Source organism: Chionomys nivalis, chromosome X (assembly GCF_950005125.1).
Source record: "Chionomys nivalis chromosome X, mChiNiv1.1, whole genome shotgun sequence".
Lineage (NCBI taxonomy): Eukaryota > Metazoa > Chordata > Mammalia > Rodentia > Cricetidae > Chionomys > Chionomys nivalis.
Genome location: NC_080112.1, coordinates 90,217,404 through 90,289,492, shown reverse-complemented (window position 1 = coordinate 90,289,492; position 72,089 = coordinate 90,217,404). Strand labels below are relative to the sequence as shown.

The 72,089-nt window shown below is 39.0% G+C and overlaps 1 protein-coding gene and 1 pseudogene across 1 annotated transcript; both read right to left on the bottom strand.

The window, feature by feature from the left end:
* Positions 1-16,002: 16,002 nt before the first annotated feature.
* Lhfpl1 (LHFPL tetraspan subfamily member 1) lies at positions 16,003-62,614 on the bottom strand. Its single transcript, XM_057760132.1, has 3 exons — positions 62,054-62,614; positions 49,540-49,638; positions 16,003-16,190 (listed from the first exon to the last, which is right to left on the bottom strand). Exons 1-3 carry the CDS (start codon positions 62,433-62,435, stop codon positions 16,009-16,011), a joined length of 663 nt encoding a protein of 220 aa, XP_057616115.1. The 5' UTR covers positions 62,436-62,614; the 3' UTR covers positions 16,003-16,008.
* On the bottom strand, positions 46,762-47,115 carry LOC130867906 (60S ribosomal protein L34-like; annotated as a pseudogene).
* Positions 62,615-72,089: the final 9,475 nt, after the last annotated feature.

Sequence of the window (72,089 nt, the reverse complement as noted above, 5' to 3'; positions counted from 1 at the left end):
CTGAGTTAATTAAGGTAGAAATTATACCTACCATAAATGAGGGCGGCACCAATCCACTGACTGGATTCTAGGACTGGAATAAAACTGAGAAAACTAACTGAGCACCAGCATCCCTCACTCTGTTTCCTGACTGTGGATGCAAGGTGGCCACCCACCTCAAGCTTTCACCCCTTGTCTTTCTTCCTAGGATGGATTAAGTCTGAATTATGAGGGGGAAGTGCACCCTTCCTTAAGTTACTTTTGTCAGGCATTTTGTCTCATCAGTATATGAAGTATCTAATACAGAAAATGGGTACAGAAAGTGGTGCCTCTATTGTGATAGACGTAGACATGTGATTCTTAGGCTTTTGGACCTTGTTTGTGGGAGGAATGTGTAAAAGTTTGAACCATCAAGCTAAAGTGCTCTTGAATATGGTAGCAAACCTTAATAGGCCATTCTGGTAGGAGATTGGAAGGTTGGAATGCTGAAACAATAAAGGCCTGCCTCATGAGGTTATAGAAAGTAATGGAGACACTACTGGTGACTGACATCAAGGCCATTCTTGCTACACTCCATCAAAGATCCTTATTGCAATATGCTAGCATCCTTAGAAGTCATGTGAGGATAAATGAAACATTAATGGACTATTTTCTTGAGCATTTAGGTTGTGGCAGAGGGACAGCTCAGAATCATATCTCTGGTAAGAAAGGAAAAATAAAATGAAAATGCGATGCTTAATTAGGAAAGTTATGTGAGAAACTTTTAAATCTGGGACAAGAAGAGTGCGGAGGAAAAGTATCTGAGCACTCCACTGTGTCTTACTCTCCATGTGGTGTTTAGTTGTATGGGACTCTTTTTGAATTCTCATCTATTGTCAGAAGAAGCTCCTCTGATGGCGGCTGAGCCAGGCACCACTCTGTAGATATAGCATTCTATCATAAGGAGTCATTTTATGGAAACTGTTCAAAAGAAAATTCACCTTGAAGAGTAGAGGATATAAATTAAAGCCTTGTTAAAACAAAAATTTGTTTGAAAGGAGAAAGGCTGAACTTAAATGTCACTGCAGAGGTTGCCTGCTTGAAAACATCAGCTAAAACAAGGAAATTTCACAGTTACAGAAAACCACAACCAATCAGAAGGCAGAGTTGTGGAGGACAGTTCCAATAGATGCATGTACCTAAAAGACTTCTGCACCTAAGGCTCCAGGAAGACAGCAAAAGAGGGGTAAGAAAGGATGTAAAGAGACAGAGGATGGAGGAGTTTGCTGTGAGAGTCTACTAACAAAGGAAGTCACACCTATAAATATCTTTCCAGATGGGGAAAAGCCCACGAAGCCTCAACTCAACACAAACTGTTATAGGCAACTTAGGAGAGCAGAGAAGGGAGAGATGTTCTTCTGGAGAAAAGAGCACACCAACTGCTTGACCAGGGTCAATCAGCCAACCCTGGAAACGTACACCCAACTAGCAGTATATTAAATAAACATGCTATATAAGAATATATGCATATACATATATGTATGCAATAACAATGAAAAAAGTCAAAGAATTTGAAGAAGAGTAGAGAAGGACATATGGGTGGTTTTGGAGGGAGGTAAGGGAGGGGAGAAATATTGTAATTAGATTACAACCTCAAAAAAGTTTAAAAACAGAATTAAAGTACATATTTTTTCTTTTATTTAAATTTAAATTTTATCATGCAATATATTTTAATCCTATTCGTTCCCTTCTCACAGCTTTTACTTGATACTCTATACTCTCTCTCTTAAAAAATACCACAAAAATGAAAATAAAAAATTTTAAAAATATACAACCCCCCCCCCACACACACACAAAATACTTGGGGTCCTTTTGCAGTTGGCTAACTATTCTTAGGCATGGAACCTGCCTTGGAATGTGGTTGATATATCCAGTGACACTTCATTGTAGAATATGGCTTTCCTTTTTGCAACAAATATCAATTACAAATCGATTCTGGCTTAGGGGTGGGACTTTCTGTTCACTTCCTCCTCTCGGGTCTGGGATTTTGTCTGATTTGAACTTGTGCAGTCTTGTTACTGCTGGCACAATCTTTGTAAGTTCATATGTGGTTTTAGTTTTTTTAGTCAATCATGCATGAGCATTCTTATGTACTTCTGTAATGTTTATGAATCAATCAGAATTATTCTCAGGAAAATATGCAGCCTTATAATCATGAGAAATATATTATAGCATTCCCTAGCCTAAGAACACATGAGTTTGATATCTAATGACAGGTCTAACAAGATTGGAAGAGATGATTGTGTCTAGAAGAGTTAAACATAGCCCTCAGAACTTGGAACACTGAAGACCCTACCATAAAACACTTTTTACAAATATTCAATCTCGCTTATATATCATAAGCACCAGAAAATGGGTCAAAAAGAACTATAAACAAAGCATGACTAGAGCTTCCCTTACTAAAACAATCTTCAAACATTCTTTTTTCATTTTCATATATATGTTTGTTGGTGTGTTTCCTCCTACATACACGTCTGTGGCTTCTTTTCTTTTTAATGTTAGCTTTCTCTATTGAACCAGTATCAATAACATCACCAAATAATCTTGTCTCTTGAGTTTTATAATGTTATTTTGTTATAACATAATAAAATTATATAATAAAATAAAATTATATTTTATTATTCCAATAAAAGTGGTGAGATGATACACAACTATTCTGAAAAAATAAAATATATGACTAACAAAAAATACTTTTTATATATTTCCAAACTTCGTGAAAAAGGTACACAGAAGCCATTCTGCAAGATACCTTGGCGAAAATGTTTATTGCTACCCCAACATGTGACTTCAAGTCATTTGTTTTTAACTTTCCTCAAATATTATATCCAATTTACTTTCTCATTTCTTTAACTATATATTTGATAGCTCCACTCTAAAAATTAATAACATTGCCAATAACTATTTCATAAGGTTTCGGCCTCTGCTACTAATTATTCTACAGCCTGTTTATGAACACAAAACTTCCAGATTTAGGTATATTTATTCCTACATTTTCAACTTACAGTATTGACCTTTTTCCTGTGGAAGGCCCATGGCAATTGTTAGTTTTTGCAATTAACTTGACACAGTCTAGTGTCACCTGCTTTCCCAAATCAGTCTGGCCTGAAACATATTCATGAGGCAGTTTGATTGTCCACTAATGTGGACGTGCCCACCGCATTGTAGGTCTTAGGCTGCATAAGGATAACTAAGCATGAGTCTGTAAGTCAGGAAACAGTACTACTCCAAGTTTCTGCTTTGACTTCCCTCACTGAATGACTTTACCTGAACAAATAAGGCGAATAAAACCTCTCCTTCCTAACTTGCTTCTGGTTGCAGTATTTTACCACAGAAGAGAAGAGAAAAGAGAAAACCAGTTTATGTTCCAACTAACTTGGATAATTCTTATAATAATAATATCACTATATTATTATTAATATCACCAATAATATCACTATATTTTCAACAATATAACAAACGAATGATTATAAAATAATGTTTCCTTGCATTTAAATCATTTACACTGCTCACTGAATTACTTTTACATTGATTTGGATTTCCTGAGTTTTAACGAGTTAAGCAACTTAGGAGGTTTTCTCAACCCTAAAGTACTTGATCATATCTTTCGCCTGCACTTTTAATTCAATTGCTCATTTTTCCTTGTCGGTATGTAATTCTTTAAATACTGTAGGTTGGTAAACCTTTGTTGTAAAGATCTTTACAAATATCTTCTTTCCAGTCTTGGGTTGGCCCTTTCTTTTTGCTTATGAATATGCAATACTGGTTGGCCGGAAACACTCCTCTATCTCATCCTCATTGCCTCAGGCTGCCTTAAGCAAAGGCTGCCTAACAACATGGGAGAATGGGAAGAAAGCTTTGCAAGGACTCATACTGGCAAAAAAAATGCAAACACTTAACTTTGGAAGTGGTATATTTCACAGTTCCTCATAGCACACTGGCCAGAACTAATCGCGTTTTCTGCCTCACCACAGAGGCCAGGAAAAAAATAAATCAGACGTTTTTACTGAAGGGACTTTTATTATTTATTTAAAAGGATTAGGTATATTGATCCTTAGATATACAGCTTTTGCCTTTTGTGTCTTCTTTGGAAATTCTTTTCTACTAACCATTATAAATATATTTTCTTTTCTATTTAGTGATCTGTTTGTGTATGTACTTGTCTCTGTGTGTTTTCCTGTTCACTTGTGTATATAGGTCAGAATTCTGGACATGGAGTGTCTCCTTTTATTGTTTTTCATCTCAGTTTTGAGATCGGATTTCTTATTGAAGTTGTAATTTAGTCATTCAGTTAAACTGGCTGATCAGCTGCCCTCCTGTTTCCAACTACCCAGGACTGGGATTGCAGGTGCACACCCCTGTGCCCAAATTCAGATCCTCATCATGCCTGTAAAATTTGGGCATGGTGGTGGGCATCTGCCATCCAGTGCTGAAGGTCTGGGAAGCCAGTCCAGTTGGGAAACTGCTTGCTGAACTGTCTTCCCAGAACCTTATAAACCCATTTGCATATATTTTCTCTGTAAATTGAGGATTATTTTCATTTGAGTTGTTAAATCGTTAGAACTGGTGATCATCATGTCAAACAAAATAAAACAGACTCAAAAAGAAACATTTCTAATATGTTCTCTCACATGTGAAATTTAAAGACACACATGCCTGCATGCATGTGCACACACATGTACATGTACTCACATACACACAATAAAATAGAACTATTCAGAAGGAGCATGGATACTAAAGGGAGGGAGTGGGAGTAAGAAAAGGGAATGGAAGGGAAAAACAAATATTACTTTTCTTGTACACCTGAATTTGAAATTTTTGTAAGTAGGTATGCTGGGGATATATATATATATATATATATATATATATATATATATATATATATATAATCTATTTTATATATATATATATTATTTTATTGTCCAAATGAATAACATTCCAGTATAATTTGCTGATTTGTCTACCCTTCCTTCACTAACTTAAACGATTTTTCTTATAGATCTATTTTTTCTTTAATTGTGAGTCTGTTTCCTAATCCCCTAATCTCTTCATCTATTTGTTCATCCCTGGGTCAATATTACACTTGCGAATCATTAACACTTTATGTAGCCTTGGTATCTGAAGACAAATGCGGAGATTATAATGTATATTACACAGAACAAAAAAAAGGTGTTTATTGGAACGACATTTAAGTAACAAATTCCTTTGAAAATAACTAATATGCTGTTAAACCTTTCCATTTTAAAGCCTCCTCTTTATCTTTAATGTTTTATAAGTTTTGCTGCATTTTGTGTAAAATTTACTCTTCAAGGTCTTAGAATTCTGGTAGCTATTGTAAATGGAATTTTTTTCTTGCCTTGTCTCTTATTCAAATTAAAATTTTTCTAAAATTGTACTTTTTCTAGTCTGCTATTTCCTGAAGCTCGAAAGATATGTTTTATCAGGATAGAATACTCCATTTGAGTCTGAGCTCTGCTAAGACCTCTTTTTATCACTCATGTCTTAGACTGGTAGTACAGATAAGAGAAGTAGGCAGATAAGAAGTATATCTTGAAAGAAAAATTGATAGACTTTCTTGTGGATAGGAGGTAGGAGCCTAGGAAATGGAGGATCATAAATTCCTCCCAGCATTTTTAAATTGAGAATTTTATAGATACATATAATGGGTTTTAATGAAATTCACCCCATTGCCTCCACTATAATTCTTCTTCTGTCTTACTACTTTCCCCTCCTTGTTTCATTTTATTTCTTTCTTTAAAAAACAACCAACTGAATCAATTTAGGGACTCTTGTGTGTACATGGAAGTAGGGCAATCTGCTGAAGCATGAAGATCACAATCATTGAAGGATACTTACCTCCTGTCTTAAAATTTCTACTCCTGCAATGAACACTTTGACCAAAGGCAAGGTGGAGAAGAAAGGGTTTATAGGGCTTATATATCTTTATATATCACTGAAGGAAGTCAGGACAGGAACCCAAACAGGGCAGAAACCTGGAGGAAGGAGCTGATGCAGAGGTCATGAAGGAGAGCCATTTACTGGCTTGCTCTTTATGGCTTGCACAGCCTGTCTTATAGAACCCAGGACCAACAGCCCAGGAGTGACACCATCCACAGTGGGTCGATTCTTTCCCCCATCAATCACTAATTAAGAAAATGCCTTACAGCTGGATCTTATTGAGGCATTTTCTCAATTGAGGTTCTCTCCTTTCAGACCACTCTAGTTTCTGTATCAAGTTAGCATAAAACTAGCCAGCACAACTGACCCCTTGTCAACTTGACACACAAACATACCACTATTAAGCTATTACCTTTCCTTTCTTATTCATCACAAAGATCTCACATCAAAAACATAAATAAGTTTAATAAAATGTCTCATAGGTTTTACAGATTCAAGTACATTAAAATTTCAGTCTCTTTAAAATGTCTTATCTCTCTAAATCCAAAATCTCTTGTCTTTCAGCTGTGGACTCCTGTGAAAAATCAAAATTAAATTAAATTGCTTCTTATTTCAAGAGGAAGAATCAGGCACAATTACAATCTCAACAAAGTAAAACAAAACCCCAGCAGTATAAACAACTCAACATCCAATGTTGGGCATTCCCTCATGATCTTTCTAGGCTCCTCCAAAGAGCGTGGCTCCACCCTCTGTAACACACACAACCTGTCTTTTAGGCTCTGGCTGACTTCACTCCATTGCTGTTGCTGTCTGTGGTGGTCACCCCACAGTACTGGCATCTCCAAAATGTTAGTGTCTTCTATTGGAAGTAGACTGCACTTTTACCAATAGCCTCTCCTTGACAATCTTCAGGGTACAAAGCCTCAACTTTTATCCATGACCCCTTCAATCCTGAGGCTCTCACTGCCACTTTGGCTGTACCTTCACCAATGTCTTCCCCTGGCCTCTCACAATGTCAAGTCTCACATGCTCTCCATGACCCCTTTCATGTCTTCAAAACCAGTACCACTGGGCTGGCATTTATACTAACAAGTAAAGCTGCCAGTTTGAGATACAACCTTGGCTGCCTCTGGAGCACAGTATCTGTGTGCTGACTCTCGGGAAACACTGCTCAGGAGATTTCATCTTCACAGCGCTGGTCTCTTCTTAATCACAGCTAAATTCTCAGCTCCAGCTGTCCAGCATGGAGTAGCCCAGCAAAGCAAATGATTCACTTTAGTAGTTCTGGTAGCTTGATATTCTTGACAGAGTCTTAAAACAAAATTGCAAATGGCTATGATAGAGTCTTTAAAGTTTCCTCTGAGTCTTCTCAAGCCAGTCTCCATCTTCTACACTGCTCTCAACATTCTTATCTTCCAGGTTCCCTCAGAATATTCCACTGAGCTCTCAACACTCAATGGCTTTTCTAGCCCCAAAGTTCCAAACTCCTTCAATGGTCAGGCCTGTCATACCTTCACTCCCACCACAGCCATTAATTGCTAAAAGCTTCTCGAAAAGGGATGGAACTCCTAAAACCTTCCCTTTATTCATGCTGGGATTTTGTGTATTTTGACCTTGTGCTTTTTGTCTCATTTCTGTGACTTTATGTATACAAAGACCCTGTCTTGCCTACAGTTTTCCACTCCCTCTGGCGTTTACTATCTCTGTGACCTGTTCCTTGATCATGACTGATCCTCAGGGTTCGTAGGGGTGGGTGTTAATTTAGGTATCCAATTTAGAGCTTTACACTCCAAGATCTCCTCCTCTTTGCACACTGACCAGTCATGGATCTCTATATTAGTCTCCAGCTACTGTAAAATGTTTGATAAGGCAGGAGAAATGCCCTAATCGAAGTGTATGATGATAACGGCTTTGGGGATACTTAAATGATAGGTCCATTTAATAGAACAATGATATGAGGTTTTCTCTTAGGGCCTACAACCTATCTATTCAGTCATAGCTTTTGTACCCAGTTAATACTATCAGACATGAGTTCTGTCCTGTGGTACAGAATCAGAAAGTGGTTGGTTACTCCTACAACACTCATGCCACTATGGAGCCGATGAAGATATCTTGCCAACTTAGTCATTATTGTAGCTTATAGCTGGATATGACTTACGACATTTCTTCCCAGTAGTGCACACAGCATTTTCCAGAACTCTGAAATCTATCCAGTAGTGATGAAGCTTCCTGGTAGGTACCAGCTTAATTTCTCCATGTTCTGTTTCTCAAGTGTGTGCTATCTTCAGCAGCAGACTCTTTCTATCATGTCTCTGAGGACAACCAAGAACAATGGCAGTATCCTACAATATTGGAGGGGTTTGCTATGGGACCTTTGTTGGTTAAGTTTTTGTCCACTTCATGCAAGCTAGAGGCATCTACAAAGAGAGAACTTTAATTGAGACTATGCCTCTATCAGATTTGTCTTTAAGGAAATCTATAGACATATTTTCTTGATTAATGACTGATGAAGAAGGGCCCAGCACACTGTGAGCAATGCATCTCCTGGGCATGTATTCCTGGACTATATAATAAAGCAAGCTAAGCAAGTTATGGAGAACAAACCAGTAAGCAGCATTACTTTATATTCTGTACTGCAGTTTGTGCCTCTAGGTTATTGCCCTACTTGAGTTTCTGCAAAGGCTTGCCTCAGTGATGGACTGTAATCAGAATATTTAAGCTAAATACACACTTTCTCCCCTACTTGGCTTTGGTCACTGAGTTCATCAGATTAATAGGAAGCAAACTGGAACAGTAACCCAGTTGCCAAGGTCTTGAAAAGACGTAACCACACCAGGCAATAAGAATTTTATTTGACAGCCTATGATGTCCCCTTGCAACCTTTTTTTTGCAGGAATAATGAGAAGGAATAGTGGAGAAAATTACTAACTTCCTTTAGCACAGGTTAATGTAATATATTTAAGCCACTGCCTCATAAAGATGTAAATGAGATATCTTGAATATATTTTGTATATCAAGAGGAACTACATACACTGGAAATTTTCAATATGAGTATAGGGAACACATGGTGTAGCTCAGTGATAGAGTGAACAAAATTAGCATGAATAAGTCTCTGGATGTGATCATCAACACCCCTGCCCCAGAAAATAACGTTTAGTGGGGACAGCAAAAAAGTGAAGTGCTATGTATGCAATAAGTTAGCCTAGAAAACCAGCTAAGGTTTGTCATTTACTTACAAAGATAGCACTAACTAGAAAGAAGTTTTAGATGACTTGAACAAAATGGCACCTCAGAGACCCATAGGGAGGTATAACCTTGTTAGACTAGCGGTGGCCTTGTTGGAGGAAGTGTTTCACTGAGGAGTGGGCTTTGAGGTTTCAGAAGTTTAAACCAGTCCTAGTGGCTCACTGTCTCTCCCTACTCCTTGTGGATCCAGATGTAGAACTCTCTGCTCCTTCTCTAGAACCATACCTGCCTGCATGTCACCATAGGTCCTACTGCGATGATAACGACTAAATCTCTGAACTGTAAGCCACCCCAATTATATGTTTTCCTTTTTAAGAGTTGCCATGGATATGGTATCTCTTCACAGCAGTAGAACCATAACTAAGACAGGAGGCTTGGATCTTGGTTGTAAATACATGTAATTTAACAAGCCTACTAGACATCCAAATAGCCATGTGAAGTAGGAAGCTAGGCACATTAGTCTAGAGTTCAAAGAAATTTTCCCTTGAACCAATAGTTTGGGTATCAATATTTTATTCAGTAGTTACCATTTATGGGCACACATTAAATCCTATAACTTATTGCAGAGCATGATGGTATGCCACTGTGTGACTAGAACTTTCTAGAGCTGCTGGAGTAGAGATCAAGACTGTCAATAGCAGATTGCATGTTTTAGAAAGTTTAGAAACAGAGAAGTTAAATAAACTAACCATAGGACACAGAACTAAGAAATATTTCAGATAAAAACTATTTCTGTCTGACTAAAACCTGAGCTATGTTCACTTTGCCCTGTTGCCTAAGAAGAAAGTATTTTTTAATTTTAAATTTTTTATTCATTTGACATACCAACCACAGTTTCCCCTCCCTCCCCTCCTCCTGCTCTCCTCACCTCTCCCTACCTCCATCGACTACCCAGAAAGGATAATGCCTCCCCATGGGGAGTCAAAAAAGTCTGTCATATCAAGTCGAGGCAAGGCCAAGCCCCTTGGCCTATGCATCAAGGCTGAGTAAGATATCCTTCATTGGGAATGGGCTCCAAATAGTCAGCTCATATACCAGGGACAGATCCTGGTTCCACAGCCAGGGCCCCCACAAACAGACCAAGCCACACTACTGTCACCCACATGCAGAAGGCCTAGTTTAATTCCAGGCAGTCTCCCCAGACTGTCTAGAGTCCATGAGCTACCACAAGCTCTGGTCAGCTGTCTCTGTGGGATAGAGGACAGTCCTTTAATGCACACAGTACCAAGAGATACCTTATTAAAAGAACTTCCCAAATGTCATTCTAGGAGAAAAGAGTTGGAGGCAGCACTGCATTTTTATGAAAAAAAAAGATGTTTAGTTCTTCATTTACCCTATTTTATTCTTTTTGAGCTTTTTCTGCTTCCCATCTACAACTGCTCAGCACCTCTTAAGAGTAGAGGGACTCTATAGAAAAGGGGGCCAGGAATAGGGTGCATCCCATATGCATGCAGCCAGGTATCAACGTTTCCCATTCCAAGTACTATCCTCTAGGGCTTCCTTTTGGAGAAGGAGAAGGCAGAGCATATACTGCTGCAGTCAAAACCAGATAAACATTTTGTCTCCTCCTACTTCTGCCTCCTTACATATCAGTAGCTCTGTATAATGAAAGTCTAAATCATTTGTGTGCACACATAGCAACTGTTTATTTGCTGTTAGCTTTGAGGACTCAGTGGGGGTTTGATGCGTTTAGAAAAGAGATCAACCCTGGGAGAGTCTAATCTCATAAGTAGACAAAAAGAAAATTGAAGCTGAAAATGCTTCTCCCTACATTTGAGGGACAGGCCCAGGGATAAATTATCCTTTAGCTCTACCCCCTCCAGTTCTGAAAAATGCTCTCAGTCCAAGGACATGGAGTGGAGATGACTCTTTAGAAGGATCCTGCTTACTTGGCCTGGTTGGAGATTGATTGTGAGTTCTAGAAATAGCATACCTTTCCCCCTCCCAGGCCACCAAGTAGTATATCTTTCACCACTTGTAAAATGCACCCAGGATTACTGTTTTTGAAACTTCTTTTTTTTCCCTCGTCACTAAGCTGTCATGGGATAAAAATCAATCTGGAAACTGATATACATTTGTATTTCTATGGAGAGTGAATCCTAAACTCTAAAGAAAACATTTGCCGTGGTTAAGATGTGGTTTTTCTCTCAACAAAAGGCCCATGAATAGAGAACATAGTTTAGGGAGGGGGGGTCTTTTAATGGGTTGGACCTATCAGGATATTCTTGGGTGTTGTGATATATACTCTTGGAAAGAATTAAAATGGTTTCCTTGCAGGTCTCATGAGAGTAAAATATTATAAAAACCTGAGTTCAAACTTTGAGTCTCTAGATCCTGTAACAAGGTATACACTAAGTTTAATTGTTGCCATCCATCTTCATATGATACTGCCCATGGAGCCTTGGCTAGAGCTGAGCCAATGCAAACATCATGACCTTGAACTTTGGCAACTGTGAGCTAAATATCTTTCCTTAACTAAAAGTCAGGCTTAGACACCTTACCATAGAGACAAAATGTTGGCTACTACTCTATCCCTGGAACATTTTGAAGGGACAAATGTCCTCTATAGTGAGGCTCCTTTGACCTCTTTTGTGAAGTGACTGAGTTGCAGAAGCCTTGCTCAAACTATGGGGTCTCTGAGATCCCCTTTTCGCTCATTCAGAATCTCACAAAACCCATGGTTTCTTTTTCCTTTCTACACCATTGTAACCAGAAGACACAAATTTAGTATCCAAGAGTGTAATCTTATCATAGGGCAGGGGTAAGAGGTAGGGAGAAACTAGGCTAGTCCAACACTTATGACAAAACAAGGCTTGGTGGGATGGAACCAGGAATATGGAGGGAAATTTTAAATTCATACTGAAAATGTGGTTGTTCAGGATTGACTGCTTCATAAGAGGAAAATTCTCTTCGAACATGGTCCCATTTTCCTGAAAACAAAGGTAGTCTTCTACCTACAAGTCATTTTTAAAATGTTTCTTATTTTTTTTTTATTTTGTCTTCAATACAACTCAACTGGAGTTTCCTGTTCCTCCACTCCTTATAGTCCCCCCTCCTTGAGGTTCTTTCAAATTAACATCCTCCTTCTTAGCCCCTCCCCCAATCCTTACCTTAGTCAGTGCAACTATTTTACTGTGTTTGGCTATCTGGGCTGAAAGGGCAGCAAAACAGACCCGTCTCTAGAGGCAGTGCAATAGGAAATGTCAGTTACGGGAGTAGAAACCACGCATAGAGCTGTTATTTTTTCCTTTTACCCACATATCACCAAGCACCATACTTTGACCTTACCTGTCACAATCTGTACCAAAGGAAGTTAACTTCAGTAGACAAGAGCAAAGATTTCCTTACCAGCTAGCATCTGGTTGACTCTGACTAATGGTGAGCACTGGATGAATATCAGAGAGCAGGAAGAGAGTGAGACATGTATTCATACCCTATCTCCTTCCCTTTGTCCTTCATTTAGGCGGCAACTGCATGGTGTTGTCTCAAGCCATAACTCCCATCAGGTGGCGCCTTTCTTTTCTTCCAATACACTTACCACTAGGTTCCAATAATACCATTTCTTCCCTTTGTCCTGTCAGTCTCAAAAATGGGTGTGGCCACCCTTCTATTCTTTAGGGGTTTTATGCCTATCAACTTTTATTGCTTGTAGGTGCCCTTTCCCTATACAAATCATCATAAATGGTTCTTTCATTGCACTTGTACAACCTAAACTCCCTGTGTATTGCTGGTGTTTGCCCTCAGGAACTAGTGTACACATTCACCTACACAAATTCTGTCCCATAGAACTCCAGAAATTTCCATAGCTTGAAATGTGAGATCAACTAGTTGAGTTACCTTTCCTAAGAGAGTGATCTGCCTTTTCCTGAACATGTAACATGCTCTCCATGGACTGCCTTCTCTTAAATTAAGATTGCATTGCAATGTTTATAAAATAAACATGAGGAATGAGTTGGTTACAGATTTGTTTTAGCTATACTGAGTCAACTTACTTGGCTAAGTGGATGCTATGAACTCAAGATACACTGCTTTCCAGAAAGTTACGTCAAGATACTTTACTTTATACATTTAATCAACCTGTGTCTTAGGAAGAATTCATATTTAACATGAATTTGAACATGAGTTGTTTATGGTCCATAATACCCATTTTGATATTACCCATGTACTACAGTGATTATTCTAAACTGTCACCTGGACTTACCTACATATGTTGACAAAGAACTGACTTTCTAGGCACAGAATTGAGCATCTCTTATTCAAAATGCTTGGAATTGTAAGTGTTCCTCCTTTCAATTGAAAAAGTTATGTATCAAACAACTTAAATCCAACTAAAAGTGTATTTAAAAGACTAGCACTATTAAGATCCCTTTGGAAATTTTGACTTTGGGGACAAAAATTTAGTCAAATGTTTTAGTGACATGGTAAATCATAAAAAAACACACAACCATATAAACTGTTGAAAGATGAAATCAAATTGCTGCACCTATGTTTTAAGATGTTACTAGTATACTTCAATGAGAGCCAAATTGCCTATGCCCACGATAATAAACAATAAAATAAGCAATCAAATAAACATACCCATTTAAGGTATCCTATTTTGTTTTGTAGAGTAACATTTGTTATTTTGGTTTTTTGAGGTAAATTCTCATGTATCTCACGCTGGTCTTGAACTCACTATACAGCTGAGTCTGGCTTTGAATTTTCAAAGTTGTTTGGGTTTGGAATGTTGCCATAGATTATATAAGTTGCTTGTTATTAAGCCAAAATAAAAAAAATTAAATGGAAATGCTCTGGAACATCTTTTAGAGGACAACAATCTTAAATTAATTTAGATTTGGAAGCATTTTGAAGTATAAAGTCTCAATCTATATCTTTCTAGTATTCACCCCCTTTCCATTCTTATTCCCAATGTATTCATTTTGCACCTAGATTATGTAATCTTTTCTATCCTCTCCCCATCTTCTTTAATTCTTTGCTGTAGACTTTGAAGAACACAAATGCACTCATGTCATGTACTCTTCATTGGCCATCCATCCTTTAGGTTAAAATTCAAACTCATTACTTTGGGCTGCAGAGAATCTGACTATTGTTCCCTAACAGTGTTGTCTTCATCCATTTGTTTTCAAGCTTGGCTTCCATCCTCACTCTGTCCCTGTACTTTTGCTCCTGTGCGCTTCTTACCTTTGATGATTAGCTCCAGCTCTTCATCTTTCAAACCCATTTTAGTTATCACTTTTTTAAAAAACCAAAACTTTTCTGCGATTCCTTAAGTCACCAATTGTGTTTTGTGACTGTTCTGTGATCCTTTAGCCCCTCTTCACCCACCTTCAATTTCCTAGCACTTAACACATTGGCAATTATTTACTGACATGCCTGTTGATAACTCCTCACTATTCATTTTAGGCTGAGAAACTGTTTGCATCACTTAAGCCTAGTGCTTGGAACAGAATGATGAATGTTTAAGAAATGTTTCCCAAATGAAGGACTAAACAAGTTAATTATGAGTGATTATGAATGAAATATATGAATTCAGTTGCATACATGAGGCAAGTATAAGAACTCTGACTCTTTATGGGATGGTCTACAATTAATCAAGCCAGCTTTGTTGGGTTTTCCCCCTCTAGGTGGACAAAATTCATGATAGAACATTTAGGAATAGAAACAGATGAGCTGGCTTGCTGCATTACAGTCCTTCTCTAGTCCCTAAAACTAGAGTTATGGAATAATAGCACTGGACTTAATTAGCTGAGGGAAGGGGTGAGGCTAATTTCTCCCAGGGAGAAACCAAAATCTACACCATCTATCCGCCTTGATCACAGATGGGATAGAAGTCAGGCCTAAAAATACTTCAGCCCTAGGTGACATCATGGCTGTATGCTTTCAGATCTAACTCACCCCAGATGGAAGTGAGAAGATTTGAAGAGCAGTCTTTATAGCAGACAAGGAAACTTATATCACACTACAGATGATTACTAAGACAAATGTTATTGCAGACTTCCGAGTCACATAATAAACTCAGATAAATTTTTCAAGTAGAATATAACAAAGAACATCCTTGCCTTCATCACTGGGATTGTGTGTTTATTGAACACCTCACAAACGTTAGACTTTACTCAAAATATTCAATGGGCAACATTTCTTTATCTAGAAGGGGTTGGGGAGCAATTGTAATATTTTGATACCAAATGCCCAGAAAGAGTAGAAAATTAAGTCCTCTGAATATTCAAAAGCATAATGTGGAAGGTGCCCCAGATTATATGCAAACATGATTAATGTTGTCCCCCACTGGAAGTTACCCTTTCACCAAACTTCCCCATGCTTGAGAGAGAAAAATGGGACGAAGCATAGCCCTAAGAAAGTCACAAATGATTTGCATATTGATACTCAAGATATGTTTGTGGGCAACAATAAATATTAGAGGGAGAACCATGGAAATGAATGTATGGAAATCAGCTTAGTCCATCTCCTAGTACCTCTGAGTAAAACTGCTCCTGAAATCTCTATGAGGTTTAAAGTTAATGTGAAGTGTTACAGAACTCTGAGGGGTTTCCTACTTATACAGTTAACCTCCAAGTGAGAATCGTATTTTGTATAAAGGTCTCAGTGGGACTTGGGTGGTCAGTGGAAACTCTGTCCAACTAGTATTTGAGAGCATCATTGTGCCAGATAAATTGTATAAATAGGTAAGGACTTAGAGCTTTATGGTGACGTGAAAATGAATGACAAGTGGTTACAAAGCATGCAAGCACTAGGCTACACTACCAGTAGGTGGCTGCCTTAGCATAGTACCTCTTTTCAAGGCTTGTTTCCCTCCCATTCCCACCCTCTACAGATGATCTTCGTCAAGGCTTAAGGTTTGAGGCAGTGATCAAGCTCCATGGCGTAAGAATTGGTATTCCTCATGATACTCTCCACCAACATGACTGGCTTGGGATTTCTTCCAGCAAAACAAGAGAGCCAGGTACAGATCAGCATGGCTGCAGCAGCTCCGCCCCCAGCACAGTAATAGGCCCAGCCAAGTCTACAGGTTCCTGTGGAAAGAGTGATAGAGGTATAAATGTTGATTTGTCTTTTCCTATATCCTTTTTGGCAGTAAACTGTAAACATAACCTTTAAAAGTATATTTAAATTAAAATATAATTATGCTATAAAGATGTGCATTGGTACAGATTTTGGTTTATTGATACAAATTTAAGGTCAATTTTATTATACTATGTATATGTATTTCTGATCTTGATTAAGGTATTGTATTTGTCCAGCTCATTTGTAAATGTAATGTATAATTAAGAATTATAGGTTATTAGATAATCGTCTATAATAGTCAGGCTTGTAGTCATGTTAGTTAGATTTTCTAGATGTACAGAGATATATTTCAGCTGGATAGGCATTCTTCAAACCTTTCAAAGACTACAGAATACAGCATTTAAAATGTTTAAGAATTTATGACTTTTCATGACAATGAGACACATCTGTTCCTGGCTGCACCAATCTACTTCAAGAGGAAGACAGGCATCGAAACGGCTCCTTATGGGGATGGTTAGTCATTTGGGCATGAAACTGCGCTTGTTTGGACTGCTTGATGAACAGGACATGCAGGACCCACAGAAAAATGACTGCTTAACTTGCCTAAAAATGATACTGTCCTTTGGGGTTCCTGCTTCATCAAAGAGTCTGCTAGACATTCTGCAGGACACAGAAAAAAATTACTAAAAACTGCCAATATAGGTGGAACTGTCTTTATAATTTCCTGCTTCATGGAAAAGTCTGCTGGATACTATGGCCCTGTAGGCTGAAGATAGATGCCCCCAATGCTAGAGAAGAACTTAGGGTCGCAGTCCAGGCAGTAAGATGTCACTGTCAATTTAAGATATTTGGAAGTTGCTTACAATGCACTTTCTATTTACTTAAGTAATATTATATCCTTCTGGAGTCTTTGATGGAGTTGAAGAATTTATAGTTATAGTTTTCTTTAGTTATAATAAAAGATAAAATATATATAACTATAATTCTTGTTTGATAACTGTTTTATGTAATTTTACTATGTTAAAGTTACAACCTTCCTTTTCTTTTTAAACAGAAAAAACGAGGTGATGTGGGATTTCCCTCTGTATGCTGTGATTACCATTAATGAATAAATAAACTGCTTTGGACATATATCAGGGCAGAACTTAGCTAGGCAGGGAAGCTAAACTGAATGTTGGGAGAAAGAAAGGCAGAGTCTGACAGAAGCCATATAGCCCTGCTGGAGCCAGACAAAACTTTAGCCAGTAAGCCACAGCCATGTGGCGATACACAGATTCATAGAAATGGGTTAAATTAATATGTAAGAGTTATCAAGTAAGAAGCTAGAGCTAATAGACCAAGCAGTGATTTAATTAATACAATTTTCTATGTGGTTATTTTAGGTATGAGCTGCCAAGCAGCCGGGAATAAAACAAGCCGCCTCCTACAACATAATTATATAATTTTCCTCTATTACCTATTATCTTTCCTTTCTCCCAAGCTCTACTTGTCTCTTCCCTAGCTTCTACCCATGTGTGTGTACGTATGTGTGTGTGTACATGCACATGTACGTGTGTGCACATGTACGTGCGTGCACATGCACGTGCATGTATGTGTGTCTGTGTACATGATTTCAGGACTGACCACTTGAAATTGGATAACAAACTAGGGGATTCCTCCATGGGAGAAGACTATTTCTCCTCTACTCTCAACACCCCTTAGTTCTCTGTAGGACTTTATCTACGAGTGGGGCCCCATGAGTTTTTCTCCTTATAAAAGTATATTCTTGACACCTCTTCTTTGAGATGTGATGGTTAAAGTAAGGAAAGAAAATAGATATGAAAGCTAAGTTTTCTCTTTCCTCCTTCCCTCCTTTATTGTTTGCTGGTCCATGTTTTAGCAAGACCTTATAAAACCATATTTTCTATTAGAGTAGGAACCGGGGAATGGTGCAGGTGGTGACACTGTAACAATAATAACTGCAATGATGACAGGAGAAAGCTAATAAAATATCAAACAGTATACTAAGTTCTTTACACATAGACTTCGTTGATCATCACAACAACCTCCTGACCCAGATACTCTTGTTATCTTATAAATGATGTGACAGACACGGTACATGCTGTGAACACTTACACAGCTAGAAAGCGGTAGAGTTGGACTACAGACCATGCTTAAAGATGTTTCACAAGCACTTCATTTTTAACCAAAGAGATATATTACTGTACATCTGCTTCTCCAAAAGATCCTTGTCCTGAATCAACAGGAGCGGAGACTGCTGAAATCAAGTCCCTTACTTCTTACTATATGTCGCTATTTTAACCTGACCTCTCAGTACTTATTAGAAAGTATACATTGTAATCAAAGTTAAGTTTTAAATGGAGTAGTTTCCATTTGAAAGGTAAGAAAAAAGTGCCACATGCTTAAACACCTCCTTCCATTTTATAAAAGTAGGTCACCTTGTTTGACAGATCTATGCTTTTAGTAAAAATCCTTCAGGAAATATTAACTCCTAGAGAAAGAGCTATTATTTAATGAGTTATTAGAATAACGAACTGCTAAATTGAAGTGTTTGAGCTAGTAGGATTCTAGAAATGGTGATAGGTGCCTAACTATATAAATTTGGTCCTGAGAAGAGAAATAGGCAGTGATCTTTCTCTATCCTACAGTCTTGCAGAAAGCTAATTGGCATCAAAGATACCAATACTAATGTTTATAAAAACTTTCATTTTCAAATCTCCTACATTTGAACATATATCAATTAGTTTTGTTCACATGGTACTCAGTAAACCTTAAATTTCACATCAAAATTGCTGATGTGTCATGGAAAGATTCAGATGGGTTCAAGTTATGATGCTTTGCTTTTCCATTTTTTGCCTTCTAGTTTATACCAAATGCCCCACCTCAGTTGTCTATACACTACTAAGTCATTGTTTGTACTGGCTAGTTTTGTGCCAACTTGACACAAACTAGACTCATCATAGAGGAAGAAGACTCAACTGAAGAAATGCCTTCATGAGATTCCGTTATAATGCTTTTTCTCAATTGTTGATCAATGGCAGATGGCCCAGTCTATGGTGTGTGGTGCTACCTCTAGGCTGCTGGTCCTGGGTTCTATAAGAAAGCAGTCTGAGCAAGCCATGGAAAACAATTCAGTAAGCATCACTTCTCCATGGCATCTGCATCAACTCCTGCTCCAGGTTCCAGCCCTGTTTGAGTTTCTGTCCTGAATTCCTTCTATGATGAACAGAGGTATGGAAATATACTCCTAATAAACCCTTTCTTCCCAAAATTGCTTTTTGGTCATGGTGTTCCATCACCGCAAAAGAAACCCTAACTAAGAGAGCACTCATGCTATCTCTCCTGAGAAAAATACCACCTTCTATCCTCTTGTTCACTGATTCATATCTTACACAGAATACTGCTCAGGACTTGGCACCTACTGGAAACAAGTCATCCCAACCAATAAAGATCCAGGAATCCATCTGAGCATCTCATATGTGACTACTGCTGTTGGAGAAAATATTGGGAAGAAACTTTACATTCCACATAGTTTGTAATCTGTTAGTTCCTCCCTTCACAGTAAAGGGGACTTTGATACATTTTTGTTGATGATTTCAGTGTTTTGACCATAGTGGATATAATTTCACAATGTCAGATCTACTCTGGCAGTATTTTGAATCTTGGTGTACTTTCACTTTCACACATCAACGCAAAACACTCTCATCTAAATTTTCAACTGAGTTTGAAAACCCAAAGTAATAATCTATTGATGTCTCGAATGTCCCATGGCCCTTTGACTATAAAAAATATGCATATTATGTTTCCTCTGCCTAAAATACTTCCTTCTTGTGAATCTGTGTGTATACATACACTTCCCATCACAATCCCTGTATATCATTGTTCTGTGATTCATATGTAAATTAATTACTTCCTAGGAATTTCTTCCTGAACTACCTAAGTCAAATTCTCTCACAAGAGGATGTCAAACTACCACCGTTCCTTTCTTTTGTCCTTGAATAGCCGCTTCCTTATCTCCTGTCCTGACTTGTGCCAAACGTCAGTCATTCCAAGGAATGTCAGTCATTCCTAGGTCTATTTTGCCAATAGACCTAGGCAACAGAAAGTAAACAGAAGTTTCTCTGTCCCACTCGGTCTTATAGCTGTTTCTAAATAATCACTTGGAGGCTAACACTAACTATTAATGCTTGAGCAAAAGCTCAGGCATATTACTGGCTAACACCTACACTTAAATTAGCCCATATTTATATCTATATTTATATTTTTGCCATGTGTCTCGTGGCTTGTTACCTCATCTTCTACACTTCCGGCTTGTTTGGTGACTGGCTAGTCAGTATCTCTCTCAACTCTGCTCCCTGTCATCTGAGTTCTCAGTTTGATTGTTCGCCTAACCTTACCCTGTCTGGCTATTGATCAAAGAGCTTTTATTATTAATCAATGAGAGGAATACATATTCACCGTGTACAGAAAGATTATCTGTTAGCAATGGAACTTTTCCTAAACTCCTGTGGCCCAAGGCAAAATAATAATGAAAATTAGGTTACCAACGCTATCAGAGAGAAGAGAGAGAATTTTTAAACACTTTTTAAATTGCTATTTTAAATTATATATGGTGGTTTGAATGACATGGCCACCATATGCTCATATATTTCAATGCTTTGTCTATAGATGGTAGAACTGTTTGGGAAGGATTGGGATGCAAATATTTACATACAAAATAATTGTTTTTATTATATTTTCATACATACATATCATTATACTTTGTTCCAATTTGTACACATACCCCATTACCCTCCTCAATGCTCCCTGTCTTGATAGGACATAGTTTTAATAGAGATGACTCCTTAGATAAAAGAATGCATCTAATTCCAAAGTGGTTTCAACATGATAAAAAAAATGGTATAGTGTGGGTAGAGTATATGGCAGTCTATTTTGAAGTAATTCACAAGTATTTCTATATTGTTTCTTACCTTAGTTTTCCATAGATATGAGAGGGTAGTTTTTCCCAATTCTTCTATACATTCTAAATAAACGCTTGAGAAATTACATTAAAAATGGAGTTGGAAACCTTATTCTGCAATCATTATATTTACATAAATTATTCTAACCATTTTACAGACTAGAATATAAGGCTTAGAAATAAACAAAAGGCTTAGGAATTGTCCTAAATTCCTAAGGCAGAGGCAGGAATTTAGACTAAAACTCTAACCCTCAGTCTCATATGTTCTCTTATGTTTTTCTTAGCCTTACTCTTAATCTCCCACAAGGTTACCTCTTATGACTTGATTAGCTCTAAAGAGCAAACCCTGGAATCAACTTACAAAATACTCCTAGTGAACCTCTCTTCTTGTTTCACCAATTAAAACATGCTAACATTGCAGACTAGGCACGAGCCATTGCTGAGATGGAGCCATCCCTGAGGTGTACCCTTTGCTAAGCAACTTCGTGCCCCTCAGCTTTGCCTTATCTAGCATAGAAAGGGCATCACACTTCCATTTCTTCTCTCTTCTACCAGGTCATCCCCTCATTAGAGCAGCAGGAATATTTTATTAGGTAAATGCACTCTGGGACCAGAAAAAGATTTGTTGCTTTAGATGAAAAGAATATATGCATAGCATGACCTTACCCCAAAGCCCTAATCAGGAAGCAAACGGCCAGTGTGAACAGCTCCACCAGGTAAAGAGATGTCAATAAAGTCCTAGTAGGCCTTTCAAAGGGAAGAAGCAATTACCACTGTGTGAGAAGCCAATGCCAATGTACCCTGTAGCCATCCCAAGTGCATTCTGAATTTCCTCTCGCAAACACCCTCCTTAAGACACTAAGTCCCAGGCTTCTGATGTACAGGAAACTAAAGAGAAACAAAAGACATAGTGCTTTCATCCCATACCCTCCTCACAGCCCTGCATGGTTTCTACTTGAGGGAACAGAGGAGCTGTAAATCTGGTATTACCAAAAGAAAACAAGCAAAAATATATATTTTTTAGAAATATTATTCCACTTTAATAATCACTATCAGTCACTCCAGCAAGTGCTTGGACAATGATAGAAGAGTCTGACATGGAAAGATGAATAAACAGGGAGCAATAGCAATGTGATGCCACTCTTCACTTCTAACCACTTCTAAGGAAGTCCACCAGACTGTCGTCAACTCCTCAACCATATTATCAGATGTAATGACTGTTGGTACTCACAGTCTGTTCACAAATATTTACCTACTAGCAACTATGTATCAACTTTTTAAAGACATGATCTCTCTTTGTTGCCCATACTGGATCCAAACCCTTTTTTTTTTTTTTTTGGATTTTTGAAACAGGGTTTCTCTGTAGCTTTTGGTTCCTGTCCTGGAACTAGCTCTTCTAGACCAGGCTGGCCTCGAACTCACAGAGATCTGGCTGCCTCTGCCTCCCGAGTGCTGGGATTAAAGGCGTGCACCACCACTGCTCGCCTCAAACTTGCAATCTTCATAGGAATACACTATCAGCCCTAGATAGAACCCAATATTGGGAGTACTGCAATTTCACTTGATTCTCACAGCTCTCATATTTATCTTTGTTCAAGTGAGTTTCAGGAAGGCAATGACTTGGCCAACTTAAAAGTTTCAGAGGCATGGTGTTAAGGCCAGAGCTGATTTAAAATTCCACAGATGCCTTCCAGTTATATCAAGAGAAAAAAAGTTAGGCAATACAAATTACTATTATCTAAATTTTATAGGAAGGAACAATCAATCATGTCACTCTTTTTGGGCCCCAGTACCACACGCCTTGTGTTGCGGTGTGTGTCTGTTTGTTTCTCTCTCTCTCTCTCTCTCTCTCTCTCTCTCTCTCTGTGTGTGTGTGTGTGTGTGTGTGTGCGCGCATGCGCGTGCAAACACAAAAGTGAGAGTTGAGGCCAGAAGTCAACATAGATGTCTTCCTCAATCATTTGCCATTGAACCTGGAATTCAACAGTTTGGAAAGATCTAGAGATCCTTCTGTTAATATCTGCTCCATCTAGTGGGAAATAAGAACTTTAGGCAGAGAAAACAAGGTTACATGAGGTAAAACAATATGATGTGTTTAGAAGTAATTTTACCACTCAGACATAAGGTAAAATTGCAAATAATATTCAGTTATAGATTAAACAGGAGTGGGTGGGTGTGGTCCCCAAATTATGGTGCTATTTTGAAGAATGTGACATCTTTTAGAGGTCTGCCTGGCCAAATTATCATTAATGGCAGGATTTTGAAGGTTCTCACACCTGGTTCCTGCTTGTTCTGCTTGATTTCTAGTCTTGGACAGTTTAATAGTTGGCATAGGCATAGCAACTGTACTTTCCCAACATGAGGGACCAAATCTGTGAGCCAAAATAGACATCTATTCCCTTAACTTGTTTCTGTATTGTATCTTGGTTACAGCAAGGCAAAGTAACTAATATGATAAGATAAATCTACATTAGAAGAGAAGATAGCTCTTATCCTTTCTCACAAGTATTGTGAAACAATGAACTATTTTGTTGTCATTGGTGGTAGTGGTGTTATTTTTTTTTAACCAAGAGGTGTGGGAAGTCCTTCTGTATATGTGTTGTTTTCATTGGTTAATGAATAAAGAAGCTGTTTCGGCCAATGGCTTAGCAGAATAATGATAGGCAGGGAAAACTAAACCGAATGCTGAAAACTAAACTGAATGCTGGGAGAAAGAAGGCAGAGTCAAGGAGATGCCATGGAGCCACCAGAGGGAAAGATGTGAGGTGTCAACTGGAACCATGCTGGTAGGCCACATCCTTGTGGTAAAATATAAAATAATAGAAATGGGTTAACCAATAAGAAGCTAGAGCTAATAGGCCAAGCAGTGATTTAAATAATATAGTTTCTGTGTGATCATATCGAGAGTCTAGGTGACCAGGAAATGAACAAGCAGCCTTCCTACAGCAACAAAGGGGTGATTTGAAAGAACAAGCTTTGTCAATGATATTTATATTTATATTTTAGGGTGAACAATTTTTTTGTTTAGAGTGGGAATGTTTAGAGAGTGGTTATTCTAATAATTGTACCTCTATGGCTTCTGTCTATTAGTTGTACAGAATAACTTTTGACTTACCCTACTACAGTTTCAAAATTAAATATATCTGTATAGATTTACATATATTTGTACATACATATACAGAAATACATTTACATATATATCTGTAAATATACATTTGTATACACACATATATTTACAGTTATAAGTAGGGGAAAAGAGTGTTCCTTTCCATTGAGATCCATTATGTTAAAAGCATAGTTTGGGAACCTTAAACTTCTATGGAAAAGATTTAAGTGTGTGGTGACTTCAGAAGAGAATAACCACTAACCTACACAGTCAAGCACACTGTACACACATATCTAACAATACACAAATCCATTTTCTGCGACAAAAATGGTCTAACCATGGACTTCCCGCAGGACAGGGAATTTGGACTGCTCTTCATTACCTTGAGGGAGGGGGATTGGAGTGGGGGAAGGAGGAGAGGAGTGGGGAGAGGGGGAGGGGGATGGGGGGAGGGGGCGATGTGTGGGAGGAGGGGGAGGGAAATGGGGAGGAGACATAAATTTTAATTTAAAAAGAATAAAATAATAATAATAATAAAATGGTCTAACCAAAGTATTGTTATCAAGTCTGAAGAACCTTCACCTAGGTAAACAGCAGATGTTTACTATTTAAGTTTTCTTCAAAATGTATCTTGATATGTCAGGAGTTAGCCCAACAAGAGATGTTCTCGGTTCTGAATGGCTATGTGTCACTCCTTCTTGACTTAGGAAGTAACTGAGCAAAAAGGAAGTCTGGGAAACATCAAGTAAAGAAATTTCTAAAGGTATTTAGGGAAAAAATACCAATTTCCTTGGAGCTTGGAGACTGTAGAGTTAGGAAAATACCTCTTAAATTTACAGGTTTAAACTCTCCATTAAGACGGGGAAATGAAGAAGCTCCCCAAAGGTAGAACACTGGAACCAGATCTGTTCTTAAAATCTCTTGAGAAGTAGTACTGTTCCTTATAAGTAAGTTCCAGTAAGAACATTTAAAATTCCTTGTCCTTGAATCAAATGTGCTGCTTCTGAACCTCTGTTCTATACTTGTTCCAGGGCCTGTATCCTCAGAAGGCAACTCCAGTGAGTCGGCATCACACCTAGAGATTTCCGGCACATCAGTACATGGGTGTCTGTGAAGAGGAAGCTTGGGTGACAGGACAGGGGAAGAGAATCGACTCTTACTGCAAATGAGATTTATGCAAAATTTCTGGATGAGCACTAAGATAAGTCTGTTCCTTTCTGTGTGCTCCTGCATCCGTTCTAACACCCTTTCTGAGTCATTATATTCCAGTGTTGAATTTGCTGTGACAGAATCTCTCATAAAAGTTATTAAATCATCACTCAGCAGTGGGCCTGACATCTAAATCAAGACATGTTGCTTTTATTCCAAGTCGCAAATCAATTTGAATTGGAGTTTGTGACTGTTTCCTTTGATTCAGCATTAAGTTGTTTCTGTCTACTGTGAATGGATGGGAGGGAGGCAGTGAGTGCCACTTAAACTGGTCATCCTCTGTAAAGCCCATGTCCTATGCTCTTTAGGAGAATGATGCCTGACAGTAGCCACAGAATTGTGATGAGCCCCTCAGAGAAGTTAGCCCCAAACTAATGCTTGTATTGTGGATTAGCAATGGATACTGTGGGTTAGTGGTGGGTACTGTGGATTAGCAGTGGGTACTGTGGATTAGCAGGGTACTGTGGATTAACTGTAGGTACTATAGATTACCAGTGGGTACTGTGGATTAGCAGTGGGTGCTGTGGATTAGCAGTGGGTACTGTAGATTAACAGTGAGTATTGTGGAATAGAAGTGGGTATTGTGGACTAGTCGTGTGGGAATCAGACTTTATAATAAGAACAAGACAGAGTGTGAGAAAAAGTCTACTCCTTTAAAGGGCCAAATTCAGAATGTCAATTTAGTATTAAAAATAATTCTCCAGAACTTGCTCAAAGAAAAATGTCTTTAGAGGGAGAAGGGAAGTATGATGATGGTTACAGACATACAAATTGAGCAAGGTAAGTCTGTCTTTTGAGTTCTCTGTGTCTTCTCTTGAAGAAAATTATCTGGTGCTATTTCAAGTCTCTGGAAGTCTGGAGGAATAGCTGCAGAAGCAGGAATGTTGCAGGTACATATTAACTAAATTGTACAAACTGACTAGGGCTATGAGGTAGACAAAACTTTTAGCTGGATAAAAGTTTGACTAGGTCTAAGTGTTACTAAGAGTCAAGCTCTGAGCATGACTACTACAGGGAAAACCATGATGGTGCCCAAACATTAGAGGTAAGGTATCCCAGGTATCAGTGGCCAGAAGGATAAGATTGTAATGGAGACTGGAGCTTCAGAATAGGACAAGAAGGCATAAAGCTGTGGGAAGAATGTGAATAATTTAGGAATGTACAGAGTAATCTATGTTTCTGTACAGAGGAAATCTATCTTGGTGTGGTGGCACATACCTTTAATCCCAGGAGAAGGGTAACAGAGGTAGACAGATATCTCTGAGTTAGAGGCCAACCTGGTCTACATTGAGAGTTCCAGGACAGCCAATGTTACAGAGTAAAACATTCTCTCAAAAATAAAAATGAAATAAAACAAAACAAAAAAGACAAAATCCAAACTGTAAGGATTCTTGACATTATAAGAATGAGGAAATGGTTCAGGTAGAATGCCGAGAACAAAGTTGACATCTTTTTCCCATTTAGTATGCGCAAAAGACTGGAAATGGAAGAGGTTGTGTTTTAGCTTGAGATGAACAAGAAAGTGGAAGAAAGTATAGAGTAAAAACAAATTACGTATCTCCTTTACCCTCATTTCCACTATAAAGAAGAGAGACAGATAAATAAAATTTTGTTTGTCCGCCAACTCAGGTAGCTTTACAGTGTCCCCCATGTCAAATTGGGTTGTTGATATTGATCCCAAGAAGATGCTCCCTACAAGAAGATACCTATACATCCCATGGGAATCAATGAAGTAGAAGGTGAGGAGAAGAACTTGAAAGGGATCAAAGACTAGCAAGAGACCAAAGAGGGCAGTTGAGGCAAGTAGAAGAGGGTTAGAACACCATCCATGACATGGTACAAATAAGGGAGAACTGAACTCTACACCAGACCTCTTCCTAATGTCTACATTATTTCTCCAAAGCCAATTCAGTTCAGGAAAGCTAACTGCTCTTCCCATCACCATGGCTCACCTAAATTTATGACACTTGGTCACAACCTCTCTTCCAAACTGCTATTGGTGCATAACATGAGAATGAGAAAGGCAAAGGCTTGCCATTTTCTAGTTTGCTATACTTTTGCCACAATGGCCTGACTCCTTTTTAATTAATTTATTTATTAGATTTAAAAAAATACCAATCCAAATTCCCACTCCCTCCCCTCCTCTCATATCCTCCACATACCCTCCCACCCCATCCCCATCTAGTCCTCAGAGAGGGTAAGACACATTGCTTTGTGGAAGGTCCAAAGCCCTCCCTACTATATCTCTGCTGAGCAAGGCATCCATCCAAAGAGAATAGGATCCCTAAAAGCCAGTACGTGCAATAGGGATAAATCCTGGTGCCACTACCAGTGGCCCCTCAGTCTGCCCCAGCCATGCAACTGTCAATCATAACATTCAGAGGAACTAGTTTGGTTCTGTGCTTGTTCTTTCCCAGTCCGGCTGGAGTTGGTGAGCTCCTATTAGCTGAGGTAAACTGTTTCAGTGGGTGAACACTTCATGGTCTTGACCTCTTTGCTCAGATTTTCATTCCTTCCACTCTTCAACTGGACTTTGGGAGCTCATTACAGTGCTCCGATATGGTTCGTTGCCTCTGTTTCCACACTATCCTGAGTGAGGTAACCCAGACCCAAAAAAGATGTATATGGTATGTACTCATTCTTAAGTGAATACTAGATATAAACAAAGGACACTGAGTCTATAGTTCATGATTTTAGAGAAGCTAAGTAATGAGGTGAACCCAAACAAAAACATATCTAAATCCACCTGGAAATTGAAAACAGACAAGATCACCTGACTCTTATGGCAACAGAAGCTGTGCGGTTTTGGAAGAAGACGATGGTCTCATTAGTTGCTGGATGAAGGTTCTATGGTGATATTTAAGATATTCATCAGTCTGACTACAGGGCAAGTCAAGATTGGGTCACCTCTCCTCTGCTGCTTAGGGTCTTAGCCAGTGTCATCCTTGTGGATTCCTGGGAATTTACCTAGAGCCAGGTTTCTGCTAACTCTATAATGGCTCTCTCAATCAATATATATCTATCTTTCCTTGTTCTCATCTCTATCCTTCCTCCATCTCCACCATCCCATTCCCTCAAGTTCTCCTCAACCCTCGCCCCTCCCCTCCTCTTTCCCTTCTACTCTCCATTTTCCCCCACCTCCATGCAAGTCAATAAGACAAAAAGGCAGCCTATTGAATGGGAAAAAACCTTCACCAACCCCACATCATTCAAAGAACTGATGTCCAAAATATATAAGGAACTCAAGAAATTAGACATTAAAATTCCAAATAACCCAATTTTAAATTGGGGTACTTAACTAAGCAGAGAATTCTCAACAGAAGAATCTCAATGGCCAAAAGATACTTAAGGAAATGTTCAACATCCTTAGCCTTCAGAGAAATGCAAATCAAAACAATTCTGAGATTCCATCTTACACCTGTCAAAATGGCTAAGATTAAAAACACCAATTATAGCTTATGATGGAGAGGATGGGGAGCACTCATCCATTGCTGGTGGAAATGCAAACCTGTAGAACCACTTTGGAAATCAGTATTGTGGTTTCGCAGAAAATTGGGAATCAACCTACCTCAGAATCCAGCAATACCACTTTTGGGCATATACCCAAAAGATGCTTAATCATACTACAACAGCATTTGTTCAACTATGTTCAAAGCAGCATTATTTGTAATAGCCAGAACCTGGAAACAAAATAGATGCCCCTCAACTAAAGAATAGATATAGAAAATGCAGCACATTTACACATTAGAGCACTACTCAGTGGTAAAAAAACAATGACATCTTGAATTTTGCATGCAAATGAATGGAATTAGAAAACACTATCCTGAGTGAGGTAACCCAGATCCAGAAAGATGTATATGGTATGTACTCATTCATAAGTGAATACTAGATATAAACAAAGGACACTGAGTCTATAGTTCATGATTTTAGAGAAGCTCAGTAATGAGGTGAACCCAAACAAAAGCATATCTAAATCCATCTGGAAATTGAAAACAGACAAGCTCACCTGACTCTTATGGCAACAGAAGCTGTGGGGTTTTGGAAGAAGACGGTGGTCTCATTTGTCTTATGATGGCTTTAGATTTTAGACTTTCAGGGCTTCTATAGGAAGCAACATAAGGAGATTTGTCAATGGAGCAAAAGGTAAATGAACAGAGAACTTTCTGTACTAGGTTTGAGCAAAGACAGATGAATAATCTTCAAAGAGAAAGCAAAGTCAATGAATTCAATAACAATTGCCAAACATATTACCTCTCCACACAGCCCCCAGTAAAAACACAGCCAAGCCTATGAAAACATCTCTTTACTCACACTCCAAGCTGACTATGTATGTCACCAGCAGCCCAGATTGGAGGCCCAGAACCCAGTGAATATTCCAGAATTCTGCCAAGCTCTCTTGGGAGAGGGGGAAAAAAACGCAGAAAATTTCAGTTGTTTAGGTGAGCACATTATTGTTGATAGTACTAACTTTAACCCAATCAGATCGGCTAAAGATTAAGGCATTCTGGACTCACAAACTCATCTTGATCCAACCCAGAGCTCTGAAGGGGAAAAAAGACCAGACCTGTGGCATTTGCAAAAGTGCCAAATCTTCATGAAGAAAGAAATGTCCTTGTTTGTCCGATTTCTCTCCCAGACACACATTTCAGCCAAGCAAATTGATTCCTATTGAAATCTCCCTTGCCAACCTGCATTTCCTTTTGATTTCCTATATAGTTATCAGTCTTAGCAGTTTTTGCTTTTCTTTTTCTTCAGAGGGGAGAAGCCTGCCTCAGATCAATTATCACTGTGTTTCTCTGTCTTTCTTCAAACTGACCCCCCAACTCCTTCAAAATTGCCCATATCATCATGTTGCCCTTTGTGCATCCCATTAATTATACCTAGAGTAGCTTCTTAGAATAGCTTTGGACTTCCTCCCTAAGGAGAGAAGTCAAAAACTAGCTAAGCAAATATTGGACTGCATTCATTCAGCATGAGCTCTCTAGGACACTTGGCTTCTAAGCTATTGGTCCCTCTCCTCTCATATCAGCTCAATAGCCCTCTGCTTGCAACCTCTTGGACTTTCTCAACATAAGCCAGTAACTGAAACAGAAGTTGTTAATATCTGTCAAATACTTCCACATGCCAGGCACTGTGGTAAGCTCTTTGAACAAGTTGCTCTCTCATAGGTAAGATCAAAACCAAGAAGTAGCGTGAGGAAATGGTCTAGTAATTTGGCAAGTGCTATGATGCAGAGTCATACGAGGATGCAGACAGGCAAGCGAATCCAGTTTAAAGGGGAAAAGACTTTCAAGTGAATTAAGAATTTAGTCATATCAGAAAGGGAAAAGAGACATTCTTAGGGAACAAAGTGAGAACTGCAAAATTACAACAGTGGGAAGGACCTGGTGTTTTCAGGCTAGCTAGGCAAGAGTGGAAATCCTGAGTGTGGTCCATGCAGGCCTTGTTGTGGAGTCTAGACTCCAACCTGAAAGTAATGTGGAAGACACAATCAGTAAAGAAGAAGCGTGACATTCTATTTGCATCTCATAAAGATCACTTGAACCAAAGAGTGAGAGAAATCAAGGAAATTGTCTCCAGGTTCTTTAGGAATCTAAAGACATGGGAGATAAAGAGGAAGAGGAAGAAAGAGATGGAAGGGGTAAAGAAAGAGAGGTCTCCAGTAAGCCAAGTGAGAGTGGTTATTAAGACAAGGAAGACACAATTCTAGAGTTCCCTTTGAGTGCCTTAGCATTGCCACATTTGTTGCTACTAATGTCATACATTTGGATTAACATCATCATCAGTTATTAGTTCTATGCCTGCATGGTTTGTCTCCCCAAACAAACTACAAGCTCTTTGGACTCTGCATTTTATAGTGATTTATTCAATATTTTATATATAGTGAACATGCAAGATATAAGGAAGTATTACCTCTATTTTGACATATCTTTAAATAGTAAGAATGCTAAAGGGCCAGAGCCAGAAATTAGAACTATCACAGGAATCAGGAATGAGTGAATACTTATTCAAGCAATTTCCTGGCAAAGCCATCTTTAAGCTATATATATATATATATATATATATATATATATATATATATATATATATATATGTTTGTGGAGACAGAGTTTCTCTGTGTAGCTTTGGAGCCTGTCCTGGAGCTCACTCTGCCGATCAGGCTGGCCTTGAACTCACAGAGATCCGCCTGCCTCTGCCTCCCTAGTGCTGGGATTAAAGGCATGCACCACCACTGCCTGACAGCACTGGCTATTTTTATCCAGTCTTTATCACCTAACAGAAATATGTCAATCAGCCTACAAAGAAGTGAAGAAGTAAACCATGCCCCCTGCAATGCTGAAGCACACATGGGCAGTCTGTTTATATTGGGTTTCATGGTCTGAGTTGATGAGAATGACTGACCAGGTCTCTTCCTCAAAGAACAGGTTCCACTGAGATAAAAACACTGGATTGAGAGTTTAGAGCATTAGCCATGAGACCACAGGAGCTGGTGCCTATCAGTCCCAAACCCCTCAGTCATAACACATTTCCTCAACTTATACCATCCAATATGAGTACAGTGCTTCCTAATTGACAATGTATCTTTTCCTCCCACTATTCCAGTCAATCCTGTTTCCTGAGTTTTATCCATTCACTAAGTCATAGCTATTGGCAGGAGTATTATTCCCCAAGAAGGAATTAAAGAGAGATGAAGTGGCTCTCAAAGTCCACGACTTAGTCAGGAGGTATAGCGACTGGGATTATTCAGTTTTGGACCTGGAGAGTAAGTGTGGTTCAGGGAGAACCACCCGGCATGGCAGTTATAGAGAACTGCATTTGAAAGCATGCCCTACCCCTTCAAAACTGGATCGACATGGGCAAATCATCTAGCCTTTCCGTGCTTCTCTTTCTCATGGGGAAAACAGAAGCGGCATTATTTGCTTTACAGCGCAACTGAGGGGATCAACTATGATGGCACATAAAAAAACTCTAAAACAAAAATAACGTTTAGTGCAGAGCCTAGCATGAGTAGTTTGCAGCTCCTCTCTCTCAGTCACAATCCCTACAAATACTTGAGACAACATCAAGATGCAGTTGTCCAGGCTTCTTTACAGATCCCTTGAACCTGTATGGTTGGGGAAGAATCCGTGGATTCTTAGGTCCAGCTCACTGGGGCCTGAAGTAGGGTATATCATTAGCCCATGAAAGAAAACGTTGAAAGGAATCCATTTTATTTAGAATTTACCCTAATTTTGGTGCTGTGCTAGGGGCTTTCACTTGAGAGATAAATTTTTATCTTTCTCACCATTTCTTACAATTCACTTAGATGAGGTTTCGTGACAGTTGTACACAGGAAACCACATGACGTAACCCTAACATATCCTTTTGCCCCTGTAACTGTCACCTCATCAGGGAATTGCTCCGAGAAGTGTGGTAGTGCTTGTTTTTCTTCTTTGCAAGCCGTTTCACTTTGATAATCAACCTTCTGGGTTAGTCTGACCTATAACAATAATCTTAGTCCTCCCTGTTGCCGTTTTCCTTTGCATGGTGTGGGCCCTGCACTGAACATCATTTGTACATTATCTCACTCCATCCTGTCAGCGTCCTATGACTGGGTGCTGCCGTGTTAACATCTACTCTTAAAAATAGAGTCTGAGGTTCTGCTTTTAAACAAAGGCTGAAGATAGAGTTTCATCCTACAGTAGAAGGTAAAAGACTAAGACACAATAAAGGTGAAAGAGGAAGCGGAAATTGGCATTGAAGCTTACAGAAGCAACTCCAGGGCAGGAAATGGAAGCAGAGAAATTGTGTGAGTCACAGTCTACAAAGTGAAGCTCTGATGTGCTAAACAAAGTGAATTTGCCTTGCTTTACTGCCATCATGTGGTTGTATGATGTATAACAACCAGTTCATAGACCTGTGCCTAGGAGGCCCTCAGCAAGACAACAGGAAATAAGGGCAAGCAGAGGATCTGCCCTTCAAGCATTTGTGAGAGCCTTCTCTTCCTCTGGAGTTGCAGAACTGGAACTGGAACAAGCAGTTAATTCAGGGCTGAACACCGTTTCTCAGGCAGACTATTTCAGGAAGGAGAGAACTGCTTATAAGCACCTTTGTTACTTTTCCTAGTCAGAACAAAAATAGCCTCATGTTCCCTGGGATGCATAGGGTGTCGTTGCTTTAAATGTCTCATTATGTTGAATCTAGAAGATGATCAGCGAGATCTAACAGATCAGCTTTCTAATTCTCACCCCTCACTCACAAACATAATGTTTCAAAACTTCTCTGCCCAATTTTCTGATGCAGAACCATTTCTGAAGGTAATTGATATCTCTCATTGTCTATAGGAAAATAGGCTTAAAGAAAAAAAGAGGGTCATTTATGGCACAGAGAATAAGATGGGGGTACAGCCATTGCACTATGTAAAAGTTTATTAGGCACCAGAGATAAGTAGTTAAATGAAGTTGTTCCCTCACCCATTGATTTCCTCTTGCCTCCTCCAGCATAGCCCAGTTTCTCCCCAATGGAGACACATCTCTGTTGTCATTAGTGCAGACAGCAATGCGATTTTCAGCAATGTCTGAGCCTCAAATTTTCAAGGACTGTCAACTTCCAGCTAATGCTACCCCAAAGGATAGTGGCTCCAGGCAATGCCCTTGGCTAAATCCATCTCTCTCACAGGCAACTACCAGCAGTATCCTTGAAGTATCCGTGCTTATAAGAGGATTATCCTAAATACATATTTTTGCTGTATGTTTTGATGTATATGACATGCTATTTTGATCTTTCTGTAATGAAATAATTACTTGTCAAACAAATGAAAACTTTCATCTCCCACTATATATAGTTTTATGTATGCTAAAATCACTTGAAAATCTACTTTTCTATTGGAGAACAAAAAAGACAATTATGGAATTAATTGTGATTAATGGAAAGCAAATCCCAACAGGGAGCTGAATAGGCATATAACACCTTTGATTTTCTGAAGGCAGAGAAACCTTCAGATCCACAGCCAGGCTTTGTTACTGGAGCTGGTAGCATAGTTATCTACCCATCTAGTTCAGGGATATCTGTATCAAAACAGGGAAACCAGGTCTCAGACAGGGATGTGCCCTATCAAGCTTAGGAAAATTGCACGCAGCATAAGCAGGTAGGCTGGTGAGGCTGATTTCTCCCACACTCTGCTGCCCCACTGTGGACATGAAGATGGTTGCTAAGTTGCCTGATTGTGCTCTGGTGAGCACAAGACAACAGACTGTCCACACAAAAGGAAACTGACAGAAAGGAAAGGTAGCAGGAAATGCCTGGAAACTGAACCCACAAAAAAATCTCCATAAAAGGCTTTGAACTGGCAAGAATGAACGGAAATTTTGAGAGAGCAAAGGAAACGAATCCCAGAAAAGGAAATTCAAGGAATGTAATAAACACATATGTGGCCTTTGGTTAACCTCTATGACAAGCTTTTGCCAAGTTGGATAGGTCCTTCCTTGCTTTCCTCCTTTCCAAAAACCAAGTCTGGGCCATCCCATTCAAAGGGACTCTGTGACAACTGGATCAACTGTCCACTAATGTTATACTAATGCAACACTGTGCTTTGTATGTAACTATTACTTTCTCCTATCATCTCGATAATCCTACGAGGATATACATTACCAATCTCCATTAAGGGAGATACTGAGAGTGTGGCCAGAGCTGCATCTAGTAAGTTGCAGGACTTACATTGGAACACCAGTCTTGCACTCTTAACCTGTGCATTTATTCTTCATGCTATGTAGGTCACAGATTCTAAAACTGTTGGTCATCATCCTATGGGGTCATATAACAAATTATAGGAGGGAAATGAAAAACGTAATAACAGCAACTTGTTTTTGAATTCACAATGCACACAAATTAATTCAAAATCAAACATGCAATGAATTCAAGGTGTTTCTGGCATCACTTTACCCAAGCTGCATTGTGCAACTTCACTGCAGTCATGGTTCTGAATTTAAAACATGGTACATTTAGCGCTGTCCATGCCCTCTCTTCACACCATGTGATGGCACCAAGCACAGCCTGAAACATGGGCTCGAATTCAGTACTGTAGCTTGTTATAAACTGCAGGGATTTTACTATATAAGCAATGTTTCCTGATGATGCAGAAACTGTGGTTTAATTAAGTAAAGCAGAATTTTTTAATGTTTTCTGACCTATTTAATATTTTCTTTAGCATGTAACTATCAAAGTAGTATATCTATGGATCATATTGTGTTAGTAAAGTTTGATTTTAAAAATTGCTGCTTTGTGCTTGGGATCTACAGATGTCCAACCCAAATGAGGTCCCAGCACTGAGAACAGAACTGGAAATGAGGCCTCATCCCTAATCAAGAAGCTATTTAATTGACAGTTGCTCACAAAGGAAAAAAAGAGTTTTCTCCAATGGCGTCACAGAGGGTATACAAACCACACTTAAGGCCAGGTTGCCTACCCAGCCAACACAAAACAAACTCAGTGGTATATATCTTTAGAGACGTTTTGTCTCATAATGTTTTGTTTGGGCATTTTTTTTTACCATAGCCATCTTTTGTTTATCTATTATAGTTTCCAATTTTGCCTTCTTAAGGAATCTGTGTGAGTGCATATGTATCTCTATGTGTGTATGTGCTACTCTAGCTTTTTTTCCTGCTTGTTTGCTTTGTTTTCTGTATGGTTTGCTTAGTCCTTTTGTATTTGTCTGTTTGCTGTCTGAAGAGAGAGAGAGAGAAAGAAAACATGTATGGGTGGGATGATGGCAAGAATAATCTTGGATGAGATAAGGAAGGCGACACCATGTTCAGGATATACTGTTTGAAAAAAAATTTTTAAATAAAAATTTTGAAAAATATGTTTTAAGTAAAAATTTGATACAGCAAGAAAATAAAGATGTAAGCTACTGCTTGAGTTGCTTAATTGAATTTCAGAAAAAGGCAGTGAATTTGTGTTAGAACAGAATTCCCAACAGCTTTTAACATGGCCCTGAACACACTTTGCTATTTTGTGTTACATATTTATGTGGAGTTTTACTCCAAGCATTTATAATTATGAAACCAAAATACCAATCTAATGAAAACTGTAGAAGATGCTATAAGCCCTTTCATATTTAATATTCAACTAAAACTTAGTTTTTATGTAAAAGCAAACATGTCCTTTCATTAGTGTGCAATTTGTTTAATCTGTAATAAATGGTAAAAATCATATATCAAGGTTGTTTTAAAATAAAATGATTTATTATTTATTATCGGTAATTTGACTTATATATCTACTTTTATATCTGAATACTTGGGGCTGTATGAAAGTTTCTTCAGGGAAATGGCTCATAAGTAGAAAATTTAAGAATTCCTATATATAATTTTTTTCTGAAAACTAAAGCATGATATATTAGGGTATTTTGTCATTACTGTGGACAAATACCTGAAAGAAAGTACTACAGAGGACGAAAGAAGACTTATGGCCCATGGTTTAGTGAGCATAGTCCCTTGGGGCAGTGAAGGCATGGCAGCAGGCAACTTGCTCACAGCTAGGAAGATCAGGACACAGAAACAAGAATGCTGGTATTACTTACTAATGTTAGCTTACTCTTTTCTTCTTTTTCTTTCTATTCTGGCCAGGACCCCAGTCTGTGGCACTGTTCTACTGTATCCAGAGTGAGTTTTCCTCCCTCAGTTTAACTTCTCTGAAACACCCCACAGATGTGCACAGATGTATCTCCTAGGTGATTCTAAATTCAGTCAAGTTGGTAATAAGTGTTAACTACCACACATGAGAATACTTTCATTTTAAAATTGGCATCAGTGTAATGATAATGATGATATCACACAGCAAATATTGACAGATTACTACATGTCAAACACTGTACTGAGTGTATTTCATAATTGACTTTATATAACCCTCACAAAACCTATATAATAACAAGCTCATGATTATTGAATAATTTGCCCCATGTCACATATTTGTCTATTTCATTGTGGAAAGCAGAAACAAAAACACTCACTTAAAAAATATATTTCTTCTTTATGTGTTTGATTGTTTTGACTCCATGCATGGGTATTTACCATATGTGTGCCTGGTACCCATGAAAGCCAAAAGAAGGCATTTGGATCCTCTGAAACTGGAGTAATGGATTGTTGTGAGCCACCATGCAGGTATAGGAATTGAACCTGGGTCCTATGGTGATGGAGGAGGGTCATCTGTCTATGTGTTACTTTCATTGGTTAATAAAGAAACTGTCTTGGCTTTTTGATAGGACAGCAGCTTAGATAGGCGGAGTAGACCTAACAAAATGCTGGGAAGAAGGGAAGTGAGTCAGTCGCCATAATTCTCCAACCCGAGACTGACATAGGCTAGAATCTTTCCCGGTAAGCCACCACCTCGTGGTGCTACACAGATTATTAGAAATGGGTTAGTCAAGATGTGAGAGTTAGCCAAGAAGAGGATAGATATAATGGGCCAGGCAGTGTTTAAAAGAATACAATTTGTGTGTTATTATTTTGGGGGTAAGCTAGCTGGGATCTGGTTGGGAACACAGCCCGCTGCTCTCACTACACTATGGAAGAACAGCCAATACTCTTAACCATGGAGCCATTAGTCTAGCCACTTCCAGCCTCCAAAAGTAACATTGTTAACTTTAACCAATCAATATTCATTCATCTTCCTCAGAGTTCTGATCTGTTCCTTGCTTCCTACTGCTTTTGGTGCCAATTCAAGCCAAGATGAAGAATAACTGGAGAGGGCAGATAAATAGATTATTTTAGCATTAGAGTTTTAGACATTCTTCTTTGTGAGATCAATTTCATAAGCTCCATTTAATGGTAAGAGTCCAATTAGCAGCAAACCACTTTCTTCAGTTTTAATTTAATTGATAAAATAATGATAGAGAAAGACATTGTACTTGACAAAGTTGTTGTTTGGAGCTTTTACCTGACTTCCCTCTTATTAATGAATGAGTAATTTCCTCAACTTCCAGATACTGGATCACCATTGAACAGGATGACAGGGAGCAATCAGGGAGCTAGTTTCAAGTCATTAGTCACTTAAAAAAAATCTCATCTGCTTTTACTATGACTCAATAGCTGCAACAATTGATCTGAAAGGTGGATTCCACCTTGTGCTTCAGTGCAAATTCAACTATTGTTTGCTGATTTTGTGCTTTAAATATTTGAGTTTTTTTCCTTTTTAATGAAGAAAAGAAGAAAGAGTTAGTTTCCTAAACCGTTTGACCAAAGGCATTGATGAGAAAGAGTCAGTAGAGTGGGTTTAGTGCAGACACTGGAGACTATTGGAACATCAAGGGTATTAGTAGATTAGGAAACATTCCAAGATAAAATCTTAGAAGCAGGAAAAGCAGTAGGCAGGACTCAAATGTAAATGAAGAGGTTTGACACTCCCTTTACATTGTGTGACACTTTTGTATTTTGTTTAGTTTGATTGATTTTTGAGACATGTCTCCTTCTGTAACTCAGGATTACATGAAATTCAGTCTTCCTGTTCCTTCTACCTAAGTACTGGAATTGTATGTACACACCACTATACCTAGCTTGCAATAGCACGCTTTCATCTTTGAGGGCTGTTCTTGTACAACACTTCTCTAATCATTTATCAGAGCCACCCTTGCATTCATCCACTTTATCACTTTTTTTTTTATGAAAGAAGACTGAGACAAGGAAGGCATAAGTAGATATTTCAAAAGACCAGAGTAAGTTCCAGAAAGACTGTGTTTGTATGAAATTAGATAGTGCAGAACAGTCGGGCAGTGGTGGTGCATGCCTTTAATCCCAGCACTTTGGAGGCAGAGGCAGGTGGGTTTCTGCGAGTTCAAGGCATGCCTGGTCTACAAGAGCTAATTCCTGGACAGGCTCCAAGACAACACAGAAACCCTAACTCGAAAAACAAAAAAAACAAGCCGGGCGATGGTGGCGCACACCTTTAATCCCAGCACTCGGGAGGCAGAGGCAGGTGGATCTCTGTGAGTTCGAGACCAGCCTGGTCTACAGAGCTAGTTCCAGGACAGACTCCAAAGCCACAGAGAAACCCTGTCTCGAAACCCCCCCCAAAAAAAAAACAAAAAAACAAAAAAAAAAGAATGTGTGGAACATAAAAATTTATATTTGTCTTTTTTATAAAATTTATCAGTATAATTTGGGCATAAATCCCATCCATTGGGCGTTTGAAAGTTCTCAATAAATATCCATTCCATTGGTACTCTCTTCCAACAACCTTTGTTTGTTTATTTTTCTTTGGTTATACTAAAAGATTGACATGAGACTGAGTTTGAAAGTAGGTTTGGAGAGACATGAGGCAGAACTGGGTACTTTCTGTATTTCACATAACTATTGATAAAAACAATAAATTCTCAAGTGCCTCAATATATGTCTTCAGCATTGTACAGGAAAAATGGCCATCATAGTGTGGATAGGACAGTGCATTAGCAAATAAACTCTAGTCAGTCTTCTGCCTTTACATTCCTGAATAACTTTATGTAGTGATATATTATATGTATTTTAATAAATAAATCTTGCCTGAAGACCAGAGGCAAAGTTAAAGTTACTAGAGGTCAGGCAATGGTGATGCACACCTTTAATTGGGAGACAAAATCAGATGGATCTCTGTGAGTTCGAGGTCCCCCTGGGCTGCAAAAGATCAATGCAGAAACAAATCCAGGTGGTATCTCACACCTTTAATCCCCTAGGCCTAGGGAGTCACACACCTCTAATTCCAGCACGAGGGGGACTATAAATGGGAGGAGAGGGAGTCTTATTCTGCTTAGTTTGTGGTTACCCAGTCTTGGTAGAGGTAAGACTTCTCTAGTGGCTTGACTGCTTTGCTTTTCTAGTTTTTGGCCTGAATCCCAATTTCTGTCTCTGGGTTTTTCTTGTTCGTGCTACAACCTCACATAAATCACTTTACCTCTTCATGTTCCAGGGTTATGTCTTTATAACAACAGCATGTTACGATCAGTTATGCATACATTTTCCTTGCTTATTTATTTTCATGAAAGTATACTAAGATGTTGTTGTCATAAAACAAATATAAGTAATGAAAAGGAAAGCATTGTACTTAAATATGACCATCTTCTTAAAAAATAAAAAAGTAAGCAAAAAGATATCATAATAAAGAAACTAGTACTCACCCTCCTATTTACATCTCAAGTCATCTTCAGACCCTGCTGTAAATCCCACTGCCTTCACAAGCTAATGCTGTATACCAATTAGACTATGAGACTATGTAGTAATATGGTTTATCTATAGATGCTATAGAACTTACCTAAGAATTAAGTGTTATGATAGCAGTCTTTTCATGAAAAGGTGCTATGTTCCATTAGAAATATTTAGATTCTTTAAGTTCTTACTGGGACCTCCTTGGTTAGTGGTAGGATTTCATGTCTACCTTTCCTCATACAGAGAATAAGAGCAGGCAGCATTCTCACCTATAGGATCTAACATCAGATAATGACTACAAAGAACTCACAATGGTTATGACAATATAGACAAGCCCCATGCAAACAGTAAGGCTGTTGTTGTTTAGATACTGTTTGTCCCTCAGAAAATTATGTTCAAAAAACATGTTTCCCCAGGGTCAGTGTTGAAGTAGCAGAACCTTTAAGAGATGAGGCTTATTGGGTTATAAGAACTCCACACCATAAATGAATGAATGGTGTTTCAAAGGACTATTTCAGACTGTCCAAGAGCAGACTAGTTCCCAAGAAAATGCAGGCTGTCATAAATGAGCAATCTTTACTCCCTTTTGTCCTTACACAAATGCATGACCCTTCTGCACATATCCAATTCTTTTTCTGTTTCTCTACAATGTCTTGACACATTCAGACACTGATATTTTTCAAAGTTGAATATTTTGTCTTTATACATTGTCCAGTAATGGGAGATTGCTATAATAACACAAGATAGTCAAAGACACAGGCTGATAATCCCTTCCTAGCAGATTGATGTAAAGGTTGGTTATGTTCATAGTGAATGCCATGCAGGAGTTTGTATTTGCTAATTTTATGTGTTGAGAATTTCCAAGACTTCAACTTAACCTTTCTTTTTACTCATTTCCATAGCTAAACAGATCTTGTAAAAGTAACTTCAACTGTTTGTAAATCTCACCTTCACAACGTGATAGTCATTATTAACACAATCATTTATCCTAATAACTATATCATATATATGCTAAGAACTCCCAGTTTCTAAACTTGAGACCGGATTCCTCAGTGAGACTCAGACCACATGCTTGACATTAGCATTTAAGCTACACAGAGACATCTCATCTCACAAACAACTGAACTGAGTTTCCTGTTTTCCTCCTCCCATTTCAACCATAGCTGTTTCTCTTCTTGTCTTCTCTTACCCTCATCAAACATAATACCTTCTACAATCCATTGAGCATTTTATTTATTTATTTATTTATTTATTTATTTTGGTTTTTTTCGAGACAGGGTTTCTCTGGAGCTTTGGTGCCTGTCCCGGAACTAGCTCTTGTAGACCAGGCTGGCCTCAAACTCCCAGAGATCCCTCTGCCACTGCCTCCCGAGTGCTGGGATTAAAGTCATGTGCCACCACTGCCCGGCATTGAGCATTTTAAAATACACATCTGTCCCTCACTATTTACTGGAGATTGGGTCTAGCAACCCACACAAAATTTGAAAAATTTCAAGTCCCTGATATAAAATGGCATTATAGTTGCATAAGAATTATAAATTCATTTTATATTTCAATAATTTCTATGGTATTTATTTAATAGAATGTAAGTTTTTGTAAACAGTTTCCTATACTGCATTATTTACAGATAAGTGACCAAAAATATGCATTTGTAGTACAAGTACAATTTGTATCAAATTTAATTTTCCATAGTTGGTTGAATCAAAAAATATAAACGCTAACCCAAGGATGCAATGGAAAACTGTGTTTTTTTTCATTAAAAAATTTCATATATGGGTAATGTATTTCTACCATCTTCCCCTCTCTCTCCTCCTTCCACGTCTTCCACTACACAATTCCCATCAAATCCATGCTCTCCTTTTTAAACATTTTATTGTTTTATGGACACTTATGTGATGGAGGAAGGTCATTGGTTAAAAATAAAGAAATTGCTTGGCCCTCATAAGTTAAAACATAGGTGGGTGGAGTAAACAGAACAGAATGCTGGGAGGAAGAGGAAGTGAGCTCAGACTCGACAGCTCTGCTCTCTGGAGCAGACGCCATGCTCCCCTCTCCCAGGCAGACTCGATAGCTCTCCTCTCTGGGGCAGACACCATGCCGCTGTGCTCCAGAAGCAGGCCCAGGATGGACGTAGGCTAGAATCTTCCCGGTAAGCGCAGCTTGGGGTGCTACACACATGAATAGAAATGGGCCAAGCAGTGTTTAAAAGAATACAATGAGTGTGTTGTTATTTCGGGTATAAAGCTAACCATGCGGGAGCCGGGCTGTGGGAAGAGGCCCGCAGCTCCCTCAACAGAATGGCGCCCACGTGGACAACTGAGTCCACAGAAAGCCTGAGAAAGCTTGGGAAAGAATAGAGTAAAGCATGTTTTCTTGGCAGCAGCAATTTCTTGGGTCTGCTCTGCTTGTTAGAGGCAAGCAAGCGCTCTCATCTAAGAGAGGCTTCCTGACTCAGCTTTAGGGCAAAACCCTGCAGCTCTTAAGAGGTCCTGTCACAAAACACTTAAATGGTATTGATAAAAGCTTGTTTGTTTTCAGCTGTAGCAGGAAAAAGGTTGTGCTGTTTTAAAATGCTGACTTTCTGGGCTATCCTGCCGGGGCAAACTCTGACTCTTTGAGGCAGGAGATCAGCTACAGAGAGAGCATTTGAGTGTTGTAGCTTGTTTGCTGGCAAGGACCTTGAAACGCCACAGAGTTGTGGTGATAAACATGGCTACAGCCGGTACCTCTGCCATGAGGCTGGAAAGCTAAGGAATGGGCTGGATTTAGCTGGCAAAGCCACGGCTTTAATCCTACCCATATTGCTCTGTAATTTAAAGGCTCCTGTGGTCAGAAAAAGAGAGAGATACAATAAAGAGAGATTCAAAGACAAAGAAAACTTTAAATGATTTACAGTGTGTTTAAAAATATATGCAGGCTGAAAGATAAAGTTCTTAAAAGTTAAAAAACAAAAATAAGGAAGTAGTTGGGTGTGGTAGTACACACCTTTAATCCCAACACTTGGGAGGCAGAGGGAGATTGACCTCTGATACTTCAAGGTATGGTAGCACACGCCTTTAATCCCACTGCCTGGGAGGCAGAGACAGACAGATCTCTGAGAGTTCAAGGACAGCCTGGTCTAAAGAGTTATTCCAAGATGAAGATATACAGAAAATATAAAATAAAAGTAAAAGTAAACAAAATAGAGTTAAAATAAAGCTGCACAAAGATGGAAAATACACAGAAAATCTTGATACTGTATGCTATTATGCTCTCTTTGAATTGTTTTAATGCTGAGGAAGGAGCAACAGATGCTAAAAGATATTTGTTTATAAATGCTGCTGAACTAATCCAAGATAGATATTTTCAAAATACCTTGACTTCAGAATTTGGACCTAAGGATATGATACTTTGGAAAAGAGTTTCTTCTTTTGTTTTCACAGAGTATGAGACTCTTTGGATTGTTTCTATTTCAATATGGTATGATGGACCACGTCCTCCTGAAGGGTTGCTGTGAACACCTTCAAAAAATTACTTTGCTCAACTGCCAACTGAGAGGAACCTAGCACATAGGTTATACCATGAAAGACCTGATTAACAGCACCCCCATTCAGCAGGAAGCAGTTTGGAGAGAAAAAACTGTGCCCATGTTCCCATATATTGTTTAAATCTTTTACATTTAAAGGGGGAGATAATATAGATGTGAATAATTTGCATTGATATGAATCTTGGTTTACTGACATTAATTTAAGGTCAATTTTATTATATGTATATGTATTTCTGATATTGATTAAGGTATTGTGATTGTGTAGTTCACTTAAAAATGTAATGTATATAGGTTGTTAATGGATAATTATCAATAATAGTCAAGCTTGTAGTCATGTTAGTTAGATTTTCTAGATGTACATAGATATATTTTAGATAGGCATTCTTCATATCTTTCAAAGATTATAGAATATGGCATTTTAAATGTTTTGATAACTTAGGATTCTTCATGACAATGAGACACTCTGCTCCTGGCAGCACCAATCTACTTCAAGAAAAAGATGGGCATCGAAGAGGATCCTTATGGAGTTTGATAGCCATTTGGGCAAGAAACTGCTCTTGCCTGGACTATTTTATAAACTGGACACAAAGAACCCGCAGAGAGAGGACTGCTGAACTTGCCTAAAGGTGAGATGATCTTTCGGGGTTCCTGATTCATGAAAGAGTCTGCGAGACATTCTGCAGGACACAGCAGATAGTGACTGAACTGCCTTTAAATTGCCTGCTTCATGGAAACGTCTCTGGATACTATGGGCCTGAAGGCTGAAGATTGATGCTCCAACAGTACAGAGAAATTTTGGGTGACTGTACAGGCAGCGAGATGTCTCTGTCATTTCTAGAGTTTGAAAGTTGCTTATTTTTTGTTTGCTTGGGTAATATTGTATCCTTCTCGAGTCTTTGATGGAGTTGAAGAATAGTTATAGTTTTCCTCAGTTATGATAAAGATAAAATAGATGTAAATATTGTAATTTTTACTTGATAACTGTTTTGTTATATGTAATTTTGCTATGTTAAAGTTAAAGCCTTCCTTTTTTTTTGTTTAAACAGAAAAAGGGGAAATGATGGAGGAAGGTCATTGGTTAAAAATAAAGAAACTGCTTGGCCCTCACAGGTTAAAACATAGGTGGGTAGAGTAAACAGAACAGAATGCTGGGAGGAAGAGGAAGTGAGCTCAGACTCGACAGCTCTGCTCTCTGGAGCAGATGCCATGCTCCCCTCTCCCAGGCAGAGTCGATAGCTCTCCTCTCTGGGGCAGACGCCATGCTGCTGTGCTCCAGAGCAGGCGCGATGAAGCTCCGACCCAGGATGGACGTAGGCTAGAATCTTCCTGGTAAGCACACCTTGGGGTGCTACACACATGACTAGAAATGGGCCAAGCAGTGTTTAAAAGAATACAATGCGTGTGTTGTTATTTCGGGTATAAAGCTAACCATGCGGGAGCCGGGCTGTGGGAAGAGGCCCACAGCTCCCAGCCATGCATGCATTATATATGCATTAATATATAAATCCAATCTCCTGAGTTCATTTAGCATTGCTCATATGTATATAATTTGGGGACTGACCACTTGGGACTGGATAACCCATTGAGGACTCATCCTGAAAGAAGATGGATTCTCCCTCTTTCAGTAGCTATTAATTACCTGTAGCTATTGATCTAGAAGTCGGGCCTTGTGAGATTTCCTGCATCCATGTTGACCTGTCAACTGGTGTTGGTAAGGGACAACTCTATTGTAATCGGTCTATCTACTTTATTCAGATAGCTGATCCCTATGCTTTTATTTCTACCTAGTCTAAGACAATCCTCCCATTTGACACCTTTCACTCTTGCCACCACCTCCAATGGTATTCTCCTTAACTCTGTCAGAAAAACAGGATGTAAATTTACAGGATGTAAAGCGCATCTTGTCTCTCTCCTTTACAAAATCATGCAATGGCTTCCCACTGTAGGTAGGATAAAACACAAAGACTTGTAAAGTTGGATCGCTGTTCACAATCCTTCAGCTGTCTGTTACACTTCTTGCCACTCACTCAACTTCAGCAACACTGACCTTCCAGTTATCCAACATCTATGTCATGTCATTCCCACTTCAAAGACTATTGTCTTTTTCTCTGTGTAGAACTCTCTTCCTCCTGTAGTTACCCTGTTAATAGTACTAATCTCAGTTTCCTTCTAAAACTATTACACTTCATTTGGAAGGTCTTCCCTAATCTTTCCCCAGTTGAGGTAAGAGTGTTTTTTATTGTCCTCTCTCAGAGAAACTGTCTTCCTAGTCAGAGCAGTGACAACTCCACAATTTCGAGCCACATTAGTCTCTGTTCCATCCAGAACAGATGCAAAACATATGGATCCTAGCCTGAGAGCACAGGGGTGTGAGGTCAGAAAACTTGGACTGCACTATCAGTTTCTGGACCTCTGGTTCCTTGTCTTTTTTTTTTTAAGCCACACATTTATTTCACTTTTTTGTTTTGTTTTGTTTTGTTTTGTTTTTCGAGACAGGGTTTCTCTGTGGTTTTGGAGCCTGTCCTGGAACTAGCTCTTGTAGACCAGGCTGGTCTCGAACTCACAGAGATCCACCTGCCTCTGCCTCCCAAGTGCTGGGATTAAACGCGTGTGCCACCACCGCCCGGCTTTATTTCACTTTCTGACTCTGCGCTTGTGTCTTCAACACTTTCACAACAGTTTTCTGCTCCTCAATATGGAAAGTCCACTTGATCCTGTCACGAACACACTTGGCACACATGGAGCCACCATAGGCCCGGCTGACATGCTCCTTTGTCTTAGACAATCTCATGAGGACTTTCGGTCTCACAGCAGGAACCCCTCAGAGTCGGCCTGGGCACATACCGCATGCTGATTTAGGTGCTTTTCCAACCTTCTTGGTGTAAAGGTAAACAATCCTGTTGCTAGGGGTTCGAGACAGCCTAGTTTTGTTGGAGGCTGTGTTGTAGGAGAGCCTACTACGGTACGTCAAATGCTGGACCATTCTGAGTGCCTCTAAGCACCGTCCCGGAAGAGGAAAAGGAAGGGGAGGGCGAGGGCAAAGGTCAAGTAGGACTCCTGGTTCCTTGTCTTTAAATTGAAGAGGCGACACCAGATTTATTCATGCAAAAAGTATCATTTGATTATGAAAAAAAGATGAAGTCTCTTCCATCACAGAGCTTCCATTCCATTAAGGAAAGCAGGTGGTCAAATAGGACCAAATAACTACATGTTTTGAGCTACAAAGGAAATGAATATGTAAATATATGGTGGTGAAGGACTTTTCAAGTTGCGGGATGTGTGTGTGTGTGTGTGTTTATGGTGTATGCATGTGGAAAGGTGCTTCCATGTAGAGGGTCTAAATATGTGCTAATGTGTGGTATGCTCAGAAGTCAACGTTTGGAGTGTCGTAATCATCCTCCATATTATTTTTCTTGAAACACCATTTCTTCACTGAATCTAGAGCTCACCCATTAGCTAAGAACACTGCCTGGTGAGATCTAAAGATCTGTCTGGCTCCGTGTGCTCTCCACCCTACTGGAGTTGTAGATGAGCATAGTTATGCCCAGCCTTTTTACACATGTGCTGGGGATCTCAACTCGGTTCACAAGCACATTATCAATTGAATCACCTCCCAAATCAGAGATCATAGCATTTAATATAAAGGATAAGAAGAATAAGCAAATACCTAAGCCAAGCAATAGCTAAGTCTTTTTTTGTTGTTGTTCAAATAGTTTATGATTCTGTGTAAAAATATGCTGAATTTTCCAAGCACTGTAAAGGGAATTGATGCTTCATTAAAACTAATACCCAGTTCTTCGTGTATTCGGTAAAAGGAAATGAAAGTCTTAAAACACATACTCATGGAGTTGTCTGAAAAATAAAGTCTGATAATAAATATTAAGTTCATAGTACAATCACCATTTTGAATATATATATATATATATATATATATATATACTTTAAAGCATTAAAATTAGCTGTGCAGGCCTTTAATTAAAGCACATGCCTTTAATTCCAACACTTGGGAGGCAGAGGCAGGTGGATGTCTAAGAGTTTGAAGTCAGCCTAGTCTGCAAGGACTAGTTCCAAAACAGGCTCCAAAGGTACAGAGAAACACTGTCTCCAAAAATGAAAAAAAAAAATGCAAGTTACAGATAATAGTTACCTCTGCTGGAGGCATTAGGAGATATAATTAGGACAGGATATGTAAAACAACTGTTTAAGTGTCTTTTCTTTTTATTATTATTTATTTAGTATTTAATCTAATAGTTATCATTGTGGCCCTTTCTAATGTATATGTGTCAATATACTTTGTACTTAATCTTCTTATCCACTGTCTTCCTCTGACCCCTACCGGCTCTGTGAATACTCCATCTCCCTGCCAGTCATTCTGTTTCCTGGTTTCATGTTACAGTCCATTATCTTTTCTTTCACTTTTCTCATTCCTTTTAGACCTCCTCTTCTCCTCTCAAAATCCTCTTTTTTTTTTGTTTTCTGTTCTATTCAAACAGACGTAGCAACACCTAAATTTAAATCTAAGCTCTGCATAAGGGAGAAATATATTATATGTGTCTTTGTAAGTTTGACTCATTTCACTTAGCATAATTATTTCCAGTTCCAGCCATTTTCCTGAAAATGTCAAAATTTTGTTCTATTTTCATGGCTGAAAAACTCCGTTGTGTTTCCATGCCACATTTTCTTGTTTTTTTTTTATCATTTTGATCTACATATTCATTTTGTACATAATTTTCACTGTTTATTCTTATGGTGAAGAAAATTAGGTTGATTCTGTTTTTTTCTCTTTTACGAATAGTACAGCAACAAACATATATGAACTTCAATTAGATCATGATTCTGTTAGCTAAAAGTTATATGCCCATGGGCAAGTTAAAACCACCTTTTACCTATTTCCTCTTCATTGTCCTCCAAGGTTATAATATAATGCACAAAATAAAATAAATTCTCAAAAGCATCTTAATCGTTATCAACATTACTTTTATTCTCCTCTACCCACACAAAGGTAAACTAGAAAAGAGTATAAACCCTGGGAATCATTGTCTCATTGTCTGTCTCATTCTTTTAAATTCCTCCTCAGGTAAATGATAAAAAATAACACATAACAAAAATTAATCTGCATGACAAATACTTTAAATTTCTCTATAGTTAGTTACTCTACATTGGCCAAAAGATCCTGATGAAATGCATCAATTACATATAGAGAGAATTAAAGAACCAGAATTTTAAATCCAAAGCTTACAAATTTAAAAGGATAAAGGAACCCAGACAAACCCATTGCCTCCTACAAGTTTACAAGATGACAGATATGGGCAAGGACAATTTAGTCACAGAGGACTCTCCAAGAGGTAAACGTTTAAAGCTACTTTTCCCATAAACCATCACTGCCATTCTGGCGACACTACCTTACCTAACTGAAATTGATTGGAGACATTCCCACATGTTTGCATTACCTCCGGACTGTTCCATCCTAAAGGATATAATGCACAGCCTGAGCTTATCAGCAGCCCTGGAAAAAAAAGCACACACACAAGTAATAAAATAGAGCAGTTTTTTGATCATCCTAGCAACTTCCCTGGACTGCTTCACATTAAATTCTGCCTCCTCTATTCAAGCTTGACACTTATCTCTAAAATACAATATTTCTATTATATTGTAAATTCAATTACAGTGTCATAGATAGAGAGAGAGAGAGAGAGAGAGAGAGAGAGAGAGAGAGAGATGATAGTTAAGTAGACAACTCATAAAGACAGAATGAAGTTAAGATAGGTCAATATCATACTTACAGCCACTTTTTCTTTCTTGGACACAGACAGTCTCACTATGAGGCCTATTTTGACATCAAACTCTCTGGGAAACTACTGAACTACAGACTTCATACATGTTGAGGATACTTTGCATGGTAAACAGGATATTATACTCCCTCTTCTTCAAAATGTTATTTCAACCAAATCCCGAGCCTTCTTTGACTTCTAACAATTTCTTTGACCTGTCATGATTAACTTTGACTGTCACCTTGTGGGATTTATATTAACCTAAGAGACACACCCCTGGGCATGTCTGTCTGTGTGACCCTTTCTAGGGAGGTTTGACTGGGATGGAAAGAGCTAGTCTGGATGTAGGTCATACCAGTAATTCTGTACCTTAGTGTGCTAGTCTGAAAAAAAGACAAGAAAGTATGAGCAGCAGCTTTCATCTCCCTCTGCTTCCTGACTACAGATACCATGTGACCTCACGCTCCAGCCACCACTTCTAGGGAACTTTTCAGTGCCACAACCTCTAATTGAGAGCCAAATAAACTTCCTTAAGGTTTCCTAAGGTATTTCTTCCCAGAAACACCAAATGGAACTAGTAAAGCCCCATTCACTTATCTCTGTTGGCTTAGGCCTCTTGGTCATGATCGGGGAACACTGTGGAACTTTAATAAAAACCTTACTCTTCAAACCACAGCTATTTGTCTGGGTTTACTTGCCACCATAGTGTCCTAGGAGTACCCGACTCATTTTTACAACCCGCGAACCTACCAGACCTTTAGCTGCAGCAATTTAGAACAAACATTGGTACCTGACACTAAATGAAACCAAATTCATTGACTATCTAGTAATGGGTGCCATCATAGCCAGACCTCAGGAAATAAACAGCACTAGATTTTGACTTATGAAACCTTTAAATAACATATAGTGGTGCGTAATGGTAATCTAGGTACTTTCAGAACCTAAGGTAGGAGAATTAGACTTCAGGCTGGGTTGCTTGGCATGTGCAAAAGATTAGTCTGACAACGTATAGAGAGCCTGTACTGAAATGAAAAGAAAGGACAAACAGGCAACAAAACAAAACAAAACATGGAACTGCTGGCATAATTCACAGATAGCACTGGAACTGAAAAAAAAAAAGTCGAGGAGGTAGATTCAAGTCTCTATGAAGCTAAACCTACAGTTTAGGATTGAAATCTGAGAAAGTAGGCAAAGCAATTGGTGGAGCAAGTAACGAGGCAGAATAGTGACATGAATCAGACACATCATGAGATAAATCCCTTCCTGCTGATGGCATTTCAAACGTAGAAAGCAGAAGCTGCTTCTTTTTGTTAAGTGTCTGGTCCCGATTTCCTAATGTATGTATATTTTCCTTTCCCCCTGAGAAGACTCAAGTGAATCTGTGTATTTTATACCAAAATGGCCTGATTTCAAGACCCTGTATGCCACACCTAAGAGACAAGGAAAGGACACCTGTAAAGAATGCACTGAAAGGAAGCAGCAGACGTGTAGAACACAGGAACAAGCTGGGCGGTGGTGGCGCACGCCTTTAATCCCAGCACTCGGGAGGCAGAGGTAGACAGATCTCTGTGAGTTTGAGAACAGCCTGGTCTACAGGAGCAGATGAGTGAACGGTGGTGACTAATTGACAAGCTTGTAAGTCCCAGAGTCCTGGTGTAAGTCAGACAGGAAAAGTAAGGCTGATTTTCACTTTTCATTCTTCACTCATAGGTTCCCAAAGGCGTTCAAGAAGCCCACTTTGCATAAAGAAGGTCTCAAATTGAGCAAGTGAGTTTGTCTGGCATATAGCTATTGGCTTTTCCCCATCCCCAGTGAGGCTACGGGAGAAATGAAGGATCTTAATGTATAGAAAAAATAGTTTAAATATGGAAAGAGGAAGAAGTTTCCTGACTGGCAGTGAGAAGTTTGTAAAATAAAGAGAGACCCATTTAAGTCTTGAATCCTGCTTCAATGGAAAGCTTAAAATTAGAGAGTATCCTTATCTGTCTTGTTGTCTTCCGGGGAATGAAACTTGTTACTCGGAGACCTTTCTAGACTTTGGAATTTCTCCAGTGACAATGGAACAATACCCTTTTCATTTAAATTCTAGCTAAACTGAAATGCTGTAATATGAGACAGTTCAGAGTACCCACAATGGGTAGAGACAAAAGTAGAAAGGAAAATTGAGCCCTTTCTTGTTGTGATAGAAATAGTGACTAAAAACTGAGACATTGGATGTGGTAGCTTTTCATAACCCTAGCACTTTGGAGGCTGAGACAGGAAGATCGTCATGATGACATAGGAAGTTCTAGGCCAAGAATAGCTACAGTATAAGGTCTTATCTCAAGGAAAACAAACATGAGGAAGAAAGAAAAAGAAAGGAAAGAAGGAAGGATGGATAGATAGATAAAGGGGGAAAGGAAAGGAAGGAAAACAGGTAGACAGGCAAACAGAGAAAAGAAAAACAGAGTTTTCCCATTTTCTCTAAGGGTAGCCTTCTGAAGGAATTTCCTCAGCTAGATTGGGAGATAATTCTGGATATCTTGTATAGTCAATAGCATCTTTTCTACTCTAAGACATTGTGTTTATTTTTAAATTTATTTGGTATTTTTAGCTTGAGAATTTCATAAATGGGTACTATATTGACATAATTTCCCACCTCATTTCTTCCCTCCAACTGCTCCTATCAGAGAATCCTGCATAGGAAAAGACCTTTAGATATTTTGCCTGTATTCATAAGATTGTGCAGCTGGTCATTGACAGGACACTTCTAATCTAAAACTGATCAACCATTAGAGTCTCTTTTGTTCTAGAGTTTACTTTTCAAGAATAACTACTTTCGGGGAAGACAAGTTCTACCAGACCTTAGGTATTTCACAAGCAAGAAATCTGGACAAACCACAAAGCATGACACTTTAAGAGAGCAAGCTCTAGAAACTTCCTAGACCTCAGTTGAAAGTTCACCTGACCTCAGACAAGCTACTTGATGTCTCTCTCTGTCTTAATTCCCTTCATTTTAAAATGGAAATAATAACAATACCATATCCTATGCAGACATTTGATGTGGGAGTCCCCTCTGTATTCTGTAACTACCGCTGATTAATAAAGAAGCTACTTTCAGTCAATGACTTAACAGAATATAACCAGGCTGGAAGATATATATATATATATATATATATATATATATATATATATATATATATATATAGAGAGAGAGAGAGAGAGAGAGAGAGAGTATACAGAGTCAGAGACACTATGTACCTGCCAGAGGAGATGAATGCCGGAAGTGATAATCCATGAACCTCATTGTGGTGCACAGATTAATAGAAATGGGCTAATTTGAGATATAAGAGGTAGCTAGAAATATCCATATGTTAATAGACTGAGCATTGTTTTAATTAATGCAGTTTCTATGTGATTATTTTGAGTCTAGGCAGCCGGGAACAAACGAGCAGTCTCTGCCTACAGACATTTCAATAGCCAACAAGATTAATAAATATCAAGTGACAGATACTTAAAGTACTCAACTAAGATTTGTTGTTATTAAAAAACTGCTTTTCCCCATGGCTCATCTCCCAATTTCTGACCATATTCCTCTGTTAATTGTTTCCTCACTTAGCCTTCACAACAAACAGCTGAAAAGCCAAAAGTTGAACAGTACTTCATTCAAAAGCTGCCAAGTTGAAGTCATTATTTTGCAATTTTTCAGGGGTACCTAGTGACAGGCAGGGATTCCCTTTGAGGCATAGGTCCTGTCTAACACACAATCATGCTCTACTCCAACTCTCCCCCAATGCCCATCTCTCCTACTGTCTTGTAGATGGTAAGTACACTAGAGTGTAAACACACTTCATGTACATATTTCCCTTGTGACTAACAGTCTCAATACATTTTATCAGAGCTGTAAAATTTTGTCCCAGGGAGACACATTAAAAAGAAAAAATGAAATCGCAGGGTAATTCTTCCTCAGTTAGAATTGTCCCCACCAGTTCTCCTTCTCTATTTGGAATTCTTACTAGCAACCATGCTGGAACTTTCCAAGACAGCAGCAACTGATTAAAAATGTACATTTGATATTTTTGTTTTATTGTCTTTTTTTTGGTTTTTTAAAATTACCTTTTTCTTTTTGGGAGGTTTATTTGAGAGACAGAGAAAGAACATGAAGTTGAGTGGGTAGGGAGTTGGGAAGAATCTAGAAAGAACTGGGAAAGGGGAAAGAATATGGTCAAAATATATTGTGTGTAAATTTTAAAAATAATAATTTAAATTAAAGAAAATAAAATAAGTAAAATGTGCATTTGTATCTATACATAAAGGACTCTAAATCAGGATACCACAGAGACATCTACAAACCATGGTTAGTTTCAGCACTATTTACAATAGCTAATATATGAAACCATATATATGTTTATCAATAGATGAATGGATCAGAAACATAACACATGTACACACAATGGAATTTTATTCAGTCATAAAGAGAAACAAAATCATGAGACGAATGAAAATGGAAGTGGAGATCATTAGGATAAACCAAATAAACTTGACTCAGAAAGACAGATACATTTTTTATTCATATAAAGTACCTATTTTTTAAGCATATATGTAGAACAAAATGCAGGAGGGCATCTATGTCAGTGAATGAAAGGATCTAAAGATCAGAGAAACAAGGTAGGGAAGTGAGTGAAAATCATAGCAAAACCCATTATTTTCCATTCTGTTTTATATAAAGTAACTTTAAAGTTACTAGCAGTAAAAATGTAGATTCTTGGGTTTTATCACCAGGTATTTAGATGCATACCAGGAATATGCATTGTTAAAACTCCCTGTGTGTAGATGTATCTGCTTCTGGTAGCAACACTAAAGAAAAACACAATCATATTCACAAAAGCAGGTGATCAGCTATCGGGGGAAAACTAGTTTAAAATCCTAGCCTTGCCACATATGAGTTGTAGCTCTGGTTTGTACTACCACCGTGTGTTCTTGCTAACACCTACTTTTACTGCCTTTCTAACCACAAGACATCTGCCCCTACTGGGTATAGTGGTGATCATGTTTAATCCCAGCACTCAGTAGGCAGAGGCAGAAGCAGAGGCTGAAAGTTCTCTATGAATTCAAGGCCCTCCTGTTCTATGTAGCAAGTGCCAGGTCAGTAAGTACTATGCACTGATAACCTATCAAGAAGAAGAAAGATAAGAAGGAGAAGGAGGAGGAAGAAGGAAAAAGATGGATGAAGAAGGGGAAAGAAGAAGTTGTCTATCCAACTTAGTTTCACTTGCCAGTAAGAAGGCAAAGAACACCTTCTGGAGGGTATTGCTATCCTTCCTGTCTTCTGCTGGGCAAAGCAGATGTCCAATGGACCAACACCACACCATCTTGTATCCCTTCACCTCATCCCTTTCTAATGTAGTGGCTAACACAAAAGCAAATGTATTACTCTAGTTTGAATTCCCTGTGCTGACCACACAGAGGCCTGGGGTGATGAGCTTCAGACATTGCAGCAATCTCCATATCAAAACAACCCTCTCAGGAGGTAAAAAATCTAAAACAACATGAAACCCTCTCTTTAATTAACTTACTGCTGCCCCAGGCCCTCAGTCACCCAGAACAATTATTTCCCATAGTCCACCAGCAGTTGTATTATCCTCCCTCCAACACATATCCCCAATAGGTTTGTGCCTGATTTTTATTTATGGGAAGTACTAGCCCTATTATTGGGTATTACAAACCTGTAACATCCTTCCTCCCCATCCATAAGCAAGCAGCAATTTTGTTAATTCCACACCACTACCACCAAGTCCCCTACCTTTCTAATCAAGATGGGTTAGGTAGGCTTGAATGTACTTTCCTGAACAGAAGCATAGTAGATGTTAAAGATTTTTAACTTGCTCAGTTCTTTCTCTTACAAAAATCTCAAGTAAAATGTAACTCTGGAAAATTGACAAGTCTGCATTCTGAGTATGTTTTCCTTCTAGTTTACTTCTGTTCATTTGACCTGTCATTCTCTTACAGAGCTATAGGATAGCTTATATCTGCTAGTGATGGTAAAAGGCCAATGGAAACTTTACATACAGACATTGAATTGGAACTGGCCTTTGAGCAATGAATAAATATTTACAGGCAGAGATAATTGCAGAAAGATGCAATTTCATGAACAGAAGTGAGACGGTTTCCTTCAACACTTTTAATGTATTCTGAAATCTTGCTCAGAACTTTTGCAGTAGAGACCTGGGAATGCAATTAGGGTATGTAAAATGCTTCAACTATACTGTACTATTGTAGTTCTGGCGTGTGAATATGTATAAAACATTTTATAATATGTTAAAAGTAAACCAGCCTGTGAGGCTGTGTGAAAAACAGATAACCAGGGCCCTGGTCAGCGCTGGAACAACCAGAATCTGTATTAACAAACACCACAGGTACTTCGTATACACATGGTTCATGGTCCACTCCACAAATCAATATCCTAGCATTGATTTCTGAAAGGGAAGCAAGGAAAAATTAAAAACATCTGCGAAACCCTGAGATTGTACAAGAGGAAAAGGCATATGATGCCAGGCCTATCGACCTCAGTTCAATGCCCAGGACTCACGTGGTGGAAGGAGAGAACCAAGAGAACTGAATTCTTTAAGCTATACAGAGAGAGAGAGAGGGAGAGAGAGAGAGAGAGAGAGAGAGAGAGAGAGAGAGAGAGAGAGAGAGAGAGAGAGAGAAATAGAGTGTAAAATGTTCTTTAAGATCCCAAACTGGAAGTTAGAAAAATCTAACTCATTTTGCTACTTGACTCTTGGCTGGTAGGTGAACCTCCTTTATTATCTTACAAACTCATGTCAACTTTTCAAATCCTTTCTCACATAGGAAGAATAAATGGCATGAAGTCTGGTAAACATCAGAAGAAATTCATAATTTTAAGAAAGGTTAATTTTCTTTTCACTTCTATGGAATTAATTCATGGAGTTGCAGTTAGTCTAGATTCTGACTATTTATGGTAGTGTTGCAGCAAGCTAACAATACATGTAATAACTATACTTTATGTTTCAAAATAAGTAAAAATGTTTTCAACCCCAGTAACTGATAAAAGGATTGAAATGGTGGAAATGCTCATTGCTTTGATTTGGATATTACACAATGTGCACACGTATTGAAGATAACAGTTTTCAGAAAGACAGTATCATTCCTGAGATCAAGTTCTCTGTTATCTCTCTTCTGTGCCAACATTTATCCAGCTGGAATCATCTAATACTGTGGGCTTACACACAAAAGTGCACTGGTGACTGTCAGATGTGTAAAAGGCTCCCCTTAACAAAAAATATATTTTCAAGGCAATGGGTTGCTTTTGGGTTTGGGAAAGACTTCATATCAGAGACGCTGGGAATATTTTTTTATAGCTTTCCACCTGTTTCTGTGTATATCAGAATGGAAAAATAAACTGGAGAGTTGGAGAGTTCATGTTCTTTTAAGCATTCCAGGTGATTCCAATACATTTTCTGTTCTAGAAAGATTTTTGGCTTACTTCGAGTAACCTGATCCAACATCTTACACTTTTTTCCTGCCAAGAAGTTCCTTATGTTTACTTCTCACCTATTCTTTCTTTGTTTAGTTCTCACTGAAAGAGAAAGGATAATTCATAAACATCTTACATATGTATACACCGGGGAATGTGAATAGTGATCGTTTTCTTGGGGACCAAGGGCAAGCTAGTTGGAAACCTCAGCATCCCCAGTGTTGAAATAATCTCCTGACCAGATGTTTCCTTCACGGTTTGGAACAGGGCACAGAGGTCCCAGTGGAAGACTCTTTGGACCCTAGCTTGGCCAGCTGGATCAGCTGCAGGTGGAGCAAATGGGACCCAAGGGCCCCATCAGGTCACCTTGCTGAGTATGAGTCAGACCAGCAGCTCTTTATTTCTTCCTGTCTCCCCCACTTCCCACCACTCATCTCTGTGGGCAGCTGCCAGAGCAGGGAACAAGAGTCAGGCAGGGAGAGGAGGGATTTCTTAATGGATCCTCCATCTCTTCAGTGGTTTGGGGTCTGGCAGAGATAATCCAGACCTGAACCAAATTGGCTCCTCCCCTGATGGATTTCGGTTAATGCAATAGCTGCCGAGAAGCAAGGCGGTCTCAGGGAAACAAAATCAATTTCCCCTAGCTGCACGAGAAGCACAGATCAAACGCCCACATGTCTTTTTTCTTATTTATTTGTTTATTTACTTATTTTTTTTTAATCTGTCTGCTAGCCACGGAGCTCTAATTGCTGCTCATGGTTGGCTTCCTGCCACTGAGGAAGCCTCTCTCTTAATGTCTGACCTTTGAAGAGACATAGGAGTGGTCAAATGCCAAGTGACTCCTAGAAACTTTGGTGATCCAAAACACTCTTCCCTATCCCTTCATATGGGATACAACTTAACAGTCACAAGAGTCAGCAAAGGAGGCCTGGCTGTCTGTTATCTGGCTGGTTACAGACAGGGAAACAGCAGAAGTCTAGCAGTCTATTGCAATATCATTCCACTGTCGGGGGATAATGCTGATAACACATCCTTGTTCCTTTTTCCGTAAACTAGCATACAACATATTCCATTTCATTCTGTCGTCGTCATATACAATTGGTGTTGATCTTTGTAGACTGTTTTTCACTACCGATTCCTAGCCCTGTATCCTTCCACCTCCAACACTCTGTTTACTTACCTGTCACACTCATTCAGTTGCCTCTTTTGCACCTCTTTTCTACTCCTTTCCTTCTTGTCATCTTACACATTTCATTGTCTGCATCCACACTCACACTCATACATGTATGTGTGATGTGTGTGCATGCACATATGTGTATAGATATGCATTAAAATTTAGGATCTGCATATGAGAGGTTATACGCCATTTGTTTTCTGAACTTGGACTCTCTTGCTTAATATAAATTCAAGATCTGTCTATTTTGGGGAATTTTCATTGCTTCATTTTTCTTCACAGTGAAATAAATGTTTGTGTTTATATACCCATATTTTCATTAAGAATTCATATGTTGTTAAGAATCTAAGTTGATTCTGTTTTCTTGATATCATGAAGACCAGGAACAAGCAAGGATGTATATACGTCTCTGTGGTAGAAATACAGTCCTGTACATGTATACTCAATAATACTATAGCTAGATCATATGGTATTTCTTATTATTAATTTTTTGAGAAAATTCTAAGCTTATTTCCAGAGTGGTCTCAGCAGTCTGAATTCCTATGAGCCATGAATAAGACATCTTTCCTCACATCTTCATCAACATTTTTTGTTATGTGTTTCCTTGATGATAGCCTTTATCACTGGGATGAGATGGGCTCACAAATCAATTCAACTTGCATTTTCTAATGGCTAAGGATGTCGATCACTTTAAAATATTTATTGACCAGTTGTATTTCTTCTTTTGAGAACTGCCTGGTCATTTCATTAGGCTATTTATTGCTTGACAGTTTATTGGTGAGCAGATATGTGTTGCTTTTTTAATTCTTCATATAGTCTAGATATTAACTCCTTGTCTGAAGAATTTTCTCCCATTCTATAAGATTTCTAATCACTCCCATGACAGGATGTTTTAGCTTTGCAGAAAATTTTTAAAAATCTTATCTAGCCTAATGCTGTTGTAGATGCCACTTTATTTGTGGTTTCAAAGATACTCAACTAGATATAAACACTGCAAGTATATCCTGATGAACAAGGACCCTAGGAAATATAAGGTGACAGAGTCATCTGAGTGTCAAATGATACCTGTCACCAAGCCAAAGTTTTATTCCAGACATCTTGGGGAATGTCACAGTCCCCATTATCATTCCACATTTCACCTCAAATTTTTCTTCAAGTTTCTAGATCTTGTAGATGAGCTCAATGGAGGGGCATTATATAGAGAAGCCTGAATGTTGTAAAAGTCTCAGTTGGGCTCCAAAGAGGAAGCAAGCATAGAGGACAAGGAGCTAATAATGCAGTTTTGTAGAGGCTCTTGCTACAGTCCTTCTTGTTTCTGCCACTTGCAGCCTCCTAACTTTCAGCTTGGTGCTCTCAGAGATGCAAATGGAGCTAAACTGTCACTCTCCTGTAAGAAGAGTTGGCTACTCAGGGCATAAAAGGCATAAATAAAAGTCTAGAAAATAGCCAGGTGATGGTGGTTTATGCCTGTAATCCCAGCACTCAAGAGACAGAGGCAGGTGTGTCTCTGTGAGTTGAAGGCCAGCCTGGTCTACAGAGTGAGTTTCAGGACAGCAAGGGCTGTTACACAGAGAAACCCTGTCTTGAAAAACAAAAACAAATAAGCAAAATGTCTATAAAAGAATGAATAGATGGAAACTAACCCAAGTCTCATATGTTCACATTATCCCAGAAGACAGCAATCACCCTCTCTTATCAGTCAACTTTCACTTGCTGAGGAAATATATTGAAGGAAATGTTGGGTTAACTTTAACATGTCCACAAACGTAGGTGAAAAGTTAGCCAAAGGCTGATTTGTGATACCCATGGAACTATCCAAGAGAAATCAAGTAGCTGGTTTCTAGCAATATTAGCAACATGTTTGGTACCATGGCATTCGGGAGAAATCGAATTCTACTTTTGATTTTTCTAGAAAACCTTTTAGCTGCAAAAAAGTAGAAAAATTAAGACATATGAGCAAATAGAATAATAATACATATGTGAAAGATTTACAGTGAATCTGAATAAAGGAGGAACTAGAAAGTCAAGGGCCTCTCAGAGGCATGTTTTTTTCTGAGTTTTAATAACCAAAATTTCTCCAGACAAAGCTAAATACCCTCTGTGGAAAAGAAGATACAGAACCAAGTCTCACCCATCACTATTCCATTGAGAATATTTGCCTAAGTTCACGACCATCTTACTCCAAGACCACCTAAATGCAGTCTGTCATTGGAGAGAAGAATGAAGTGCATATATGATTTGTATTTCCAGGGAATATATTCAATGGAAGTGAAATACCAAAAAAAAAAAAATATATAACATTTGCATAGGTAGGCACAGGTCACTGTCACAAACAACTGGAATCCAAGCATCCTGACTTTTCTTACCACACTGTGATACTAGTAGAAAAGATGGTGTTAATGGAGTGGATGAAAACTCCAAAACTTGTACCAACAAACGTCAGCAGTGTGTTCTACAGTAGTTTTTCCAGTGCCCCATGGAAACATACAAAATAGTACAAATATTACATACATTAAGTTTTTAGTCTTGGTTCAAATTAAGCTAGTCTCACCATCTTCTTGCAATCTTCAAGCTTTGCATTTTTTTTCTTCTTTTTTAGACCATTATCCAGCTACCTGCAACCTAGGATGACTGCACTAAAATTAAGGGAAGCCTGAATAAGGCAAAGAACAAAATAGGGTATGTCGAGGCCACAAGAAATATGGGTAAATTTATTTAATGGCTACCAAATGGTGCTAACCTTGGATATATACCAAAAAGTATTTATGACTGTCTAGAAAATAAATAACATTTAATACTAATAGAGGTAATTTTTTGGTGGGGATAATTGATAGTTAGCAAGTGTGTATATGTCTATCTGGTCATTGTCCTCTAAAGTAACTACCAAAAAGGCTCATAGAGATCACCTTTATTAAGGAGCACTGATATTATACTGGACTCTTATGCTGTTATTGGAAGTCAGAATGGATAAAAGTCTTAAAAATTTTATTACATTCAGAAGTGTTCTATGGTATAGATTTTAACTGTGTACTATTTATTTTTAATTGACACATGACTAGAAGCACTAAGGCTCTTCTCATTCCAGTTTATAGATTTAGAAGATATATAATAAAAAACTGTTGACTACTGTCTCTATATTTACCTATAGAAAAAGAATGAATTCTTCCTATGCAACTGTATTTTGGTGCCCATTATTCAGTCTCAACTGCCCTACCTCTATTGATCATTGTTCTTTTCTCTTATACTTTGATGGATTTTTTAGATGATATTTTTAAGTGGACACCTTGTAAATGAGAAAAAGGAGACAAAGCTATTGAAAGCAACTCTGTCTACTACCTTAATTTTCTATGAATTCCCAATGAATTTCAAGGAAATTTCACTCATAGCTTCAGATTAAGAGTAGAAGAGGTGAGAGTGTATTTTCCCATACTGCCATTTTCCTCACTTCCATCACCCCAAATCTCCACAACCTACTCAATCCCTGAGATAGTCTTACCTCCTACAAACTGTGCAGCTCCCATGCAACGCCCCATCATTCTAGAGATGAGTTCCTCCATGCAGCATCCTAAGACAGCAGCCAGTGCCACCAGGAGTAGCAGCGCACAGCCGGCACCTGTCACCACTGTACACATCTGCCATGCCAGGCTTGGTATGGCAGTGAAGCTGGCATAGCGCCCACATTCTTCCACCATGATCAGATTGTGCCCGTCTCCCCGCACAGGATAGTTGCATCTCCTGAATGTGCTGAAAGAGACTGGCTTCCCTAGCTGTGATCCAAACAGCCAATAAGGAAGGAAGTAACTGGTAGAACTTGCCACAGCAGTAACTAGGGACAGGAAGGCCCAGAAGGTGCCTACCAGGGTGAGGCTGCTCCTCATGGTCTCAGGTTTCTCTGAAAGGATGGTAAGATGAGATGGTTCACAGCAGCAAAAGCAACAAGTCACGATGTAGGCTCCACTGGTCTGTTTTTATCAGGTTGGCAGGTCCTGGGACTCACAGGTGTGCCATGTGGCTCTTGCTTCTGGAGGAGATCATTCTCTCAAGTGTCATTTGGGTCTTTGTGGGATGTTGCTTTCCATCATCCTTTCCTTCTGCCTACTTCAGAGTTCTATGGTCGCTAGGCTGCGGTGGAAGAGTCACAGAACTGAATTAGTGACTGCTATGGCAATGCTAATGGAGCCTGATCAGTCAGCGTATTACTCTTGTCACACAATGTGGAACCAATCATGAGAAGAGAATATGAAAGTAAGGCTGTTGCAAGACTCCCTGGGGATTTTAGTTAGATGAGTTTTTGACACAGTTCTTCAGACAATAAAGAGGAACAAAAGTCACGCGTCTGTCCCTATTTTAGAGGTTAAGAGGGCAGTGTAAGATGTTCCATTTTGACTTAGAGTGTCCAACAATGTGTATGCTTTTCATAGAAATATCAAAGTTAAACTGGTAAGATAAAATAAATGTTGCCTTGTTTTGTATTGTATAACTATTACTGGGTCACGTCCCACACAAGAACTGAGCAGCAACCTGCCAGCCAGCAGTGCTTACGCCTAGACTAACTACCAAGAAAATCATCCACATCCTATGCTGTTAATAAAGTTAATAAAGCTTCTCATCTCCCAGAAACATATCAAGATCAGGCTTTCTCCAGGGAAGGAACATATATGTACAGCTGCATGGGACTTTCAAGATTCCCTTTGGAATAAGTAAGCTCAGTTTCAGGATACTGGCTTTCCAGTGCTAGTAGCCTCAGCCCAGCTCACAAATAGCTTTCCCAGACTCTCCTCTGTCAAAAATCAACCACTTCCTTTCCAATCCATTAACCTGCCATTGCTTTCTGGCTAGTTTCTCCACTAATGCAGCTAGAGACCACACTGTAGCTTGATGAAAGCGCTGTAAATGTCTCTAGCAGGCAGATGGTAGAATGTTTCAGAAACTTCTCTCTGATTCACCACCACTTCTTAGAATTTTAAGTTGCAGTGATATTGGAAAGGGCGAGGGCAAAACACAAGGAGTATAGGGACTAGCTGTATGAAGCCACCATAATGTCACTTTGGGAGATCAACAAGAACAAACCTCATCTGTATCTAGGGTGTCAGGATCTAGCTGTATGTGATTTGTAAGCCTCATCAGATACTGCTTGGACAAGGCATGCAGTACAATTTATATTTGCTTAATGAACTTTAAAAAATAATCATCCAATTCCCAGACTGGCAGAGACTTTAATGAATCACCTAATTCAGCCTTCTTGCTTTACATATGGGTGAGTTTGGCTCAGCAAAGCAGGAAGTGATTTTTTTTCAGTCACAGTTAGTAACCAGACACACCGGAACCAGAAACTTGAACTGCAGTTTACTAGTCCAGAGTTTGGAGACCACCATGCAGTGCTAACCTGCCCTTGCCTATCGTTTTACAGATGTGAATCTGTGGAGGAAGTTCTTTACCCAAGAGGGAAAAGCTAGAGGGGTACACAGAACAAAATAGGGTCCAATGATTTGTTCCCCAGTATTATGCTCTCTTTCCACTCCATCACAATTCCCTTCTTGAAACATATGCGTTTTGTGCAGGAAGGGAGCCGAGACAATAAATTGCAGGTGCTTACTTTGGAATGTTAAGGTTTGCAAAGAAAGTACTATGATCTGGTCCCCTGAGGATGAAGCTTTCTGCCTGAGAGTTAGGAAAATGAAAGAAAGATGTGGTAAGGGATTGGAGGCCAACAGGGGAAGGAGTGGAACTGGTTTGAGTAATTGCTTTTAGAAGGCAGCTATCCTTTGCCACAATGAGGTAATGCTTCTGCGTGTTATGTTGGCATTTGTAAGAATATGAAAAGCACCATCAGCGCTCCGTCGTGGACTTCTTACCGAGATCAGATGGGGAGAAAGAGAAAGCTAGTAAACAGCTACCGGCATCATCATCAGTACCCTTTTCTCAACCTATCATTTCATGTGCTATGCTCAGAAATCTTCTCGGGTTTGTATGTATTAGCTCTCCAATTCCAAATAAGCAAACTGATGGTCAGACAGTCAAATGATTTTCACAAGGATACACGATGACTCAATAACAAAGTTATCATTTCTCGCTCTCCTACCTACACCTTCTCTTCTTGCACAGTGTTACCCCAATAGAATTATAGTATCATCCTGTATTATTACACTTAAAAGTCTTCATGGTGTCATATCCACAAAAGTACTTCAGAATGGGTCAAAAATTACAAGCCAAGACAGAGAAGTTCAGAGTAATGTCCATTTCTCAAGACATAACATATAACAAAAGCGTCGACTGCTTCAAGCCCAGCACTTGTAGCCGGACGTCATTACCTTGAGCTCATCCAGCATGATGACTAGGAAGAATAGCAGAAAATATAGGGCAGAGGAAGACAGTAGCATCAGTGAATAATAGACTGGTGGAAGAGAAACCCAGCATTGTAGAGTCCTCACCTAAACTTACAAGTGCTGGAGAGGGAAAGGCAGGGGGATTGAGAGCTTAAGGCCATCCTGGGCTACACAGCCTGGCATTTTCTCAGATATGTGCAACTAGGGGAGATTCTAATATAACATTGATCTAATCAGTGAAAACAAATGCTGTTAATTGAAGTATAATACTACCAAACATTGCCACCATGATTTAATTACAAATATGGAATTGTGAAACCAGGATGTAGGAAATTAGAATGTAAATTTTAGTATGAATATATTTAACTAGAGAAAACTCATTGTTTTAGAACTTAAATAATTTAAACTTTGGTAAAAAATGAATTTCCTTATTATCATTGAGACTTTAGTAAACAACAAAAGCTGCCTGGAACTGAAGGATTTTCTGTAAGTAATGTGGGCTTGTCTGTGACAAATTCAGAAAAGGCCAAAGCCACCTGTGGTGGGACGGTCACCATATATAGAATTGGAGATGTGGTTAGCCAGCATCATCAGTGGGCAGCAGGTTGAGAATCACTGCCATCGATAACTTTTTAATGAGCTCTCTCCATGACTCAAAAGATATGAAGTTAAAACTGGCCAAGAAAGCCAACATTGGAAAGATGAAATGTATACATTTTGCCTCATGCCTCTCTCAATCATGGACCCTTGACCTTATCAGATTAAATGCTTAGGTTGTGGGGGCTTGGTTGCTTATTATTCCTGGAGCACATAATGAGAGTGAGCCTACCTTTCCATAGCTGGACAGAGAAACAGAAGTATAAGTGGAGTCTGTGCACCCACATTGCTGCATATTCCCAGCTGTTGGGTAGTGAAACACAGTTTAGCAACTGCTTTTAGTTACATCACCTGGAACGAAGTAAACCCCTTGATGGCAGCCTTCTAAAGCAATCCGAGTTCATTCCCAGAAACTGGTTCAATAAATTCTCACTTCAATAAATATCACAAGCAATGCTGTCCTTCATTGTATCCTAATGTCCCATACATTTTGTATTACACTACCTCTGTTTCCCTGTCCTGCAATGTCTAGCTATACAGATATACTGCATTTTAGAAATCCAGACATCACCACCGTGCTTCCATTAGCCAAGCATTGGTTGGTAGAGATTTCACTTTGGTGTGATGTGTTCCTTTATTAGTATATTTGTTCCATCCCTCAAAAGGAGTACTCCCCTTCTCTCTACAGCAACTACTGTCATGGGTTTTTCCTAGGTTTTGCTATCACATGTATCTACTCTGATGTGATCACTTAATATCAATTAAATTAGAGATATTTGTGCTTATGTTTTGCATAAGAGATAAGGTTAGGGACATTTTCACCTATCTCACCTCTTCCCCAGTCCTGGTAGAAAAGCTCACAAATCTTTTCATTCCCACTCGAGTGCACTGTAAATTCTGTGTTAAATTCTGAGTTAAAAATAAATAAAACAGTTCCCAAGGGCAACAGGATTCACACAAAAGAGACTGTGAGCTGCAGGTACTGAGGCAAAAATGACTACAAGCATGCTTATATGACAAGTAGGTTTATTGGCATTCGTGTGAGTAAAAGATATGGACAAATCTTTCTCCTCAACTCCCGGGCAGCGTGTACTGGCTACCTGCCAATCCTGCTACATGTATATCTTCTTCAGTATTGACACGTTACCGGGAAATGAGCAAGACGTGCAGACATGTATGTCTAATAGGTGAAGTTCTCTTGTATTGGGCTAACTATATAGTCAGTCTACCCATTCTAGACCTTTCTCATTTAAACAATACCTCAATAAAGTCTACGATGTCTCAATCATTTCCTGACTACCTTTTCTGCCGCCCACACTCTCAGAAGTGTCTCCTCTATAATAACAAGAGCTCCAAGGCCTTCTGTGCTTGACTCCCTCCCAAGAAAATGTCACTCAATGGGTTTTATTTTCTACTGTTACCTTTGTGACTCTTAAGAACATCTCAATATTTTTTTTACATCAGTTTTCAAGATTGCTGGAACTTCTTTCAGGCCGCCTGCCCCAGCCATCCCCGCTCTTTTTATCTGGCATAAAAAGAGTTGCAAAAGCAGCTGTGTTGGGTTAGTTTGTTTATTTGCCTGTACATAACCATCCTTAAGTACAGATCTCTGAGACTAAAACTTGAGAATAAAGCCAGGAAGCAAGACAGTAAGTGGATACAGAGAACCACCTGAGCAACCAAATATCTAAAAAATTGAGGTTGTTGTTCTGATACAGCCATGCTCTCTGAACCTTTGCAGTACACTCAATCAACTTAATAAAAAACCTAGAATGTCACCTCTAAATAATAGAGTTAACCATACATTGTTAGGGGGAAAAACACAGAAAAGCTCCACATATACTAAGCCGTTCTCCTTCTCAAGAGTTTGAGGTTGAAACTGTGGGTACTAGAATGATTTCCCAAATTTTATGTGAGTGTCTCCTGATTCTGACGTCTACTTCCTGAACACGCATCTGTCTAGTGCTTTGTCAACCAGCAAGAACGATAACTAGGCAGAAGGCCAGTACCCCATCTTCAGTGATCAAATGGTAGACATAGAGAATCTTCCCCACACTATTGGCTCATTCAAAACTGCCCCTCAGTTGCTCTTTCAAAATAAGGATAAACCCTATCAAGGGAATGGCTAGCAAAGCATGCATTCTCTCCTCCACCTTTTGGTTCATAATGGCAGCCTTCTATTGCTGTACAATAAACCTTTTTTTACATGTCCTCAGACAGAATAAAATGCCACCACATCTGAACAGAAGGCAGGCTAATTGGTTTTCCGTTTAGTTCAGAATAGTTGGGATGTAGCATGGTATACTGACAAGTCTCTGATATTAGGGAGCTCTAACTCCCCTGCATCAGGAGGATCACTCTAGATGCTCTTTCAAAGATCTCTCTCTCTCTCTCTCTCTCTCTCTCTCTCTCTCTCTCTCTTTCTCTCTCCAAGAGTCACTGAATTCTATTTAATGAGAATCTGCAATTTGCAATTTTTAAAAACTTCAGTCCATTCTGCCATTCTGATAGAAACTCGGGACTGAGGAATACTCTTTTAGTGGAAACAAGTGAGATTTGGGAATCAAATTTGAAGCAGACACCTGAGGTTTTCCCCTTAAAGGTGACGTGGCTATGGGAGAAAACACTTCAAACTTCTGAGTTTCTGTTTCATCTCTTCTGGAAATAATGCACAAAGTTCAAGTGAAGCATGGTTTACCTGGCACCAGAGTAGCTGTCATTCATTCTTTGTACTGCCAAAGAATACAACATTGTCTCATGCCAGAGATAACTTGGTATTACTCAGAAGAACGAAATCTCTTCTATTCTCCCCCCACACGCTACCCTCCTCCCACCCTCTGCCCTCCCCCTACCCTCTGTCCTGCCCCCCACCCCCTCTCCTTGAAACCTCTCTAACAGTCGTTGCTCCTGGGTTTTTTAATTTCTTCTTTCCCACTATAAAGCGAAACTACTTGGCTGCATGTTCTTTGTTAGCATGGCTTAGCAGTTAACTTCTTTCAGCTTCCTTGGAAATCATCCTGCTTGGCACATAGTAGGAACTCATAAACATCTTCCGAATGAATGCCGTGATTTAACGCCGGCCCTGCTGCTTTCAACATCTGTGTTTCAGTTTAACCTGATCATTGTTTCAGTCCCATAATTTCAATTGAGGCAAATCTAAGACATTGCCCTACCACATCGGGAAATCAGATCCATTTTTACTTGGATGGACAAGTCAGAACAAAATCCCTCCCTCTACTCCCAGAGCTTCTCCTCTCCTCAAGTTACCAACTCCCTGGGGGGAAAGCAGCTAGCTCTTAACCCTTAGGCCTTCAAACCTTGTCTGTATGAAATAGGAATCCAGTACTGATCCCGCTTAGACTGTGCAAACAACCAACTATGAGGAAAGAAAAATCCACCAGGCTGCCCTTGGGAAGAAAAACAGCTTCTCTGAGCTTTGACATGAAAGGACAGGAAGCCTGAGAAAGGAAGCGGCAAAGAAGAGCTGAGCAAAGGGAGCAAAGCAGGGGGCTTTGTCCAGCTGCTTCAGTTGCATTTGGCTGAGATGCATATTTACCTTCTAACCATGAAGGCTGATTGACTTGTTCCCTTTCTTCTGATTCAGATTTGAGAAGAAAGAAAAAAAAGCAAAACTTCTACTCACAGCTTGTCAGACAGGGATGGGAATCCCAGTTGCTCTTTGCAGTGAAGCCTGAAAACCTAGCTGTACCTTTGGGAGAGAGGGGCGGAGTCCGGTGTAATGGGAATTAACTCCAACTATGCTGGCGGCTTCAAACTCAGCCTCTGACATGCAGACACTTGAAGTAGAAACCAGCTCAGCGGGCACTAAGCTCTCAGCTCTCACTCTTACCTCCCAGCTGCTGAAGTCAGCTCTCTCTCTCTCTCTCTCTCTCTCTCTCTCTCTCTCTCTCTCTCTCTCATCTCTTCCCCCCCCTTGTGTGAATGTGTGTGTGTGAGTGTGTGTGTGTGTCTATACTCACTCTTAAACTGCATTTCAACGGCTCAGTTCCTCACCTACTGAGCCAGGTGAGGAACTGAGGTTCTCCCTAACTTTTTCTCCAAAGCTCAGAATAATCTCTACCACAGGGATTAAATAGTTGAAAAATGAAAAACTGAGAGAACACACTCACTCTTAAGCAGAATTTTCCTTTAAACTGATGCTTATTATTTTGGGGAAAATAATACTCCAATAGAGAAATCTTGGACTATGCGGTGATGCAACCTAACCTCTAAGAAAAATACTGCGGACTGGAGAGATGAGCTCATGTGTAAAAAATGCTTGCTGCCCAAACCAGAAGATCTGTGTTTGATCCTCAGAACCTATTGTAGGAGAGAAGAGACTCTGGATAGTCATCTTCGGAACTCCACATGCATGAGGTGGCACAAATATGTATGCAATCACAGCCCCATAACAAACAATAATATAACCCACACAAAGAGTAATAGCAATGCATAGAATTAAAAAATGTCAAAAGATGAAATCGTGAGGAGACAGATGTTCTGGCACACAACTGTAATCCCAGTATGCCAGAGACTGAGGCAGGGCGATCACAAGTCCAAGGCTTACTTAAGCCATACATTAAAAGAGTTGTATTACCTTATGAAACAGTAGTAGCACCAGACATCAATGTCTAACGTATCTAACGTATTTCTCTTTGGGAAAAGAACCCAGTGATGTGGAGATGACTAACTTCCCTGAAGCCCCCTGTTCCAGCCTAATGCCATCTCTCTCATCTCTGAGCATCCCTGGCACACTGCATTTATTTTCGGAAACTTGTCAGCATCCCTCTTGTACTCTTGTGCATATGGATCTTATTTCACCTTCTATCTAGGCGTCTTGTGAACAAAGAATTTGACTCAAAATGAGTTATAAGGAGGAAGGCTTAGCAAAGCATCCTTAAATGATCTAAAGGTGCCTCTACAATGACTCAATTACCTTCAAAAAGATGCTCTTAAAGCTGTTAGTCTTGTTTTTCTGCATCTTACAGTAAAAGTACAAAAGGCAAAGGTAAATGAATTAGTAGCTTGATATATTCATTGTACTATAATTATTTAATGAGCCTGCTAAACTGTCTGCATAAATCCTGCCCTGTCTTTTATCATCTATATTCATGCACACATTCATTTATCAAGCTATTTCCTATCAGCAATTTTTAACCATATTTTTTCTTCCTCAACCCCCTGATAAACCACATTCCCATCTTTAATAAGAGCTTACTGAGGCACTTCCTGCAGGGAGGTACAGCTGACTTCTCACATAGAATGCCTGACTTTTGGCAGTGTAAACTCATTTCAACATTCTCCCAGTTGTTACCTGCCGAGGAGTCATTGCTTCAGACATAGGACCATGTAGAGCAGTGGTTCTCAACCTGTAGGTCGAGACCCCTTTGGGGGTCAAATGACCCTTTCACAGGGGTCTCATACCAGATATGTATATAACGATTCATAACAGTAGCAAAATTAAAGTTAGCAAGTAGCAGCCACACAATTTTATGGTTGGAGGTCACCACAGCATGAGGAACTGTATTAAAAGGTCAGAGCATTAGCACACTTGAGAACCTCTGGTGTAAAGAGAAGTGTATGCCTTCTTGCATTAAAACAAGTCAATATGTGCAGACACATAGAACCTGTGAGAGATATGGCTGAAAACTTTGGCAGGCACAAAATAGTTGGTTCTACTCTGAACCCTGTATATATTACCTTGTATTTAATAAGTACACCCATCATTTGGAAAATTGTCACTATTTGGAACTCAGAGAGGGCTGCCTTTTTTACTTCTCTCTTTTTAATCTTTTTCCATTGGGCCTCCAGTTCTCTTGAATGGGAAAGTAAGGTAATTACGTACATACTGAATAATGATAATGTTTATTTTTCTTATTTTTAACCTAACAGTTGAAAAACTGACTCAGAAAGAAATACTTTTGATCTTGTGGGACTGGATTTCTGTTCATTTAAGTATGCTATTTAGCTGACATGAAACTCACACCTATAATCCTAGAGCTCTGGAGCCTAAGACAGGAAGATCCCAAGTTTCTTACCAATCTGGCCTGCATAGCAAGAGTCTACCTCAAAAACAAGGCAAAACAAAGGAAAACAAAATAAATGACTTTAAGCCATGCTTCCATAAGACATTTAAGACAAATTGAGAAGTAGACACTTCTTATATTTAAACAATAAGATGTTGTACAGTAGTTATAATAATGTTAAAATTCCTATCTAAAATATACAAAGAGAACACAAGGCTGATGGGTGATTCTAATTCACATGGCCATCCCTATCCCTAGTTTCTCACACATTGCTTTATACATACATTAGCTTTTCCAAGCAAAAGTAATACTCCCACAACATTTTGTTGTCTAGACAAGGAGTCAACAAGCCAGAACCCATGCATGCCAAATCTAGTAGGCTGTCTCTTTGTCTAAAGCTTTATGGGCACGCAGCCACAGCATATTCATTTCTCTATTATCTATGGCTCTTTCATGCTACCATGGGAGACATGAGTAGTTATAAAAGAGATCTTTTGGTGCACAGAGCCTGAAGATTTATTATCTGACTTTTTACTGAAAGAAAAATGTGTTAACTCCTGGTATAGACTCATGACCTATAGAT

What these genes read in the sequence shown, in the direction of transcription:
- Lhfpl1 (XM_057760132.1), bottom strand. Translation starts at nt 62,435, where the DNA reads ATGAGGAGCAGCCTCACCCTGGTAGGCACCTTCTGGGCCTTCCTGTCC. An exon ending in AGCTGCACAGTTTGTAGGAG is followed by an intron (nt 49,639 to 62,053) that starts GTAAGACTATCT and finishes TTTTTTTTCCAG; the next exon opens with GGCTGCTGATAAGCTCAGGC. An exon ending in CTCCAATCAATTTCAGTTAG is followed by an intron (nt 16,191 to 49,539) that starts GTAAGGTAGTGT and finishes CTCTTTCCACAG; the next exon opens with GAACCTGTAGACTTGGCTGG.